Source organism: Rosa chinensis, chromosome 1 (assembly GCF_002994745.2).
Source record: "Rosa chinensis cultivar Old Blush chromosome 1, RchiOBHm-V2, whole genome shotgun sequence".
Lineage (NCBI taxonomy): Eukaryota > Viridiplantae > Streptophyta > Magnoliopsida > Rosales > Rosaceae > Rosa > Rosa chinensis.
In genome coordinates this window covers 13139835-13202815 of record NC_037088.1, presented here as the reverse complement: position 1 = coordinate 13202815, position 62981 = coordinate 13139835, and the positions used below count along the sequence as shown (strand labels likewise).

At 38.8% G+C, this 62981-nt stretch overlaps 2 protein-coding genes, 2 non-coding genes and 1 pseudogene across 4 annotated transcripts; 4 read left to right on the top strand and 1 right to left on the bottom strand.

The window, feature by feature from the left end:
* The first annotated feature begins 237 nt into the window (after positions 1-237).
* Positions 238-324, top strand: LOC112183151. The gene has a single exon (XR_002929745.1). It is a non-coding gene; the product is annotated as a small nucleolar RNA SNORD24 (small nucleolar RNA).
* A 13672-nt stretch (positions 325-13996) lies between these two features.
* On the top strand, positions 13997-16018 carry LOC112195237 (NADPH:quinone oxidoreductase). The gene is made up of 3 exons (XM_024335615.2): positions 13997-14156; positions 14256-14447; positions 15464-16018. The coding sequence occupies exons 1-3, from the start codon at positions 14081-14083 to the stop codon at positions 15778-15780; spliced, it is 585 nt and encodes a 194-aa protein (XP_024191383.1). The 5' UTR covers positions 13997-14080; the 3' UTR covers positions 15781-16018.
* A 14573-nt stretch (positions 16019-30591) lies between these two features.
* On the top strand, positions 30592-41793 carry LOC112182648 (annotated as a pseudogene).
* A 10483-nt stretch (positions 41794-52276) lies between these two features.
* LOC121052996 lies at positions 52277-57122 on the top strand. The gene is made up of 2 exons (XM_040519252.1): positions 52277-52437; positions 54449-57122. Exons 1-2 carry the CDS (start codon positions 52277-52279, stop codon positions 57120-57122), a joined length of 2835 nt encoding a protein of 944 aa, XP_040375186.1.
* Positions 55062-55168, bottom strand: LOC112183158. Its single transcript, XR_002929751.1, has one exon. It is a non-coding gene; the product is annotated as a small nucleolar RNA R71 (small nucleolar RNA).
* Positions 57123-62981: the final 5859 nt, after the last annotated feature.

Here is a 62981-nt window from a genome sequence, read left to right as displayed (position 1 = left end):
CTAATTTCGTTTTAGTTGCTGGAGCTGGGAGCCGTCTTCCTTTCTTCACTACTTGGCCTTATGTTATGTTCCATGAGCTTCCTTTTATCTGATGCCTTTCATTCTCTTTGATGATATGCAGTGATGGATATGGCTTCTGCCTTCCTTGAACTTTTAGCTTTTCACTTATCATGTATTTTTTTGTTCTTAAAAGGGGTCTGTTTCCAAGTTACGCTTTCTGGGCTTGGCTCAGTTTTAGGCCGATGATGTCAGATCTATATTTGCTACTCTTGATGGGATCTGAAGATCCTATTTGATTTTGCTTTACCACCAAGATCTGAGGCCTCTTCTCTTTCTATTTTTTACCAAATTTTTGTTTGCCATTTTGTGTTATATTAAGTTAGTTTTCAAAGTTTTTGATGCGATGATTATAAAGATGATTGTTTGCTATGATTTTGCTATGGTTGTCTTGAAGTTTATGTCAAAACATCAATTTTGCTCCCAGAATTTGGTCATTGTTGCTGCTCCTGATCTAAAATGACTTCAAGTTTGTGTCCTATTATTGTAAACCTATTTCAGTATCGTTACTCATTTTTAATCTTTGAATTTATGGTTTCAAATAGTCGTGTAAATCTTGTGGCACGCGTTATCTATAACAATTTTGTGCCTTCTAGGAGGATTTTCATGTGGACATTGCTTTAAGAAAGGTGGAAGATAGTAGGGATGGACTGAATTACTGATGGAATGATATGTTTCAAGTTCCTCTGTTCTCATCTGGAGAAAAAATGAACTGTTGGTCTTCTATAGCCTTGAGGAATTCGTTACCTTGAAGTTTGAACACTCCCATATGGGGGGTTTTGTTACCCTAGTAAGAAAACTACTGATTTAGCAATTACCACTGACAAACCAATATCAGTAAACCCCAATTTAAACCCTAAATTTTGAATCAAAATACGTTGCTACATGTTTCTGACCGGCCACTAGGTGAATCAGAATTAGATAGAACGAAGCACCATATACGAGCTTGACAGTTTGGGCTGGGCTATTACCCAGACCATATAAAGTAACGGAAATAGATGTACCATATTGATACTTCATGCCTGGTTCTCTCTGGTTGTATTTCTCTTTGACACTGGATCTAAAATTATTACCGGTTACTGACCGTGATAATGTGTTGAAAAATTTAGCAGGCTAGATATTTAGCATTTAGGCAGGTCAATCCTGATCCCGCATAGATTCTTTGAATTGCTGCTCATACCAGTCAGATTGCCGAAAAATATCAAATGGTGATGATGGAGCATTATGTTTTGTCATTTGAAACGATTGTTGGCCAGCGGTAGAACGATTGTTGCTGCTAATGTGTAACAGTTTTTAAGATGAGAGTTTCTATTGAGACCTCCTAATCTACTTACTATATCTCCTTCATTTTTTAATTATTAAATTACATATATGTCCTTATATGAAAAGACTGTTACAGACAACAAAATCTTTAAAAAAAATATATATTTTTGTTCTCTCTCCAAATCTTTATAATAATAGAAACACAATTTATATTACTTCTATTATTTATTTCCATTTTCAAATCTCATTTATGATTTTATTTGTTCATGAAAGCTTTCGAAGAGAAAAAAGATTCAAAAGATAATGCATTCAAAATTACTTGGTGAATTATACAAGAACAAAACTATGACGCAATAGAAAAAATATTAGATAAATGTTCTTCTCATTAGTATTTCAAGATCATGAAACTGAGTGTAAACTAAACCAAATATGCTTGTGAAGCGACATATAAGATAAAGTTATATAGAAATAATTAAATGAGCAAATTTAATTTTTGTAACCATAAAACATGAAAAATTAGGTTCGAAAACAATTATGGTAACATTTTCTAATTAGTTATCAAGCTATGACTTTTATTCAATAATTATTTCAAAATTTTTTTTTTGGGCAAACAAACAATTACGGGAGCATTAAAACTCATCTTTAATGCTTGGAACATTCTATTTAGATACTTGAAAGAGGTTTAGATAGCAAATTTTACTTTTTAAAAAGCAAATAGGAGGTGTAAAGAGCATGAGATGTCAAATGAGCAAATATGGAAGTCCCAATAGAAAAACTCTTTTAAGATTAGGCTTTGAAATAGATGCTCTCAGTCAAGTTTAAAGGATTGAATTTTTCAGAGTCTCAATTAGATTAGAAGATGATCATTGACTCTATGGTTGACGTTTGTGTAGTCTATCATGGTTATCAAATTTCTGGCTTCTTCTTTTAGACAACTCCAATTGTGTTTCTCAAAACAATTTTGTAGCTAATTGTTTAGCCATTTGATTTCATCAACAAGTCGAGGAAAAAATATTGCTTCATACAATTTCTGTGCACACAAGTATATTACACTACTAACAAAATAAGCAATCCATACAAATTTTATTCATTCCGAGTTTCTGACTTTACATTAGCTATTAATATCAGTGGGAACTATAATGTATATAGATAGATTATAGACTTGCATGTGTGATGAGCATGCTTGGGTCCGTAACAAAAGTTGTTAAAATAACATACATGTTCAAGTAAACCCTAGTTTGTGTTTAGCCCAAATTCTAGGTTACTTGCACTAGTGGTAATAGGGTTAAATTAAAAGGATCCAGATTCCTATTCAATGTACGATTACTTTCCTTGTATGATTGAGATTTTATGCATTGTAATCCTCTATATAAAGAGGCCCCTATTATCAATGAGAATACACAGCAAATTTCTCTCAAATTCAGTTTCTCTACAACATGTTATCAGCACGAAGCCCTAACCCTGAAACCATATATTCGTAGCCTTCAAATCCTAGGAACCGCCGCCGCCCACCTTGAAGTTTTCACCTCCAGGAGCCCAGAACCGGCGGCGCTATCCCCAGAACCGGTCGGAATCGACCTGAACCGGCCACCGGAAGAGACCAAACCAGCCTCCCAAGAAGAATCTGAGATCTCCTGCCCGGTTTGCCATCTTCCAGTCCACCTCTCACTGCCATCTTTTGTCAGTAGCTGCACCTTGTCCCCAGATTCCGAGAACCAGAAAAACCATCATCGAAACCTGCCTGGAAACTGCCGAATAGGCCCCCTGAAGAGACTGCACCGCCGAACCGCTGCCTATCTCAATTAACCCAGCCCAGCAGCCCAAAGCTTCGGCCCAAAAGGAAAATAACCCTAGGCCCAAAAGCTCAGCTGATCTCGGCCCAAGTCAAGAAGCCCAACCGCTCAGCCCACTGACACGCAGGCAACCCAGTCAGCGTCCAATCACCTGCCACGTCAGCATCAGAGCGCCACGTCAGCAACGCCGGTCAATGACCAATCAACGTCGGTAAACCTTTTTCCTGCCAACTTTTCTGGCAATTTTTGAAGGTAAACTTTTCTAAAAGTTCCATTTTTTGAAGTTTTTATTACTTTTCTCTTCTTTTTATCGGGGACTTCCAACATCCCTTCTTCTATCCCCCTTTCTTCTTCATAGGGGAGACCAAAAAGCAGAAATGTGGGGGTTCGTGCTCACTCCAACCTTGGAGCTTGTAGAGTCCTCCAAATTTAGAGTTTGTTGAGAAGAAAACGATCGACCACATACATCGTTGTTTCGATCTAATCCAAAACCCCTATTGGAATCGGATTTTCTTGGAAGCAACTACGCTCAGAAAATCCCTAATTTCTTGGAAAGCGACTACGCTCAGAAATTTTATAGTTTTTCATGGTAGCCCTTTTTAGCTCCAAAACTAACCCTATTTTCTTGTTGTTTTTCAGGATGAGTAACCTGAACAAGTTGAGCTTTGCTCCACTAGAGACAACAGGTACAGGATACCACAAGTGGGTCCGTGATGTGCACCAATATCTTAAGGCTGATGGGATCCTGAGTACGATCCAAGAGCCAAGTCAGGACGTGCTTACTCCTCAACAAGCTGCTGCTTTTGAAGCAAATAGAGCTAAGAGAGAGGCGAATGAAGCTAAAGCCATCATTCTCATGACAAGGCACATGAATGATGCGCTCCAAAATGAGTACCTTAATGAGGAAGACCCAAGAAAACTATGGGTAGAACTCGAGTAGCGTTTTGGCAACGTCCGTGATTCCTTGCTTCCAGACTTGGAAGTGAGATGCATAGCCTCCGCTTCTGTGATTTCAAGTCTGTACTTGACTACAATTCTGATGCACTTTGTATCAAGTCTATGATGGAATTCTGTGGACAGAAAATCACTGATACGATGTTGATCGAGAAGACTCTCCACCTTCCCCGTCTCTGCATTGATGATAGCCAAGAACTATCGGATTGATGTCAATGCATCACAAGATTTCATGAGCTAATTGGTGCCATGAACGTAGCTGAAAAGCACGACAACATACTTGTGAAGAACTATAAATCTAGACCCGTGGGAACCAAGTCAAATCCAGAGTCTAATTATAGTCGCGCCTCCAAGGGAGGACGCAAGGAGCGAAACCCTAAGAGTAATCCTAGACGTTCTGGTCCATATTCTCGCCCTAAAGAGGAAGGAAACCACCAAGATAGGCGTGCACGGAACCGTGGAGGTAAACGTGTGAAGAGAGAGAGAGGCCAAGCCTCCGGTTATGGTGGTGACGCCACCAAAGGCAATAACTGTCTTCATAGCGCTCCCAAAGCGCCTCGATCAAGGGAACCTGACCATAATGATGCTTGTCTCAGATGTGGACTACCTGGACATTGGGCAAGGGCGTGTAAAGCATCCCAGAACGTTGCAAACGCATACAAGATGTATCGTGAAGCAAGGGAGGCAAATTACACGGAACAAGAAGATCAAGATGGCGATCTCGATCTAAGGGTGGAAGACTACAAGGATCAAGACCCATAAACTGACGATTTTGATTAAGTCTTTTTATTTTCCAAGAGATGTAGGCAATTGCCATATTATTATAGTAGATGCCAATGGTATTAGTCTTTCTTCAAAGAGGCGTACTCAATGTAAATGTGATGCCTAGGAAGGTTTTGAGATAAGTGGTACTTAAGCGACATACATTTACATTGCTCAATGTGAGTAGAGAGATAAGTGGTACTCAATGTAAATGTGATGCCAATGCGTATCATTGGGCACACATTTGTAGAGCTCGTGAAGAACTTGTCACCGCCTACAAAGCATATTGTGAAGCAAGAGAAGCTCACTATGTGGAACAAGAAGATCAAGAAGATGATCTAAAGTGAAGGGTTGGAGACTACAAATCTGGCTGAGATCAATAGATCGCCAATTCTGTTTAAGTCTTTATTTTTCCAAGAGATGTAATAGGCAATTGCCATATACTTTGTAGTAAATGCCAATGGTTTAGTCTTTCTTCAAAGTAGGCTCACCCACAGTAAGTGTGATGTCTATGAAGGTTTTGAGATTAGTGGTACTTAAGTGAGCCTTGCTCCACCGACATCTCTCTACTCACCTGGTCACATTTGCATTGAAATTACCAAAAGGAGTTAGACGACTACATTGTTTTGAATTAGCTAGCTTATTGGATTAGATTCTTTTTGGTTAAAGAAACGATGATGTAATTCCGTTTGGCGTATTAATGAAAGTTGATTGCTTTTCTTTATGACTGCTTTTTAATTATGAGCTTTTCTTTTGGGAATGGATGAACTACAATGTCTTGCGGATAGTGCGACTACGCACACCATTCTACAACATAGGCAATTATTCTTAGAGATGTTGCCTACATATTCCTCTGTGACTACGATGGTTGGGCCATCAGATTTAGTTCAAGGACATGTAATTTCCCAATTCCTATTGCCAAATGGCACCTTGATTAAAGTCACTGAAGCTCTTTATGCTCCTAAGGAAAATCGAACCTTATTGAGCTTTAAAGATATTAGAGCCAACAGATTCCATGCGGAAATGCATAATGAGAACGGAAAGGAGTTCCTTTGCATTACCTCTAATGATTGTGGACGAAAGCGTATCTTAGAGAAGCTTATGTGTCAATCTAGTAGACTTTATGTCACTACAATTTGACCAATTGAATCCAATAATGTCATAAGAGAAGATCTCTTGGATTCAGACACATATTGGCTTTAGCATGACCGACTAGGACACCATGGTCGTGACATGATGCTCCGTATACTAAAGACTTCACATGGACATCTATTCTTCAGAGTGAGAAGAAGCAAGAATCGAAAATTGATTCCTGGACTTAGCAAGACCGCAACAATTATAGCTTCTGGCGCTGCAGCCGTCTTGGGGCCCCATAGTGCTGCCTAAGTCCCATGTGATGACGCCATCAATGGCGCCAACCATGAGCATGACGCCATGGTTGCCTCTCCTCGTGGCCATGACGCCACACACACCAATTTCCATGGCTCTAATGCCATGATAGGAGATGTAGTCACACATTTTGCTTCTAATAGAGCTACAGACGCTCAGGCCCAACCAAAATCCTCATTGGTTGCTTCTAAGGCCCCTCGCTCATTTTGCAAAGCCTGTTCCTTCGGGAAATTAGGACCGAGACCATCCTACGTAAAGGATCCTAAAATACTGATTCCGTTCTTACGGAGAATCCAAGGGGATATCTGTGGACCAATTCAACCATCATGCGGACCTTTTAAATACTTTATGGTATTGGTTGATGCGTCGACATGCTGGTCACATGTCGCGCTGTTGTCCACTCGAAATGCTGCTTATGCTAAACTCCTCGCCCAGATTATCGGTCTACGGGCTCACTACCCAGATCATCCTATTAAGTCGATTCGACTTGATAATGCTGGGGAGTTTACATTGAAAACGTTTGATGACTATTGCATGTCACTGGGGATTGATGTAGAGCATCCAGTTCCCCATGTTCATACCCAAAATGGTCTCGCAGAAGTTGCTATCAAACGACTACAGATGATAGCACGAACATTGGTTATGCGCACCAATCTCCCTGTTTCTGCTTAGGGATATGCAATATTGCATGCAGCGACGCTAATTCGTCTACGACCCACTGCAAAACCAATCTTACTTTGCGTTACAACTAGTGACTGGATACGAGCCTGATGTCTCGCACTTATGCATTTTTGGGTGTGCCATTTATGTGCCTATTACGCCACCACAGTGTACTAAGATGGGTCCACAACGACGAATGGGCATTTACGTTGGATATGAATATCCAACCATCGTCCGCTATCTTGAACCCTTGACAGGTGATCTCTTTACCGCTAGATTTGCGGATTGTCACTTTAATGAGACAGTCTTCCCATCGTTAGGGGGAGATAAGAACACATATGTTCAACAAGAATGACAGGAATTTCCGTGGTCTGTCCTCACTATGTCTCATCTCGATCCCCGTACCGCACAGTCCGAACTTGAAGTGCGAAGAAGAATCGATCTCCAGAATGTAGCAGACACTCTGCCTGATGCGTTTTCTGATGTTGCCAAAGTGACAAGATCACACATACCAGCTGCAAACGTGCCTGCAAGGATTGATGTCCCAAATAATGGACATAACGCCACTCCTGTGACACCAGGAGATGGCGCCATTGCCCAGAATGGCAATGATGTGGCATCTATGGCCGCAGGTCCCGCAAGGAAGCGCGGTAGACCGATTGGTTCGAAGGATACTCGCCCTAGAAAGAGAGCGAATGAGACACAAACAAATCCTTTGATCATCGATACTCAAAATCCTTCCTATGAGAATGCTCTGGATTATGGTTATTGTCACACCCCTGATTTTACACACATGAAAATCGATATATAATTCCATAATTACATATGCGTGAAACGTTCAGCCATCAATACAAAATACCTGGAAACTTTTTCCCTTTTAACCCAAGTACATATTGATGCCCTAAACCTACTATCTCAATATTGACCCGCTCCATAGAGTCATATATTACATAAGCTTACGAATTAAATTGTCAACAACAAAATAAAACGTAAATGCCGCTCAGAGTTAACTATACAACGGAAGTCCTTATCGACGGTAAAGTTACAAAAATGGCTTCCTACCGTAAAGCTGCAAAGGCGCTACCTCAGCTTCAGCCCCGATTATCCTATCTTGCAGGATTAACCCCTACACCGTTTGAATAGTGTACCGGGTTGCCACACAACAAACCCGGTAAGCTTTTGCAAGCCCGTATGAGTAACACAAAACACACATACACAACTCACGCCAACACGAGGAAAACAACTCACGCTTTGATTCCTTAAAACACGAAATAAAGGAGAATAACTCACACATTAATTTCCTTTCAAATCGAAACATAGAAAACAACTCACTCCTTGGTTCCTATCATTTGTACCCAAAATCGTACCATAGAAAACAACCCACACTTGAATTCTATCAATTAAAACATAGAAAACAACTCACACCTTGAATTCTATCAGTTGTACCATAAGCGTACCATAGAAAGCAACTCACACCTTGATCTCTATCAATAAAACATAGAAAACAACTCACACCTTGAATTCTATCAGTTGTACCATAAGCGTACCATAGAAAGCAAATCACACCTTGATTTCTATCAAATCGTTAATAAGGAAAACAACTTACACCTTGTCTCCTTAAAAACCATTAATAAGGAAGCAACTCACAACTTGTTCCCTAAAAATACGTAATGTCATGAGTTGTCAATAACCAATTCCCGTTACCCCATGAATTACCTGTATGGCAGACAGATTAGAGCTCTAACTGAAAACGTAACCACTCGTCTGACCAAAGACGTGATTACCTGATATTCTGCCCAAGGTCATAGACCTTCGATCCTCGGGCCGCACTGTCCCTTGGAGCAAAACATTAAAGGAGTCCCACTGGACCCAAAATGTTACACAAATCGCAACGCTTTTGAAAACAATCGAAATCAACATTTCCATAATTATTGTTTTCCGAAAAAGCCATAACACAAAACAATAAAAAGCATCAAATCATGCATATTGTTTTCATACCCAAATCTCAACGCTTTTCAAAACAAATCGAAATCAATCATTTCCACAAATCATTTGTTTTCCAAAAGCCACAACCCAAAACAATAAAAAGCATCATTTCATGCATATTGTTTTCATAAATCCACAAACTACCCAAAACATATATATTTCACTTAAATATATATCTATATGTAGTCATCCGCTCAGGAATGCCTACTATAGTTTGCAGTTAAATCAATAACTCTCAAAATGATAAAGGAAATCCGTTCATTAATGAATCTTGAACCTTGTGAGATTACTCATCTCAGAGTCCCGCTGCGTCTTCTATACAGAACCGAACTAATACTCTCACCAATAACTTGTCCAATTCACCTTTTAGAAGCACCTATTCACCAATGATCTCAAATCACTAATGATTCACAAATGATTTAAGTCTGAAACCCCTATTTTGAACTAAAATCCCCAAAGTGGCGCCAATCGAGGCGAAACCACATCCAAGACCTCCCAAAGTCTCCGGAATACGTCCACGATTGATGTGACCAAACCACAAGTCGATCGGACGCTCAAATCCTCACGGATAGAATAAATCGATCGGTATGAAACTGCAAAAATCATAACAATTCCAAATGAACTCCAAAACTTGCATATTATATATCGAAACGCTCGTATCAACGAGTAGAACATATACAATACCAAAAACAGTTCCTTAAGGGGCCGGAACACCGCCGGAACGCCGCCACAGGCGGTGGTGCACCGCCGCCGGCCAAAAATCAATATTTCCCAAAACTCCCAACATCAAAGTTCTTCATCCAAGCATGCTTGTGAACTCTCATAACTAGCTCGAAGTCAGAAAACAAGCATAAGGGGTCGAAAACTACCTCACAAGCCGTGAACAGTAATCCGGACTGAGTTGAACCAAGTTTCACGTGAATCGATCCAAACAACCACCAAGGATCGATCAAGGAGGCTACTCTGAGCTCAACTAAGAAGACTTGAAGCCTCGTCGACGTCGGAACAAGGATTTCCGAACGGGTCCGAAATCACCCAACTGCGCCGCCTTCTACCACCGCCACCACCTAAAATCGGTGCTAGAGGACACCACAGGGACGACCAGACGGAGGAGACGATCCAATCTGGAAAGTTTCATCGCCGGAGACCGCCGCAGTTATCCTGAAAAGTCGGGTCGGATCGTCCGGGTTCGGGTCGGGTCAGCCGGATATTTTCGATTCTGAAGGTGCAGCCGAGAGAGAAGAGAGAGAAAGGAGATGGTTTCCGGAAAAGGAAATAATGAAAATAGTAAGTTTCTCCTTCGAGAAACTTCTATTTATACCAAAATGAAAATTCCTTCCAATGGCCATAACTTTCTCATACGAACTCCGATTCTCGCGTTCCACATGTCCACGAACTCGTATCGACGCGCTCTACAACTTTCGTGAAGTAAGTTTTCTGAGAATCCCAACAAATAAAAAGTCAACCTTTGACAACCCCCCTAAAACCGTACTTTCCGAATAAAAATTCATCCGAAACACTTCCGCTCCATCCACGAGTCACGAAACCGTCCAATAAACATAAAATTAATTTCAGAAAATCTTCAGAAGATAATTACGAATTTCCGGGGTATCACAGTTATGTCCAAGAGACATCATTGGGGGACGCCTTAATGTCAGAACCTATCCCTGAGAACACGTAGAGATCTCTGTTAATTACACTAGTGTACATGGGACGTGGGAAAGAAACTCCATCATCATTGATGATGTATTCGCGTATTCTGTGGCGCATGAGATTATTAAGACTGATGACATCGAACCACGCTCTGTTGATGAATGCCAACGTAGAGCTGACTGGCCAAAATGGAAAGATGAGATCCACGCAGAACTTGATTCTCTAGCGAAAAGAAAGGTATTTGGCAATGTTGTACCAATACCGCCCAACACCAAACCAGTTGGTCACAAATGGGTATTTGTTAGAAAGTGTAATGAGAAAAACGAGATTGTAAGGTACAAAGCTCACCTTGTGGCGCAAGGCTTCTCACAACGCCCTGGAATCGACTACGAGGAGACCTATTCTTCCGTAATGGACGTTATAACATTCCGCTACCTTATCAGTTTGGTAGTTTCTGAAAAACTGAACATGCAGCTAATGGATGTGGTTACAGCGTATCTATATGGGGATCTAGATACAGAAATATACATGAAGGTCCCAGATGGACTTCAGTTACCCAAATCAAGTGGCTCCAAATCACGGAGCGCGTTTGCGATTAGATTGAAACGCTCACTATATGGATTGAAACAATCCGGACGGATGTGGTATAACCATTTAAGTGATTACTTGATTGGAAAGGGATATGTCAATAATGAACTATGCCCATGTGTGTTCATAAAAGGGACAAGTTCCGGATTTGCAATAGTAGCTGTTTATGTCGATGACATGAACATAATTGGCACCCTTAAAGAGTTAAGGGAAACCGCTGAACACTTGAAATCCGAGTTTGAAATGAAAGATCTTGGGAAAACACGGTTTTGCCTCGGTTTAGAACTTGAGCACTGTAGAGATGGTATCCTGATTCATCAATCAGCTTATACCCAAAAGGCGTTTCAACACTGACAAGATTAAGCCTTCAAGCACCCCAATGGTCGTCCGTAGTCTTGATCCAAAGAAGGATCCATTCCATCCAAAAGATGACGACGAAGAAGTGCTAGAGGTAGAAATGCCCTATCTAAGTGCAATAGGTGCATTATTATACTTAGCACAATGCACAAGACCGGATATCTCATTCGCTGTGAACTTGCTAGCTAGATATAGCTCTGCGCCAACACGGCGCCATTGGGCTGGTGTTAAAGATATCTTTCGATACCTAAGTGGTACGATCGATATGGGCTTGTTCTATCCCTACAGAGAGAAGATGGATTCGGACCCATCTAGTGTCAGGGATGCCACATATGGTGGACCGCGTTCCCTCTCCTCATCCCAAAACGATATAAGTGTTTTGGAAGGTTTTGCTGATGCTGGGTACCTTTCTGACCCACACAAAGGTCGCTCCCAAACTGGTTATATTTTCACCATGGGAAAGACCGCGATATCTTGGAGGTCTACAAAGCAGACCTTAGTCGCTACATCTTCGAATCATGCAGAGATTATTGCTCGTCACGAAGCAGTTCGTGAATGTATATGGCTTAGGTCCATAGTTACGCATGTTCGAAGCAATTGTGGTATGAAGTTTACCACATATGAGCCAACAAGCATTTATAAGGATAATGCTGCTTGCATTGAACAAATGAAGCAAGACTACATCAAAGGCGACAACACCAAGCACATATCGCCTAAATTTTTCTACAATCAGCAACAACAAAAGCTCCTCAAGATCAAAGTGAACCAGGTTCGATCTGAGGACAATGTGGCAGACTTGTTTACTAAGTCATTGCCCAAATCCACGTTCGAGAAACATGTGGCAAGAATTGGCTTGCGGAAATTATCTGAACTCCTATGATCATAGTCATCAGGGGGAGGCGCAGACATCAGGGGGAGATGTCTACATGTTCGTCTCGAATCGTGAAGGGTGTGTTGTGCTCTTTTCCCCCTTCGACCGAGGTTCTTTTTGTCCCACTGGGTTTTGGTTACTCGGCAAGGTTTTTAACGAGGCAACGAGAGAAGCACCGCGTTTGGGCAACACAAGGGGGAGTGTTCAAGTAAACCCTAATTTGTGTTTGGCCCAAACTCTAGGTTACTTGCTCTAGTGGCAATAGGGTTAAATTAGAAGGATCTAGATTCCTATTCAATGTACGATTACTTTCCTTGTATGATTGAGATTCTATGCATTGTAATCCTCTATATAAAGAAGTCCCTATTATCAATGAGAATACACAGCAAATTCCTCTCAAATTCAGTTTCTCTACAACAATACACAAAATTTTGTGCGACTCAACATTAGTTACGTGTGCAAAATATATTTTTCATATAATTAAGATACACGGATACATATAAGATGATAATATATAGGGATTTTTCGTATGTATCATGTTTGTTTATTTTGAAAACTCCATAATAGGGGTATTAAGTGATCGAAATGTGGCAATACTATCTTCTTTGGCTTTTTTTTTTAATAGATCTTCTGTGGCTTATAGAAATGAGATTACGAATTTTTTGTATTTCATGTAATTTTTTCAAATTTAATTATAATAGGCTTGTTTTTGCAAGATTGATAGAGCGAATTAGCTAATAGATAAATGGTACTCTTACAACAGTACCACACCTACACACGGATACTCTTAGAATCCCAGTCATGGACTTATGGGAAGGTCAACAACAATGGCCTTGATTCTAGTGTTTCCGTGAATAACCATTTCAAATGTTTTTTTTTTTTTTTAACAAAGATAATTCATTAAACAACAAGCTGAAGTACAAACAGGAAAAACAAAGAACCACCAAAATTAAGGTGAAAAAACAAAGTAACATAGAAAAGAAGGAAGGGCTGAGAAACCCAGTCACCACTCACCAGGATTTAAATTTGCTCACCACCCAATATAAAGCTATTGATGGTGATACCACCACCTAATATAAAATTGTCATATGTTATGAAATATAATTATAGTTAATCATAATATTTTATTAAAAAATTATATTTTAAATATTAAATTAATTTTATATAACGTGACACATTTTAATAAAATAAAGATGATATCACCATAAAATAAATATAATGAGCAAATTTGAATCCCAATAAACATCAGGGGGAGGATTCAGTGCATCGACGTGCACTTACACTGACATAAATGGATGGTTAGATTATATTAAATACACTCTTAGGTTATTAATAAAAATATTAATTATAAATATCAAGAGTTGAGATCATTTTATAAATGTCGGGTCATTTTAGAATAATTTTCATAAACATCATTTCAAATAATGTTTAGCAGTTTGACCAGATTCTTCTCTTGACCGAATTTTGTTTCTATTTTGCATTTTTGCCACCTAACTGCCCACGTTATATTACATACACCCCACCCACCTCAGTGCTCACGTAATCCAGTCTCCCAAGAATCTGTATCCCAAGAAACTTCAAGCCATTCAACGGCGACCAATCAATTAACCCCAAAAGCCAAACCCACACGTCTCATTTCTTGCTGCATGCCCACTCCTCCTCAGATGCTATATATTGTTGAGGTCTGCCCTGTCTATTAAGGTAACAGAGAGAGAGAGAGAGAGAGAGAGAGATCTGAGAACTAATAATGGAGTCGATAAAAGTGGCGGCGCTTTGCGGGTCCGTTCGTCAAGCCTCCTATAACCGTGGCCTCATTCGTTCTGGTAAGTAATAGTACCCTACTACTCTTTTTCTCCCTCTCACCTCTTCCTTAGTTTTAATTATTTTGGTTTGGTATTGACGACGTATATGTAACTGAGCAGCGATTGAGATAACCAAGGGGTCAATCGCCGGCGTAGAAATCGAGGACGTCGACATCACGGCGCTGCCGATGCTCAACACGGATCTGGAAGGCGGAGGGAGATTTCCACCGGTGGTTGAAGCGTTTCGTCAGAAGATTTTAGAGGCTGATAGCATTCTCTTTGCTTCTCCCGAGTACAATTACTCTGTCTCTGGTATCACTCTCGCTTTCCCATTTCTGTTTTTTTCTTTTTGATTCTCGTTTTTATATTTCATTATTGTAAATTTAAGTGAAAGTATTGAAAGTTTTTATTTGTTTAGGAGAAAAATACAGAAGATACGTTTTAACCTCAAGAATCAAGATGCAATTTTTGGCCAAAAAAAAAGAAAAAAAGAATTGGTTCATTGCATCTCCATCTTGCATTAGTCGTCAAATCCGGTGTAATATAGGAAAGACATTTTTTAAGGAGCGTTGCCAATGATTGTTATTATTTTAATCGGCCACCTCATTTTAGCGCATGTGCTCCACCAAATTTAGACTATCAAACTCTTGGGTGCAATCCGAATAGTGAAGGAGGGTTGACAATTAAATTAAAATTAGGCTATTAGAAGATAAAATCTTTTGCAGTTTGACATAAAGAAATATTTAGACTACACAAAATTCTTCTTATTAATAAAAATGCAAAATTGTCTAGCAAACAATCAAGTCTTCCAACAAACATACAAAGTAATAGTTTTTTATTTATGGTGTTTAGTGTCTACGATTAAGAGAAAATCAAATACTATTATTAAGAGAAAATGACTTGTCAGCCAAAATAATTTTTTTACACTAAAATAATCCTCAAATATAAAAAAAAACTTAAGCAACTTAAAAATTTGCAAGAATAATATTGTAAATTGTAAAAAGTAAGAACATAAAGAAAAATATGAAAATAAGCACTATTCATCTACTCTCCAAAACTGTCACGCATTCCCTTCTACTGCTCAAAACTGGTATCATTATTTTAAGTTTTTATTATTTTTATTTTATTTTATTATAAATTATATACACTGTGATTTACTTTTAGTATTGATATGATAACTTGTTCCTCTGAAACAACTCTTAAGCTATTAGTAACTGTTTTTATTTTAGTACAGTTGTAAATCTACGGCTGTTCATTAATAATGTTGCACTCTTCATATAAGGTTCACTATTTCAATGCTCTAACCACTACATGCACCATATATGCAGCACCTCTGAAAAATGCTATGGACTGGGCATCTAGACCCCCAAATGTGTGGGCTGATAAAGCTGCTGCGATTATAAGTGCTTCAGGAGGTTCGGGTGGTTCAAGATCTCAATACCATCTTCGCCAAATCGGAGTTTTTCTTGATCTTCATTTCATCAACAAGCCTGAACTTTTCATAGATGCACACCATCCTCCAGGAAAATTTGACAAAAATGGCGACTTGATTGATGCAGAGACCAAGGAGAGGTTAAAACAAGTTCTACTATCATTGCAGACTTTTACTTTGAGACTCCAAGGAAGATCAAAGTTAAAGAATTAATGCATGTGTGATTCTCATGCAAAAAGAAACTGGGGGAATTCTTGGCAATGATACTAAGAGTTATCTAAACTTCTTTTCATATTCTGTTCACCAAACAGAGCATTGTTTTAGGTTTCAAAAATAAAAGAATCAAGGCAACTTGGAACTGAATAATTCAACATCTTGTAATATGATTGAGCAATATAATTTTATTGATATGGATGTAGAAATTTATTTTTAGAATAGGGAATTCTGTTCATACCGAATATTGTATCAAGTGAGGGTTGAGAATTTTTTTAATATTTTTTTTATGGAAATCTTGATATCAGCAAATATTTGAAAGAAGTGATGGAAAACTACAAATAAAAAATACATATTACCTAAAGCTTTAATGAGATGCTTATTTGATTAATTATCTATTGTATTTCAAAAGAGAATGTTGAACAAAAATGATTTATCCTAGGGTTGGTTCTAGGATTTTCTAGTCACTCGACCCCAAGCAAACCCCTCAATCTCCGATCACCTTCTCTATGGCTTTGCAAACCCTAGTTGTCCTTACATGGTGTCATTGCCCTAAATCGTAGCGTCTTCATCTATATTCTCATTGTTGTTTAAGGATATATGATTTATGTGTCTGGCCTAAACTCTAGTGACTTGTCCATGTTGTAGTAGGGTTAGTCTTACAGATATCTTTGGAGATATCCTAATCATTGTACGATTCAGTTTCCTTGTAAGACTTATATTCTCTGCTTGTAATCCTCTATATAAAGAGGCCTCTATTATTAATGAAAGCACATATTATTCTCTCCCAATTTCTGATTTCCTAAAACACATTATCAACATGAAGCCCTATCCCTGAAACCCTAAAATCGTAACCCTCAAACCCTAGCTACTTCCACAACACACCTTGAAGTCCTCGCTCCCAGGAGACCACAACCTACGGCGGAACCACCAGAATCGGCCGAAAAAGCCTCGAACTGGCCACTGGAAATCCTGAACCGGTCTGGTTAGCCTTACTAGCGCATAGCCTTGCCTGCCTCCGCTCGCGCCCCCTGCCAAGCATGTTAGCCTCGCTTCAGGCCCTGCGTTAGCCTCATCTCATCGACCTATCTGTTAGCCTCACTTCAGGCCGCCACTAGCCTCGCAAGCTGCCAATCAGATTAGCCTCACATCGGTAGATAGCCTCGCTTCCTCCTCAGCAGCAAGTTAGCCTCGCTTCTCCTTGCTGCATAGACAGATAGCCTCGTTTGCACAAACGATTAGCATCACTCCCAGCGTTAGCCTCGCTATCAACCAATTGCTGGCCGCGCCCAGCCACGCTTCGGCCAGCAACCTGCCGGCCACATTCCAGCCACCAACGACCATTTTTGGCCATTTTTCAGCGACCCTATTTCGAGGCAAATATTTATAAAAGTTCCCTCTTTCAAATAATTTACTTTCTTTTATTTTCTTGGGGACCTTCAACCACCCTTCTTCTACCCCTCACTTCTTCTTTTGTGAGGAGAGCTAAGCCGAACTGTGGGGGTTCGTGCTATCTCCAAGCTTGGAGCTTGTTGAGATCTCTAAACTTAGAGTTTGTTGAGAATATACGATTAAACACATACACATCATTGTTTCGATCTAATCAAATACCTCTTGGAACTGAGTTTCTTGGGAGTGATTACGCTCAGAAATTTCTTTTGTTTTCGTGGTATCCTTTTTTGCTCTGAAACTAACCCCTTTTTCTTGTTCATTTTCAAGATGAGTAACCTTAATAAATTGGACTTTGCTCCATTGGAGATAGCTGGCTTTGGATATCACAAGTGGGTTCGTGATATCTGCCAGCACCTCAAGGCTTGAGGAATCCTGGATATGATTCTTGAGCCTAGCTAGGACATGATAACTGTTGAGCAAGCTCAAGCTTTAGAAGAAAATAGTGCAGCCTTGGAGGCAAATAAGGCAAAAGCTGTTATCCTAATGACTCATCATAAGGATGACTCACTTCAGTACGAGTATCTGAATGAAGAAGAACCTAGAAGGCTGTAGGTCTCACTCGAAGAACGCTTTGGCAACGTCCGTGACTCCCTGCTTTCTGACCTAGAAGTGAGATGGCATAATCTTTGCTTCTGTGATTTTAAGTCAATTCTTGACTACAACTCAGTAGCACTTTGCGTTAAATTCTTAATGGAATTATGTGGAAAAGATATCATAGATGTGATGTTGATTGAGAGGATTCTTTCTACCTTCCTCGTCTCTGCTTTGATGGTTGCGAAGAACTATTGAATTGATGTTACTGCGGGACTGATCACAAGGTTTTATAAGCTCATTGGAGCCATGAGTGTCGCTGAAAACATGACAACATTCTTGTGAAGAACTATAATTCGAGACCTGTGGGAACATAGCATATTCCGGAGTCCAATTATAGTCGCACCCCTAATGGAGGGCGCCAAGAGAAAAACTCTAAATATAGGGACAATTCTGGACGTTCTGGTCCATATTCTCACTCTAATGAGGAAGGTAACCTCCAAAATAGGCTGACACGGAACCGAAGAGGTCAACGTGAAAAGAGAGAGGGAAGTAATGCCTCTGGCCATGTTGGTGGCACCACCAATACTAAGTGCCATCCTAATGACGCTTTCAAAGTGCCTTAATCAAGGGAGTCTGAGATGTATGTTCTCGATGTGGAGCATCCGGTCATTGGGCACACATTTATAGGGCTCGTGAGAGTATTGCCATAGCCTACAAAGCATATTGTGAAGTAAGAGAAGCTCACTATGTGGAACAAGAAGATCAAGAAGGTGATCTCAAACTAAGGGTTGAAGACTTCAAATCAGGCCAAGATTATGTGACTGACGATTTTGAATAAGTCTTTATTTTTCAAGAGATGTAATAGGCAATTGCTATATATTTTGTACTAAATGCCATTGGTTCAGTTTTTCTGCAACTAGGCTCATCCTAAGTAAGTATGACGTCTAGGAAAGTTTTGAGATAAGTGGTACTTAAGCGAGTTTTGCTCCACCAACATCTCTCTACTTTCCTGGCCGTATTTATTTTAGAGTTACTGAAAAAAGTCAAACGACTACCTTTATTTTGCATTAGCTAGTTTCAGATTAGGATTTTTTATGGTTAAGAAACAATCGCATGTACCTCGTTGGCTTGTGAATAAAATTTCAAATTCTTTTCATTATCTTTTGAGCCTATTCCTTTGTGACTATAATGGCTGGGCTATCAGGATTAGTTCAAGGACTTGGAATGGCCCACATTCCTTTTGCCAAATGGCACCTTGAATAGTGTTATAGAAACTCTCTACTATTCTAGGGCAAATCGAACACTATTGGGCTATTCGAGCCAACAGATTCCATGTGGAAATGCATATAGAGAACGGAAAAGAGTTCCTTTGCATTACCTCTAATTATTGTGAATAAAGGCACATCTTAGAGAAACTGATGTGTCGCTCTAGTGGACATTATGTAACCACTATTCGAGCTATTAAATCCAATAAAATTATGAGAAAAGATCTCTTTGATTTAGACACATATTGGCTTTGTCACAACAGGATAGGTCATCCCAGTCATAATATGATGATTTACCTACTAAAGACTTCACATGGATATCCATTCTTTCGAGCGAAGCGAAGCAAGAATCAGAGGTTGATTCCTAGACTAAGTGTGACCATCGCCGCTGCATCTGGCGCCACCATCGTCCACTGCTAGCTTAGGGCTAAAGCAGTCCATATCCATGACGCCATGGATGGCGTCCATCATGGTGATGGTGCCCTAGGTGATGCTGCAATCACCAACTTTGCTTCCAATAGCTTTTTAGCCACTCAGGCCCAACCAAAAATCCTCATTAGTTGTTTCTAAGGCCCCTTGCTCGTTCTGCAAAGCCTATTCCTTATGGACATTAGGACCGAGACCGTCCTACCACTACTACAAAAATTGAAACACACAACAGAACTAAAATCTGCTGTTGTGTGTTAACACAAACTCTATCAGACAACGGTACAAATATGTTTCTGTTGTGTGAATGTAAGTAAATTGAAAACTTTTTTTTAGGAAGACATTGCACAACTGAATTAAGAAGTTTCCATTATGTGAATGTGAGGCCTAGATGGAGGGAAATGAGCACATAATTCCCCCCCAGAAGGAGCTTAATTTGAATTATTCACACAACAGTTTTTTTTTATGTCTGTTGCATGAACTTTGAGAAATTCTCTAGGTAAACCTAGTGGAAGTTGCACAAATTTGTACAACAGATTGTAATAGTTCTGTTGTCTAAGCATGGAAACAAATTGCACAGCGCGGCAAAGTTTCACTCAAATGAAACCTGTAGTCACAGGCGACAAATTATCCCTCTCAACTTGCTTTGTAATCATATACTCATACAACGGTCCATTAATGTTCTGTTGTTGGAGAAACTTGAAGTCTCCCACTACACAACTTAAGTAGTCTTTATTGAAATCAACAGTCTCGATCAGGGTTTACTCCAATTTCTTCTGCCACCTCCCGTTCTTCTTTTTCTTCTACTACCGTTCTTCCGTTCCCAATATCCTTCTCTCTGCCTCTGTCTCTATCTCTCCCTCCCCAAATCTCCCCTAATTTTTTTGATATTTGGCCCTAAAGCTTCGACCTGTCTTGAATCAACCATGGATCTAGCCTCGGAAGAACTTCAATTTCTCTAAATCCTAGACATTCTTCGAGAATCGATCTCTCCCCTCAAATAATCCCCCAAGACCTTCTACCTCACAACCCTAACCCTAACACCGGAGACCTCTCTGTGGGCCCGCAACTAGTATCTCTGTCTCTGTCTCTCTCTCGTGAAACCTTTCTCTCAGTCTTCTATCTGGTTCACTCCACTTTCTTCTCCTATATAGTGACCCAAATCCCCACATCTCCTCCACCTGGGTACATTCATGTTTTACTTTGCCGATGGATTCTGATTCTCCGACCACCACATTGCTCTAGCCAATAGGAAATGAATCCCTATTTCCCCCCCCCTTCTATTGAAGCTGTTTGGATTCCAGTATCGATTGGCAATGGTGGTGAAGCACGGGCTCTACGTGAACCGAGACATTGGATCTCATTCCTTACTGCTGTATTTATATTCATCTTGTTGTTTGGTTGATTTTCTTCATCGACCGTGGCCTCTACAGCTCCGGTTGGTCCTTGATTTTCTTATTATGTTCTTGATTATGCATACTGTGAAACTTTTGCTTGATAGCTTTCACTTTCACCAGAAGTAAGTGTAACCAAAGAGTCACTTTCACCATCGTCTATAGTTTTTCAGCTTCCGCATTGCATCTTTGTACGGTAAGGCTCTATCTTCCTCTCTTTTGCTTCACGATTCGGTGTTTTCCACCCAATGGTAGATATAGGGTTTCTGGAATCGCGAAATGGCTGTTGCATTGGCTTTGAATTGTTATATGTTTTAGTTTTGTTTTGTTTGTAGTTGAGCTGGTGCATTGCATATAAATTACTCAAATTTTTGAGACATTGATGACAATGAGGTATGAATTAAATGCTTAATTTGGCGCATTGCTCCGGAAGTTTCGACATAATTTAAATGTTATTGTGGTTTGTCGAAATGCTAGATCGATATAAAGGTTCCTGGAAGGGGAATAGAGCTAGAGGAAGAGTTTGGGAAAATGGGAGAGAGCCAGAAGAAGTTCCAGATGGGAACCATTGAGGTTTTGAGTTTGTCGGTGGTGTCGTCTGTGTCAATTGTTATTTGCAATAAGGCGCTTATTAGCACACTTAGTTTTACTTTTGGTGAGTGTAGGGGATATAACACTACTACAATAAGTTAATCAGACGACAGACATTTTGTGTTGTGTGATGACCAGCCTCATTGTGGTCTAAACGAGTGTTGTGTTATTGAAAAATCACACAACGGTGATTTCACCGTTGTGCAATATTCATTTCCTCAACAAATAATTATTTCTGTTGTGTGAATTCTGCGCAGGCATGTGCCTGGCATAGCATGCGCGGAGATGCCTCGGCATTTTAATGGCCATTCAGACAACAGAAAATGAAATTTAGCTGTTGTCTGAGATTCATAACACACAACAGCTATATTGTTTATTTGTTGTCTAAGATTCATAACACACAATAGATATAATTTGTTCTTTGTTGTCTGAGATAAGTAATAGACAACTACAATGAAATTATCTGTTGTCTGTTAATTGATTCAGACAACAGAGATAATTTTATTTCTGTTGTGTGTTATGAATCTCACACAACAGAATTTTGTTATTTTCTGTTGTTGGTTGTTAGTTCACACAATAGCTATATTGTTTTAACTGTGTTGTGAATATTGTAATCGAATTAGCTAACATCTAGTAACTGTTGTACGAGAAGCCTTAATTTTGAATCCTTTTACAATCAGACAACATATTATTCTGCATTGTGTTGTATGACTAAACCTTGGACAACTGAGATTGCCTCATCAAATGAACAATATATATTATCGAATGAACAGTACATATAAAGCCACATTGATCCATATAATTAGTGTAACTATATGAGTTGTGTTTGTCAAGTACAACCAAACATCCAAACTAGATAATTAAACTATCAAACAAACAAAGAAGGCATTCCTAGTCTAGCTACACCCATGCATGCATAAATCAAAGCTGATAATTGTTGTATGTCATATCTATCAGCACAAGTAGAAATTCATCATGTTGAAGTAGCTATACATGAATCAAAAGCTGATAAAATATCCTTTGACATCAACAAAACCTTCATGTGCCATTTTATCAAGTATCTTGTGCACTATATTCTGATTTGCATGACCTCCAAGGTTATTGTGAAGCTTTGCAAGTAGCACATACTGCAGCAGAAGAGCATGATACATACAGTACCTACAATAGAAAACTAAACTCATTTAAATTGAAATGTACAAAACAGAAATTCAATGAGAAAAACTCTAATAGCTAGATTTAAGTTTGATAATCTCTAACAAGGGGGGCAAACAGAGCTTTCAGATGAGTGTTGTACTTTCTACATGCCTAAATTCTTGAAAAGAAAGAAATAAGCATCACAAATAATTTGAATAGTGAAGGTAAAGCAAGAACACAGAAGAATGCATAAAGAGCCAAATAATTGACGATGTTCATATATTAGCCAGTTCAGAATTTAAAGAGAAAGAATGCAACTTGCAGAATATAGGCTTTATAATTCCAATCTATTCAAAGGTCAGTATGAAGAATGGTTGCGCATCATATAATTGAAGGGGCATCAAAGCTATAAATCTGTATTGAAGATATCCAATAGAAACAGTCACGATTATCAGATGTGTGCTATGAAACCAATGCAAAATCTTATGGTTGCTTAACACATAGTTTTACTGATTTAAATAACACAAGTTATCGATCTTGTTCCATCAACTTCCCACGTTAATGGCTGATATTCAAATAACTACATATTTACATCAAGAGATACCATATCAAGTATCCAATACCTATGATAAAGTATATTGAAAACAGTTTGTCATAAGAATTAGTGAGTGGGGAAATTACGATACCTATACCATCCATGGCATTAACCATTACTATATCATTTTTATTACATGTGTGTTTCCATTGACATCATGCTTTATTGTATATTGTTTGCCCATACCACTTTTTGTCCTTGTCAATTCTGCACCACTTGGTCGATTTGTCGATGACAAGTCACAGATTATCTTGTTTTAGATCTCAAGCATTGAGGGCTACATTAATTTTTAATAAATTATAATAATCTGCAAATTTAGACCGAGTCACAGACAGAAAAGTAACATATCATACCTGCATCCTATACTTCCAACCCTGAGCTTGAAGAGATTAACTTGTTTGGAATATCTGGTTTACTAACCGAGCTATCAATTCCTTTTGGTCTGGAGTTTCTGGTCTACCCATCATGGTATATGTTTTACTAGATCCCGATTGACCATAGGCAAATATTCAGACCTTCAGGAACAGAGTGAGTACTTTTTAATATATATTAAAATTAAAGGAATGTAAAAAGAACCCGCCAAATAGGGTCTAAATGATGCTTAATATTTTGAACCATATAATCTAAAATCTATTTACAAAAGAAGATATCATGATTATCGAATAGCCAAAATGTGCACAAAATAAAATGCAGAAAAAAGATCCACCTTGTAGCCGTCAAGTGCACTTTGGAAAAGTTGCGATATTTCCACAAAAACATCATGTAGTGATGCCACATGATCAAATACTTTGTCAAATGTAAAGTGATACTTTTGCCCTGCATCAACTGTCTTGTGCTCTTCAAATCTTGTGCTTGTTTCTTAATCAGATAAATCAACCATCTGAAAGAAAATAAAAAATAGTGTATATGAGATAGATACATATAAGCAACAATTCCACAGTTCAATGAGCATTGACTGTACCTCATGAGCAGAACCTCGCTCATGCTTTAATACATCTCTTTCATGCCTTAATTGATCTCGGTACCACGTTTTTCATCTCCACCTCTTAAGAAATAAACAATGTTTAAAAAATTACAAATATGTTGCTTCTGATAAGAAGATGAAACAATTGAAAACCAAACAAACATTCAAAGGAAATTAGTTCATCATTGACAATGATTTCCTTTGCTTATAAATCCCTGATTCATTACCAAAATTAAAACTTATTCTACAACATCTAAAAATTAAAACTTTATAAGTTTATGTACATTTGCTTTCTGAATTGGCTGCCCTCTTGCACCCTCCCTCATCAAAGCATCAACACATGCCAAAAAAAAAACAATTATCAGCAAAGCATAAGAACATACTCTTCTCAACAGCCAATCTTGTTCTTTAGAATCTCAGCAATGATAACAACTAGCAATAGCTGTCGATACAAACCACAATTTGTTGTCAATCCATCAGTAACCAACATGGAAACAAAAGCCGCCAATCTCCTAATGGACCAAAAATTGAAGGGTAAAGGAAAAAAAACATAAAAGGGAATGTACATGACCCCTAAAACCCAACCGCCTCCTGCTAAGCCAAAACAAAAAAACACCCAATTTCTGATTTTGATTTCAATATTGGAATTTGGAAACCCTATTCACCACTGAAACGACATCGTACCTGAAGATATTGCACTTGGGCATGTGGGAAGCTGAAAGTAGAACCCTCTGGTGTGAGCTTATAGTTGAGATTAACTTGATACAGAAACTGCAGTACCAGTAAAAAATGAAACAACCAATTCTACAAGTAAGTTCCTTATGAAATTAACCAAAATAGTTGATTACAACAGACAGACTGAGTAATCATCCTCCCTAGGAAAAAATAGATAAATAACAGAAAAATCACAAATGATTGGTTCCTCCACTGAAACTCCATAAACTAGACTTCTCACTTTGATTATTTTGTGGGTTCAGAATCTACTTAACTTGCACTAATACAAGTCACAGTGCATCATTAGGGACCCCAAAATATCGCGCCCATGAACAAAAACAGTCATTTTTGCTGCAGAAAACTTGCACAAATTTGAACTCCAACTCCAGTTTGGTGTCTTACGCAATAGAAAAGGAAAAAAGAAAGAAAAAAAAAGATTCTGCTTCCTTTTCACTTTTTAACTGGGTTATCAATCCTGTCATATCTAATCACCTACAACCAACCTGATTCTTAAGCCACACCATATATAATCAATCACTTTCACTTTTTACTATTCAGAAGTCAAGAATCAGTTGATATTTGTTGTTTCCTATCATTTTTTTTTCAAACCGTAATAGCAGCAACACTAAGGAACCAGATTCATATTTGGTGATTCCAATGGTGTGATTGATTTAATTGAGCATCATTCATTATCAAATTTTCAAATCAACAGTTGGCAAAAGTCCCAGAATCAAAGCAGCAAGGAATGAATAAACAAACATGAACCCAATATCAAAAGCCGATCAACTAACGAAACCCAGAATGAGATAGAAGAAAAATAGAGAAAGGTACCTGTGTGGTGGGATGGTTCTTGTCTTGGGAGAAATAGCAGATGCCGCAAATCGATCAGTGAAGTCAATTGAGCTCGCTAGCGTCATATACCAGATCAAGTTGCAGAGTTTGTCTCACAAGATAAGCTGCTTTATCCGTCTCTTGCCAAAACTACAGGAAAACTCAATTAGAATTTCAATGTTGAGACCCGTTCAATGAAATTGGAAAGGAAATTCAATGATATTGGAATGAACCTGGAAGGGCCAAGGGTGAGGGTGATCGATGGAGTCACCGCGCTTGAAATAAACCTTGACTGAAGAAGCGTCCGCGACCTAAAACCTCTTCTGCATCTAGGACGACGAGGAGATAGAGATAGAGCCAAGTGGATCTGGGACACTCTATCTCCTCCATCACTGAAGAGGATTTGGATTTCGGGGGATAAAGAATAGAAGCAAGGAGATCGAGAGACTAAGAGAGGTTTTAGGAGAGAGAGAGAGGGGTTTTGCGGGGAAAGAGAGAGATAGAGAAGGGAGGAATTCGCGACTGAGAGAGCTCGAGAGAGGTTAGGTTTCGTTTTGTTTTATTTTTTTCATTTCTTTCAGACACGATGTGGCAAGGACTGGGTGAGGGCACAATTAAACTTCAATAAATTCTGAAGTCGCTCACACAACAGAAACTTTATCAGCTGTCGTATGAGTGCACTACATAAAATCAAAATGCCAAAACATGGAGGGAAACATGGCGCCTACAATATTTTGGCTCAAAATTTTGCAGCCCAGTTTCAAGTTCTCACAACAGAAAAATTTAAATCTATTGTCTGATGACCACAGCTTACACTAGGCCTATCTAGGGGAAGACATTCAAGCAAGCTTACTCAAACTTTGGTGCTTAGTTTTTCAATCACACAACGGAAATAACGAAACCCGTTGTACCTAGTAGCCTAAATTTTAGTGTTTCAAGAGCCAACCAAGACTCCAAAATGGAGGGAAATCTGCCGCTAAATTTTTTAACACTCAGACGACGGACAATACTTTATTCCGTTGTGCAATGTAGTTTTGATAAAAAAGTTATCACTTTGTTGATATTCACACAATAGAATATCTATAATACCGTTGTACAATCGAGCTTACTTAAACACACAACAGATGATTTCTGTTCTGTTGTGTGATTAACTTTTTGTAGTAGTGTAATTATCAATATGAACTGTGTTAGTTTTGTAGTCTTTTGCTTGTTGTAGTACAAAGTTGGAACTCTTCCCCTGCATATTTGCTTGCGTGGCACTGTGAGGTTGGTCTACCAAATAGAATTATCAAGTCTCATTCTTGTTGTTAAGATTGTTGGGCCCTCATGATTATGATTTAATTTTGCAGATGCTTCAAGGCTTTCCAAAGAGCAAAACATGAGCATGAGGCATTAAAGAGGCAGCTTGAAACTTATTTCCAGGTACCTCTAGACTCTTCCTTTCTTTCTGGGCAACTGTACGTACACTGTTTGATTAATTAAATAACTCTTGGAGCTATTTTTCTTTCATATATTTGTAGTTGAGAAGACAAGCTGGAATGGCACAAAGGTCTTGAATGCCACATAGATTGGTGATTGCATGAGGTGCCCATATAATAGGGAGAAACTAGTTGAGAACTATGTATTTTGTCAATCTCGTGAACTCCTAGCTACGTAATATTTGTTTTACTGTAGAAGGCACCCTATTCAAGTTTAGCTGCTGCAATATGCAGATACTGAGTTTTGGTTAGCCATATATATAGAAGTAATTGTTCAAAAAATCTACTTCCTAGATTTACCAATAATGCAATTTTTACTCCTCTGTGAGATATACAGCAATATGCATGTATTATGATATAAATGCCTTTCTTCTTGGAATAAATAAACTTGCAGCTGTGTTGTTGTCATTTAATTACCCTTGTGTGTAGCATGTAATTCTTAACTTCCTGATCTAATGATAACAAGGGAGGTCAAGAGAGGTTGGATGTGATAGAACTTTGTACATGATAAACTTTCTAGTAGGGTACCGATCGACTTGAAGGGTAGAGGAATCAGCCTATTTAGAATCTGTTAAAGCTTTTGAATTGTTAGTTAATTGGTTAAGTTTGGTGTTTGATGACATGGCTTTGGGAGTTATTTGACATTGCCACAAAGAAATTCTCTTCCTAATGTGCGCTGTGACATTGCCAAGCTTCTTGAGATTGGCTAGGAAGCTAAAGCTCAGATTCAGGTAATTTATCTTTTTTCATTGGGGTTAATTTACTTGCACAATATCTAGAACAAGTTCTAAGTTTTTGGTTAGTAATTATTTGGTATATATATTATTAGAGAAGAGAATATGATGGCAGATCAGGAGATAAAAGTAATGATCGATTTTTCAGTATATGAGCTTTGTCTGAGGTACAAGCACTATTTGCTTAGGCTCCAACATTTCAATTAATTAGAAATTTGGAACTGAACTTTTCAATGCAGTTTTCAATTAATTTTGGTAAATATTGTCTACAAATATTTTTACTTAATTAGAAAGTTGACCAGTAGAGCTATCAATACTTTGATTGTTCTGGGATTTGGGACCTTTGCGGTGTCTAAGTTGCTATCTCTCTGGCTTAAAAATATCCATGTAGAGTGCAAGTGCTTATGATTCTTTAGTTGGCGTGTTCTATTCCAAGCCTTTTGACACCAAGGTGGACTGGAGCTTTGTTGCTAAGGCTTCTCCCTGTTATGTGACTGTATGTTCCTATTATTCTCGTAAATTTTACTTTTCTTTTTAGTTTCTAGTTTTAAAAAGATGATTACATCTCTCTCTCTGTTAGTCTGATACAAATTACATATGTATGGCATTATCTAAAGGATGCAATTGATCAAATCATTAAGTTTTTTCGGAGTAATACAGTTAGTCAGAAGATACAGCTGCTATGCAGGTTCTTACTAAAAATAATAACTTATGCTAACTCATCGTTATTAAATTTCCTTATATAGCTGAAAGTTTAAACCAAACGTTTAAATAAAATTTTTGAGAAGGAAGAATTTCAATTCATGGCGGCAAAATTTCCAGTTAAATTTAACATTCCCGCCCTCTCTACTTTCATATTCCTTCCCATCAATTCAATAAGAAAAAAGAAAAATTCTCTCATAGCTCTAAACATCAAAATATAGGAGCCATTTCATCTCTCTCTCTCTCTCTCTCTCTCTCTCTTACAGATTCAGTTCTCTCATCTTGTAGCAAGGGACAAAAAAGTACAAGGCACGAGCTGAATTCTCAAGGTTAGCCTCTAATTCCTTACCCATAAGTCTTAATTATGGATTTTCATGTTTACGGTTGGGTTTTTATTTGATTTCCAGTTTCAGGGTCGTGTTTGGAAATGAAACGGTTCTTTGTTTCGAACTAGCTCCATCTTGAGTACCAGTTTCATCTTTTGAAATCCACTTTTACTTTTATACCCTGCAGGTCGCAATCCAAGTTCACAACAGGTAATTAAAGTGGTCTTTTTTTTTCTCGATCAGGAATCAAAATCCATAGATGAAAAATGAAACTCCGAGCCAAGTCTTGAAGGTGAAACCTTTTCCATATTGTTTGTTATTGGTAAATTGATATAACAAGTAAATCTGCATTGTTAGCTGAGAGTTTGGAGTATCATGGTGACTTTCAGTTTCCATTAGCTTGTATTGCTTGAATGTTGAATGTCAATCTTACTTTCCAAGCTGAAATGTGGTGATTTTTCTTCAATTAGTATTCCATAAGTCAAGGACAGCATTTCAAAAGAGGCCTGACTATTTTTTTGTGTACAAATATCATTTTGAAGTTTGGATATATTTGTTTTTCATCTCAGGTATAATAGTGTACAAAAAGCAAGTTGTGAATATGCACACATTAAAAACATGTATCTATTTGGTTGGAACTGGTTTTCTGAGCTTTTCTTTTTTCAGTTTCTTCTTGTTGGGATAGGGAAGAATGAGTTTTATTGGCTTGCAATGAATTATTTCATGCTAATATTGCTTATAGAAAGTGTTGTGATTATTGTTAATGGGAGGAAATTTAGTGATAAAAGCTTTTAGGGAAGAAGAGTCCTGTGATATATGTGCTTAAGACCTTTCTTCCTACAATCATATGAAGAGTCTTATCCTTCTTATGCTTAATCACTACTACAATTATGGGCTTTAAGGACACCCTACAAGGACACATTTTTATTGAGGTGTCCTAACAATGTTACGAGGACGAGCAAAAAAAAACAGGAGCTGCCCCACATTTTTTTTCGTTCAATTTTTGGCACTCCCCCTTCTTTTTTTCCAGAGACATTTTTTAGTTCCCTCCATCTCACTCTCTCTCCATCCCTATATGTACCTCGTCGTATGAACCAAACCAAGAAGCTCAGATTCTTTAGCTCTGGGTAAAACAAATTCACTCACTGCAGATGGGCAATTCTCTCTCATACTCGATCTGTCTATCACTTTTTGTTCTGCCCAGATCTGTATGATTTTGGTTAAGGGTAACAGTTGTTGGCACCGGTTCATAACTCTCTGTTGGCTTGCTTTCGCTATTATTCTTAAATTAATGAAAGTTTGCCGCTGCCTCTACATCCTTCTACCAAATCTGTTTTCTAATTGAAATGCTCTATTTCACCCAAACCTTGTTTTCTCCCATAACCTCTCTCTCTCTCTCTCTCTCTCTCTCTCTCTCTCTTCGATCTCGATATCACCCACCAAATTGTGATTCGAAGAACTTGGTGGCCATTGGGTTGACCTGGATAAGTTTTTTTTTTTTTTTTGGGTATCTCAATTCAGTCTCTACTCTTGTCGAACCCGATTCAACGTCCAGGTTATTGGTGTAGGGCTAATTCCTTTATGCTTTATTGTTTTGCAGGCTGAGCATCTTGCTGAGTTTTATGAGTATGGCAAGGGCTTGAATCTTGCTAGAACTTTTCAGTTTCCAACATGGCGGATCTCAGCCTCAGGTGTGAGATCTCATTCTTGCAGACGTTCTTGTGCATTGCCTTCGCTGCTTGTTTCACTGAGGTATCCATCGTCCTTCTCTTTATATCTAAATTTCAATTCTTTTTTGTTAGTTTTAGTTTATAGTTGTGAAATTTGCTTATCTGGGTTGTTTGATGATCATTTAGCTTAAATTTATGTACTTTTTAGCTTCATCAGTGCATTTTCTTACTTGGGTTATGTTGAATTTTGTGTTGAGCAATCCAGAGTTCGCATGATGTCAATAGATTTTCGGTTTTATCGGTTTGTGTTCTAAATTAGTTGAAGTTAAACTTTAGGCCTGGTATGATGCATCGGGAAATTTCATAATGTGGATTTAAAGCCAATAAGGATGGTGATTTGTCTCTCTCATCTCTTTGATATGCATGATTGTCTCTCTCATGTCTTTGTCTCTCTCATCTCTCTAATCTAATTATGTTAGGTTAAACTGTTAGAGTCAAAATGTCTTGGCCAACATGATTTAGTCCAACTTAAGAAATTGAAGTACAATTTACAGGGCGCCCTCAACTTCATGTATCTGTGTGTATTCGTAAGAATCACAACTTGGTATATGACAGGAAATATGTTATTTTGCAGTTCTGTACCATTAAGTTGGACACCGCTACAGTTAGGCTCCAGCTCTAAAAGAAAGAAGTTGTAGGTGATGCAGTTGGTGCACCTAAGTATAGGGGCTTATTGGGTACTATGGCTACCATTGCTAGAGAAGAAGGTTTAGTAGTACTTTGGAATGGTATAATTCCAGGGTTACAACGACAATGCATCTATGGAGGCTTAAGAATTGGGTTATATGATATTATTCTTTCGTAATACATCCTGAATTTCCTGTTTAATGCTTTCTTTGTGACATATTTTGTATATCCCTAAACTACTTGTTGAATAGGTCAAACTTTTCCTTGTTTGGTAGTGCTTGTGTTGGAGATATTCCTATATACCATAAAGTGCTTGCTGCACTATTAACTGGTTAGTACAACCGATATCCCGCTAACCTTAATTGCATCCGAGTGTTATCTTAATTCAATGCAAGTTTTTGGCAGTTGTAAAGGTGTCAAAATTACTGTGTATATATTCCTTGCCTTCTGAATTGAAAACTGGAAAATTTAACTTCCTAAATTCATGACAAACTTTTACATCAATAGGTGCTCTAGCTATCGTAGTGGCTAATCCAACAGACCTTGTAAAGGTTCGACTTCAAGCTGAATGAAAAATTCCCAGCCCACTGGAGTTCCTAGGCATTACTCTGGAGTAAAGATGCCTATTTCACTATAGTGAGGCAGGTTAGTTTTCTTAGAGTAGAAGAATGTGCTTCTTTGCCCCTTCTTTCTTTGTATATTGTCTCCTTATCATCCTACTTATTTGTTTATTTATGTTTGTCAAAAATTAGGAAGGTTTAGGAGCTCTATGGACTGGGGTGGGACCAAATGTAGGATGAAGTGCTATTATAAATGTTGCTGAGCTAGCCATTTATGATTAAGTGAAGGAGGTAATTGCTTTCAATCTCTGAAGTTCAACTATTATTATAGATCGCCAGTTATTGCTAATTTCTACATGTAGGATGATAATCCTAATGAATCCTAATTCTGCATACTTATGCAGACAGTTTTGAAAATTCCAGGGTTCACTGACAATATTTTCACTCATCTCCTAGCTGGTCTGGGTGCAGGTTTCTTTGCAGTTTCTATTGGCTCTCCTATTGATGTGGTATGCATTCTGAAACATATTAGCCTTAATAATAAGTTTTCTACTTCTATTTATCATTATAAGGAGGTAAATTTGTGTAGCAGTTTAAATTTCAATGATAGTGACTTGCATACGCATACGAAAAGATATTGAAACTTCAAAGATTTTATTGACACAATAAACAAGACTCTCTTTTCTTGTTGTTATTCATCAGCATATGTTGTGACTCGCTTTCAAGAACTGAATGCTAATGACATAGATGTAAGGAAATTATTACTAGCTGAGTTGTGAATATAAAATAGAATTTAGAATTTTAAATAAGAGTGTATTCAATGATTGATAGACCAAAGATTGACAACTCGAGGTGTAAGGAACTATTAATAGCTGATGTAAGTCTCTCTCTCTCTCTCTCTCTCTCTCTCTCTCTTCTTTGAATAATAGCTAGTTCCTTAGTGTCTACCAGTGCCTTCATTGAAGCCCTGATGGACTTCCTCTATTTGTTATTTCACTTTTAATTAGATTACTTAGATGTGTCATGCTTGAATGATTTCATAAAAAAAATTAGTATTGATGGAAATTTTCTTTTTTTCTTTTTCTTATCCTCAAGAAGTCAGTAAGCTGGCACGAGTTCAATGTATGGATAGCTCAAGAGATTCTTGAAACTCCAAGTGCGTCAACTATAAATAAGGTTAGTAATACTATTTCAATGGAGCGATTTACTTTTTTTTTTAATCAATGAAAGAACTTTTATAGAAAAATAAAACTCAAGGGAGTTGGGTACAATCGTGCAGTAGCACGTCAAGAATACATGTAGGAGCCTGGTTTAACCAAACAGTATCTACTGCTGCCTCAAAACCTAAGGCTGCTAGGCGGTGTGCGACCCCATTACAAGCTCTTGATGTATGACATATTGTCACTCCAATTGACCTACTCATAGTATGCTGAATATCATCTATAAGTCCTCCATTTGCTAGCAAGTCATAATCTGTACAACAAGCTTCAGAGATGACTTCCATACAATCACTTTCTATAACCACATTTTGAGCGTGGAGTGAAGAGAGAAAATCCAAACCCGCGCGAATAGCTAGCAGCTCACACTGCTTTGGAGATGCTACATGTTCGACCGGCTGGATAAATGCTGCCTTGAACTGGCTATTTGAGTCTCGGAGGACTCCCCCAATCCCACCATGACTTTGGTTTGGAAGAAAGGCAGCATCTACATTCAATTTGAAACCCGTAGCTACAGGTTGCCATTTCTTGTTTGAATGCTTCTTTGGCATAGGTTGCCATTCATGGAGCGATTTACTTGTTATTCCTTCAATCTAACTTACTGTTGATGTTATATCTAGCAAATTGTTTTTGTTTTTTATTTTTATAGATGTGTGTATGCCTTTCATCAAAATCTAGTAGCATTATCTACAACGTTAATTGTATGGTACTGCCAGAATAAATATTTTTTATTTTTGTAGGTCTGTATGCATGTCATCGAAATTTAGTAGCATTATCTACAACATTAATTGTATGGTACTACTGGAATAAAAACATATATATATATATATATATCTGTGTGTGTGTGTGTGTGTGTGTTTATTGGTGATTTTGATTACTTGTGCATGTTTAACTTCTTTTTTTAGCGTAATATCCACTATAATGTAATATCTATTGATCATTTCAGTTCAGGGGAAAAAACACTTACACTCAAGAAGAGATTGATGTAGTTTGAGTAGAGAGCGCAGAGCAGGTTGATGGATATATCCAAGATGAAGTAAAATAGTTAGCATGTTTGCAGATTTCTTATTTATTGGAATTATGAAGTTATATATATATTAAGCCTACTCTATAGGAAAGTGCAGCAGCAACATTGAATTAAATTGGTCAAAATTGTAGCAATAGTACATTTTGGATCTTTATTCTCCTTCAATGAGATGAACTTGTGGTATTTGTAGATTACTTGTCTTGGATCTTTATTGGATGTTCTCTATATAAGTTCTCATATAAGGACTTGTTCTATGTGTCAACTATGTACTTTTGATAATATGAGAATGCATTTTTGTGTCCTCATATGGATTTAAGGACTCCATTTCCAAATCTTTGATGATATAATTTTTGTGTCCTAGTATATAAAAGAGGACACATATGGGAATGTATTTTTTGTGTCCTCTTATGTATTTAAGGACTCCCTTTTGAAATCTTTTAGGACACGCAAATTGTGTCCTAGTATAGAAAAGATGACACATATTAGATGATATGAGGATGCAATTTAGGTGTCCTCTTATGGATTTAAGGATACCACATCCAGAGCTTTTAGGACACACAAACTGTGTCCTCGTATAGAAATGAGGACACATTTCCAGTGTCCTTGTTTCATACTTATAATGACTCCCGGATAGAGGACTCTTTTTTAAAGAGTCCTTGTATGTATTTAAGGACACGGTTTCAATGTCCTTAAATCATGTTTTTGTAGTAGTGAATACAGTTATGTCAGAGATACAAAAATTAGAGTTCTATATATTATATGGTAGCCCAGCTTTGGTGCAGTACTTACTATGCAAGTAATACTAAACAAAAATTATAGTTCTCTATTCTATGTGACCTAATTAATAGTATTAACTTTCTTTCTGCATGTTGAGGTTGAAGTGTGAAAGTGGGAGCAGTTCAAGTCAAGTAGGCTCAAATAGATCATTTTGAAAAAGAAGTTGGAACTGGATGAGAAGCTGTTGGATGCTCCACCTGACACAGTAGGTGCTATTGCCTTAGCACTACACTATGCAAGTATGAGAGAACTTTAGTGGCAAATATTTTCCTCTCGCGACGATTTGATTGTATTAGCTTTTGCTATCTTTCATTGTAATTAGCTAGAATGCAGCAGCCATCATGCTAGCTAGAATGCCTTCTTTTTTGGTTTTATGGAATGGATGGATACATGAATGCTACCTCTTTTGGTACATTAGATTGTTGAATTAGAGTATTTCAATGCCTAAATCTTATATTGTGCATTATTTTTGTGCAAATATTTCAGGTAAAGAACCAAAAATAATCAAACAACAGTCAATTACATTACGTTGTATGAATATGCATACATCATTAATCACACAACAAATCAATTTTAATCACACAAAGGTACTTATAAAATTTTGTCGTCTCATTAATATTCACACAACAGAACAAGTGAGTAATAGTTGTCCAATGTTAAATCACATAACGGTATAGAAACAATATATTGTATGACTTGTGAAGAATTCAACATTGCGCCTCTTACATACAACATTTACTTTATGATATCTGTTGTGTGAAGGAACAACCAACAACGGTTGCCATATTTTTCTGTTGTATGATAAGTTAACCAACAACAGTATATTATTACTTCCGTTGTCCGATTGTCATTTTTTTGTTGTGTGAGAAGTTAACCAACAACAGCGTGTACTTACTTCTGTTGTCTGACCACCATCGAAACAGCTTCGCATCCGATTTCTGGCATTGGCATGCGTAGAATCGGTGCAACGGTTTTAACTGATGTGTTGTGTCTATGGAATACACACAACGGTGTTTCCGTTGTTGGAGTGTGCTCATCACACAACATCGAGATAGACGACAGACATGGTGCAAATCGCACAACAGATTTCCACCATTTTGTGATGCACTTTTTGTAGTAGTGTACGCAAAAGATACGAAAACACTCATTCTGTTCTTATATGGAATCCGAGGGGATTCTATAGACCGATTCGACCAACTTGCGGACGTTTAAATATTTCATGATGTTGCTGGTCAAGTGTTGTACCATTATCCACTTGTAATACTGCTAACGTTACACTCCTAGCATAAACCATATTACGACGTGCTCACTCCTTAGATTATCTGATTCAGTCAATTTAACTTGACAATGCTAGAGAGTTTACTTCGAAGACTTTCAATGATTATTGCATATCACTGGGGCCGATGTTGGACATCATATTCCCATGTACACACCCAAATGGTCTCGCAAACACAACTAGGATGGTAGTCTAGACATTGGTAATGCGCACCAATCTCCCTGTATCCACTTGGGTTTATGCAATATCGCTTGCAGTCATGCTAATTCGTCTACGACCCACGTCCACTCAATCTATCTTTGCATTACAGCTAGTGACTGGATACAAGTATCTTGTACTTACGCATATTTGAGTGTGCCATTTATGTGCCTATTGCGCCGCCACAGTGCACTACGATGGGTCCTCACAGACGAATGGGTAAATACATTGGATGTGAGACTCTAACAATCGTCTGCCACTTAATAACCTTGCTAGGCGATCTCTTTACCACTAGATTTGTGGATTTTCATTTTGATGAGATAGTCTTCCCGTCGTTAAGGGGAGATAAAAACATGGATGATCAACAAGAACGATATGAATTGTCGTGGTCTGTCCCCACTATGTCTTGATCCCCGCTAAAATGACGAGATCACACATACCTACTACAAATATGCCTGCAAAGATAGACTTCCCTACTAGAGGACGTAGAGCCACCCTACACGGAGGTAGGCATGGCATCAACCCCATAGAAAATGACACTATAGCGTCACAAGCCATGGCCCCAGTTAGGATGCGTGGGAGGCCCGTGGGTTCGAAGGATATTTGGGCACAACTCAATCCATTGATCATCGACACTTAAAATCTATCTAATGAGGATGTTCTAGATTATGATTATCGTTGGGGGACACCTCAATGTCAAAACCTATTCATGAGAATACAGAGCTCTCTAAAAATTACACTAGTGTACATGAGATATAGGATAGAAACTCCATCATGATTGATGTTGTATTTGCTCATTTCGTTGCGCATGAGGTTGTTGAGTCCGATGATATCAAACCACACTCCGCTGATGAATGAATGCCAACGTAAAGAAAATTGACCTAAATGGAAAGATGCAATCCAGGTTAAGTTGGATTCTCTAACGAAGAGGAAGGTTTTTTAGAGCTTGTAATCTCGACACCTCCTAACATTAAACCTATAGACTAATGGGTCTTTGTTAGAAAAAGTGATGAGAAAAGGAGATGGTAATATCATTTTATTGTCCAAGGCTTCTCACAAATGCCTTGGAATTGACTACAAGGAGACATATTCTCCCGCAATGGATGTCATTGCACTCCACTAACTTGTCAATTTGGTAGTTTTCAAATAATTGAACATGCAGCTTACAAATGTGGTCACTACATATCTTTAGGGGAGTCTAGATACCGAATATACATGAAGGTTCCTGGTGGACTTCATTTACCCAAGTCACGTGGTTCTAGACCACGGAGCACATTTGCAAAGAGGTTGAAACGCTCATTAAGTGACTACTTAATTGGGAAGGGATACGTAAATGTCTGTGCATTTCCATAACAAGTTTCAGATTCTATCGTGGTTCATGTTGGTGACATGATCTTCATTGGAAGCCCTTAAGGAGTTAAGGGAAAACTATGAACACTTGAAATCCGATTTTGAGATGAATGACTTGATACACATGTACGCAAGCGCACGTATCATTGTTAACATAGGGAAGTACTAAGCCCAAAATTATAGTACCACGGGGATTAGTGGTTAACCCACAATCCTTGAGTAGTCGGCACTAAAGTCACTAAACAAACAAAGGGAAATAAAGTAAATAAAACAAAAATGCTAATATAACGCACCAAGCCTTAGCAATGCTCAGCTTTGGTTTGCACCGAAGCCTAATCAAAACTAAGAACTTTGTGATTGCTATTTACAATGAGTTAGCAATTGTCATTCAAAATTGTGATTTTAATTTTCTAAAAGACTAAGTCAAAAACTAAATTAACAACAACAAGTAAATATGAAGAAAAAAAAAAGAGAGATAGGTTTGGGTACTAGGGATCACTCTGGCAATTTCAATGCAACGAACACATTTCAAGCAAACAAACATATCATCATGAGAACCGAATCCCGTACTTAATGCCGGTCAAGGCCACTAAGCCGAATTTCCTTAAGGGTATTCACATTTTCGATTAGGACAAATATGAACTCTCTAATTCATGAGTTAGAACCTTACAAGGCTACCAAAACATGAACCAAAGGCGTAGAGCTCTAGAAATTAGGGATTTAAGCATGCAATAGTTACAACTTAGAATATAACGATTACTTAGTTCTCTACCTAATGCCGGTTAAGGCCACTAAGTCAATTTTTCTTATTTGGTATCCATTCTTCCGACTAAGGCAAGAATGAACTCTCTAACCGTAATCATTATGCCTTGCTAGGGCCACAAAATCTTAGATTAAAGGCGAAGAGCACAAGAAAATAGGAATGTAGGCAATCTGTAATTCTCGATTAAGCAACTACTTGGCACACCACGCTAATTACATGAAGCTAGTGAACAAAAGAACCACCAATTGTATCACATAAAAAAAATCTTAACACATAACAAAGAGAGTGGTTAATTCCCTAAAATTCATGCATTAAGGATCAATTGACATAGTAATTAGAGTGCACCCATATGAAAATATATTATTTATCACTTGAAAATATGTTCATTACATCAAAATTGAGCTAGAGTTAGAAACCCTAGCTCCCAACAGTAACTACTCACAACTCATATTCATAAACATCAAAATTACAAAATTCAAATAGCAAAGAGTAGATAAGTGTAGGAGAAAACAAGGATAGTCACAAATAGCTAGGAAGCTAGCATGACTAGCCTTGAATTACAACTCCCACAAAATACCCAAATATTGAATCTTGTAGAGATTGAGCCCCTTGATGGATCCTTGAAGCTTTGTGTGAGTAGTCTTTCAAATCTCAAAACAAAATAAAAAGAAAAGAGGAAAAATGGAGGATAGGAAAGGAGAGGAGAGTGAGAGCAGCCCAAAGGCTGCTCCCAAATGTGTGCGGTGCTGGTAGGGTTCTTTTGAGAGGAGAGAATGATAATGATGATATATATATATATATATATATGTGTGTGTGTGTGTGTGTGTGTGTGTGTGTCTCGGTCTTGCTATAGAGAAAGAAAGGAGTCAAACTGCCACGTGGCAACATGTGGGGCTGAAGTGAATTAAGCAAAACATTGCTTAATTGCAGCACCTTGCACGTGATGGCTGACTCAAATGATTAATTAAATAATGGATATCATGTATTAATCAAAGCAAGGATTAATTAATCAAAGTGATGATTAATTAATCAAAACAATGATTAATTTGCTTTTCTTCAATTTCCATAATTCATATAACATATCCAAATGCATCATCTTGGACTAATCGGTTCGACTTCCTCGCTCGTGTTGATCATGGTTGACTAAAATCGACTATTTCGTCCTTTTGTCAGAAACCCAATTTTTCTCCAATTTCGTGCATTTTTTTATCTTATTTTCGCAACTCTGCTTATTTACTACACAATAAATAAAAATGGATTAATTACATAATAATTGACTTGAGGATTAACTTATTTTTAGTGTTTTAGATACGATTACATGCATAAAAATGCGTGTAATTGATGAAGGATCTTGGGAGAACATAGTTTTGTCTTAGTTTGGAACTAGATCACCATGTTGATGGATGCTTAGGCATTTTGACAAGGTCAAGCCTTCAAGCACGCCCATGATCGTTTGTAGTCTTGATCATAAAAGGATTCTCTTCGTCTGAAAGATGATTACGAAGATGTGTGAGAGGCAAAGGTGTCCTACGTGAGTGCAATGGGCACATTATTGTACTTAGCTCAATCCACAAAACCGAACATCTCATTTCCTGTGAAACTTGTTAGCTAGATATAGCTCTGCGCCGACAACGCCATTGGACTGGTGTAAAAGATATCTTTTGATACTTGAGATGTATGATTGATATGTGCTTGTTCTATCTCTAAAGAGATGATGGATTCAGACCCATCACACACTAGGAACGCCGCTAATACTGGCCTGTGTTCTCTATCCCCATCTCAAAACGACATTAGTATATTAGAAGATTTTACTGATTCTGAGTATCTCTCTGACCCACATAAAGGTCATTCCCAAACTGGTTATGTGTTCACCATGGGTAAGATCTCGATATCTTGGAGGTCTATAGAACAAACCCTGGTCCCTATATCTTCGAATCATGTAGAGATTATTGCTCTTCACGAAGTAGTATATTTGTGAATGTATATGGATTGGATCCATAATTACACATGTTCGAAACAATTGTGGTTTAAAGTCTATCATAGATAAGCTTACGAGCATTTATGAGGCTAATGTTGCTTGCTTTGAACAAATGAAGCATGACTACATCAAAGGCGACAACACCAAACATAATCAGCAATAACAAACTTTCCTCAAAATCAAAGTGAACCAGGTTCGATCTGAGGATAATATGGCAGACTTGTTTACTAAGTTATTGCCTAAATCCATTTTCGAGAAATATGTTGGTAATATCGGTTTGTGGAAGTTTTCTGAATTCCCATGATTGTTGTTATCAGGGGGAGATGCAAACATCAGAGGAAGATGTCTACATGTTTGGTCTCGAAACGTGAAGGGTGTGTTGTACTCTTTTTCTCCTTCGACCGAGGTTATTTTTGTCCCATTGGGTTTTTGTTACTTGGCAAGGTTTTTGACGAGGCAACGAGAGGAGCACCACGTTTGGGCGACACAAGGGGGGTATTTAAGGATATCTGATTTATGTGTCTCGCCCAAACTCCAGTGACTTGTCTATGTTGTAATAGGGTTATCTTACAGTTATCTTTGGAGATTTCCTAATCATTGTACGATTCAGTTTCCTTGTAAGACTTGTATTTTCTGCTTATAATCCTCTATATAAAGAGGCCCCTATTATCAATGAGAGCACATATTACTCTCCCAATTTTTGATTTCCTAAAACAATTGCGTTGTTTTCTCGTGATGTCTTGACTCTTTCACTTTCTGTAGTGGTTTTATCCTAATCTTCTTGATTAACACTAGTGATTGGCTCTAGACATTCTAGGATTCTGGTTTGGTTAGTTATAGTAACCCGTGTGGGCGGGTGCAATTGCACTGACAGGCTAATAGGTGCACTACAATTCCACATCACCCTAGGGAGGGAAGGTGATGTGCTCTATTTGTGCAGACTCACATCCCTATAACAAAATGTGTTTTAGGGTGGAAGCAGAAGAACAAAATTGTGTGGGCCGGGTCTAAGTGAACAATATCTTTTGAGATTTAATTTTTTGTTGAGATCCATCCTCAAAAAAAAAAAGTGAAGAAGAAAAATTGATAACTATTAGTCAGTTAGTCTGTATTAAACATCAATTTTCATGGGACAACAACCACCAAACTGTAATCAGTAATCTGAAAGGGTCAGGAGGCCAGAATTTTCATTAGCCATCACCACCAAAACACATTGAAATTGATGATGTTGGTTGTTGCAGTGACCAATTATTGGTTAGATTATGAATGTAACTTTCGTGTTCATTGGGATTGGTGAGCAGTTGAGGGCGAACAGATCTGAAGGGGTCGGGTGGCCAAATGCAAATTTAAGGGTCGATCCTGGTGAATAGGTAAAATTGGAAGACATGGACAGAGCGTCTGGTGTGTACCAACCAAGGATGCTCTGGCGCTTAAGTCAGATGACTGACAATTTTTTAGAGTAAAAAGTGTTGGAGCAAAACATATACCTGATTCGGGGGGTGTGACTTATTTCTAAAAAATGAGAGGAAAGGGTAGCAGACTTTTTATTATTTATTTATTTTTATCAAAAGAAATTAGCCCATAATATAGATTCAGCAAGTAGTATAGAAACAAAACACCCCTATGGGGGCGACAGAAAGACTACCCTGAGACTCCTATTCTAAACAAGAACAAGAACTCAATATACCCCCAGTACACCCACCTTTTAAACAATTCACACACCTTTATTCTAAACAAAGATCAGTAACATCTGAAGCAAGAATAAAAAGCCCTCAGAGATTTTGATCTTTGCAACCTAAAAAAATTTAAATGCTTAGATTTATGGACCCATCATTCTTTCTTGAAAAGGAATGAAGGCCCAAAGCTAAAGTGAAAAATATAAACTTAGAGATTTTGTGAGCTCAAAATAGCCAAACCCACAGAAAGCCCAAGATCCATAAGGGAAACCAAAAAGCCTAGATTTGAAAAACCCTAGCTGATATCCCCAACCAAGGCCAGGCTCAAGAGAGCCACTCAACACAAACCCTAGGGAAGCTGTCTCCACCTTGATTGCCACGTCCAACACCTCTGGGATGAGGGCCACCACTCCAGCCTCTAAAATCTGTTGAAGCATGCCAAAATGTGTGCCATTAGTCATCAACATTGCCGCCATCATGAGAAGGACACCACGACCAGCCCGTATCACCTAAAGCTCCGGGAGAAACCCAGACCCAGAATACTTGGATCTGACTAGAGGTGGCAGACTTTTCACTGATGGGAGAGTCCTAGGATTAGAACAAATTACAATACAAATGAGAGAGATATCTTTAATGGTGTACACGTGCACAAGTATCTCCGTGAATTTTGAAAAATATTCCTAATGTAACATAGGCAAGGCTTGTGATCCCTAGTTTGGTACACTTATGAAATGTCTATCTTTAGTTCAATAGGAAAAGATATGATGTCAACACATCCAGCCTGACAATTCCCCAATAAGCTAAGATTAGCATTATAAGTGCTGAATTGCTAATCCTACTCTTTTGGTACAAGCTACAAAGTAGGGTGGACTTTTTGAAATTGAAAACCGTTAAATCCAATCGAATCAAACTCGTGATAGCATTTTATCGAAATTGAATAGAACTGACGCTTGTGTAGTGTGGTTTTTGATGCTTACGATAAACCAACTAAAACCAAATCGAACAAATATAAAATAATTAACATTTATACTTGTTTATAGGAGATTAATTCCTAGTTCACTATTTTTTTTATCAAATAAACAACTCAAAAAAAACTAGTTTATTGTGAGTCGAACTCACGACTTCCCACTTATGAAGGAGAGACTTATGCCACTAGACCAAATGGCTGGAACCAGGCAATTCCTAGTTCACTATTGCTCTAACTAGACTTTCATTCATTTTGCTATTATTAATTTCTTTTGGAACTTAATTAATTTGACTTGTAGCTAATTTCATTTATTTATTTATTTTTTATATTTCTTATAGCTTTGAATTTTAAAATAAGCTTTTGATATGTGTTATTCAGTTTATATTGCATACGTTGATGTTGTTTGAATAATTACTATATATACAATTCCTAACCGAACCGATATACTCAATTAACTAAATAAATTGTGGTACAATTTCTAGTACTAAAAAAACTAAATTGATTTTTTTTTTTTGTGAGGAATATATCAGCCTTTATTAAAATGGTAAAAAATTACACACTACAAAGTTCCACTGCCACTGCAGCTAGTAGAAAAGGAGTAGAAAAGTAGAAACATTCATGGTACAAAGAGCAAGCATATGCTGCTAACTGGTGTGCCACGGTATTACCCGTCCTGCCGACATGAGTAACTCTCACAAAAGCTTCTAATTCCAACATAAGAGTCAGATCATCATATATCCTTCCCAGCACTAATGTATTACTGCCTGCAGCCGCACTGAATTGCCTTTGGACTGCCAACACATCTGTCTCCAAAATTGTAGGAACCATGGCTTTCTTGCACGCCAATACCTCCGCATGTTTCGGTGACAATAGACCACTTAGAGGTCAAGCACCTCCGGCTAACATCACCCCAAGATAATTTTGAATCACAAAACCCACAGCACCCTTGCGAGTAACATGATTAAATGCCCATCAACATTGATTTTCACAAAACCTGCTGGTGGAGCAGTCCACTTCACCACCTGATTTCTTCTTGTTGTAGAACTACCTATTTTGATGTTAAGGAAATCAAATTCCTGGAGCCTAGCCATAATGCTAATAATCACATCACGTGCATCTCCCTTCTTTTGGCTCCAGACCCAATTATTCCTCTCCTTCCAAATCCGATACAGAAGAAAGACAAACTCATCAAAGTTGGTTAAGGACAGTTCTGCAGCACAAGAGCTTAACCATTGAAGCAAAGCACTGCCTCCAATCTAAGAACCATAACAAACCTGTCTAAAGATGGCATTGGACTTCAACACTGGTTGAGTAAATGGACAATCTCTGCAAATATGTAGAGTAGACTTATTGTGTGATTCACATAGCACACACAAGGTAGAATATAACTGCACCCTTCTCGACTGAAGCTTGACAAGAGAAGGAAAAATATCTAGACACACCCTCCAAAGATGAATCTTAGCCTTATCTGGAGTAGTCACACTCCACACCTTCTTCCAGAAAGAACTTCCAATCGAGGACACCAAGGGGCTGTAACTGGACGAATTACAAAACGAAACTTGGTAAGCAGAATTAACTAAGAACTTCCCATCCTTTGTCAGCTTCCACATCAATCTGTCAGTCACCACTCTTCTACTTAACGGTATGCTGGTAATCATCTCCGCCTCCAACACCGGAAACAGCCAATAAATCTTGGCCATATCCCAACTCCCCGTTTCCAACATTAAATCCTCCACCATATTCACCTCACTTTGAGCTGCAATTATCAAAGTAGGCCTCCCTACAGGTAATGTTGGAATCCAATTAGCTGAAAAAGTCCCAATATCTTTACCATCCCCCACTTGCCAACAACAACTGTCTTTTAGCAACTCTCTAGTAGAAAAGATACTTCTCCAAGAATAAGAAGGAGAAGCATGAGGTATAGCGTCCCCAAAAAGAGACCTCCAGAAAGTATATATTTTGCTTTATACAATCGGGCAACTAGAAAAGAAGGATTAAGAATCAGCCGCCATGCCTGTTTTGCTAGCATAGCAGTATTAAATTAGACAAGCTCCGAAATCCAAGGCCACCTGCCTCCTTTGGATTACACAATGCATTCCAAGTCTTCCAATGGATCTTCCTCTTATCAAGGGTACTCTCCCACCAAAACCTAGCACATATTTGTCCCATATCATCACAAAAGTATTTTGTCAATTGGAAGACACTCATTGCATAAGTAGGTAGCACTGATGCCACTACCCCAATAAGAATGTCTTTCCTTGCACCACTAAGCATTTTTCCTTGCCAGGCCTCCAACTTCTTTGCCAATTTCTCCTTAATATACTGGAAAGTTGCTGTTTTCTTACACCCGATGTAAGTAGGCATGCCTAAATATTTTTCATGAACATCCACCAATCGTACTCCCAAGTAAGTGGATACCTCATCTTCCATTTCTTCTGGAACATTCTTACTAAAAGCCACAGAGCTCTTATCAAAATTTACAAGCTGCCCAGACACCCTCCCATAAGTTTCTATCACATCTTGTAATTCATAGCAATTCTCCAAAGAAGCATGAGCATAAATCATACTGTCATATGCAAATAACAAGTGATTTACTGAGGGAGAATTATCACAGACCTCAATTCCTGGTAGTAAACCCAAAGATTTCTTCTGTTGCGGTAATGCAGAGAAACTCTCAGCCCCAATGAGAAATAAATAAGGTGAGAGAGGGTCACCTTGACTTAAACTGCAACTAGGACACACATAACCCCTCAGTTTACCTCTAATCAAGAATGAATACCAGACAGAAGAGACACACTGCATAACGGTATTAATCCAACTCGGAGCAAAACCAAACCTGACCATCACCATTCTTAGGAAAATCCACTCCATTTGATCATAAGCCTTACTAAGATCCAACTTCAACGCCATATATCCATCCATACCCTCCCTTTTATTGTGCACAAAGTGAGCAATCTCATTAGCGACAAGAATATTATCAATAATTAACCTTCCAGGGACAAAAGCACTTTGAAAGGGTAAGATCACCAAAGGCAGGATTATCTTCAATCTGTTTTCAATTACTTTCGAGCAAATCTTATAAAAAACATTACACAATGCAATTGGCCTTAAATCAGACATTGCTCTGGAGAACTAGCCTTTGGAATAAGACATATATGTGTAATGTTAATTTGCCGAAGTAGCTATTCTGTGTGGAGAAAACTATTGACTGCCTCAAATACATCATCTCCAATAATATCCCAATAATGTTGGAAAAATAATGGGGGCATTCCATTTGGCCCTGGAGACTTTGTTGGGTACATCTGAAACAATGTATGTTGTACTTCCTCCAACGTATAAGCTGCACAAAGCTGATCATTCATCTTTCGACTGACACAAGGTTGGATAGCCTCCAACATCTTGTTCACCGCCTCAAAATCCTCTTCAGAAGCCTGGAACATGAAAGAAAAATAGGATGTGATTATTTTCTCAACACCGGCATCATCCTCTATCCACTACCCATTTTCATCATAAAAGCCCAGTATTCTGATCCCCTTCCTGGAGCCACGTAACTTTAGAACGCTGCCTCTAGAAGAACTCTTCCTAAGATAACAAATTTTGAAGTCTAGCCATCAACTCTTTCTTTTCTTGTTGTACAGCCTCAGTGATAGAGACCTTAAGAAGCTCCTGCAACCTGGACCTTATGCCTAGCATCTGAAGCTGTCGACCCCGAAACACATGCTTTTGCCACTTTCCAACTGAATATGAGTATGGGTAATCATTTTTGTAACACAGAAGATTGGTGTGCCAACAATATCAAACCTCCAAGCCTTTGTCACCACTCTAACACACTCTGGACGCTGCACCCAAAAAGCTTCAAACTTAAAGCGATGAAACTTTGGTCTAGAAGCTAGAGGAATCGTACTGGCCTTTAAAAGTATGGGAACATGATCAGGGTCTGATGGCTACATGTGAAAAAGTTTTGGGTGACCAAAGAGATCGAATCAAGCTGGAGTGCAAACTGCCCTATCCAACCTTATTTGAGTTTCCGAGTTCCACCAAGTAGCCATTGCCCCATGAAACCCTAAGTCCAGAAGGTCCCCGTACCCTAAGGCCTCCCTAAACCTTCCCATTTGTCTTTCCGCCCTAAGTGGTCAGTCAATCTTCTCCCCATTGTTCAGCATCTCATTGAAATCCCCAATAATTATCCAAGGTAATGAATCAAGATCCGAAAGTTCTCAGAGCAATTGCCAAGAGCTGTCTCTTTCTCCAATCCTAGAATAGCCATAAAAGCCAGTCAAACTTCAAGACGATAAACCAGATCCTCCAACCACCACTGCATCCATATTATGGGCCGATGTTGTCCTCATCTGCAGATTGATTTCGTCACTCTAGAAAAGTCCCAATCCACACTACTAGAATAATGTCATTAGACATCGCCACTGTTAAATCGGTTAGGATTGCACCTGATGTTAAAAAACGTGCTAACATCAGTTTATGAAATAGCTGATTTCTATTGTTATTATGGACATCAGTCACTAAATTAACCGATGTGAAAAGTTTTGTTATAAAAATTTTGAAAAACAGGGAGGGACTAAGTTGAAAATTTCAGAAACGTGGGGGGACCAAAATATTCGTTTCCCCAACAATTAAGACTTTTTTTTTCACTAATGACACTTTTACTTACTTGGAATGGAAATAATCATGACTCGGAGACAACTGGAATGGGAGAAGAAAGGAATCGGTATTGATTCTGGAGGAGTTGATTCCTAAACTCATCTCCCCCATTCGTAATTAAATTCCTGAGTATTCAAGAATCAATTCCTTATAAGGAGGTGAGACCTACACCCGTTCCGATTCCTTCATGTATTAGTAAACGCAGGAATTCTTTTACCCAAAATCATTCCAATTCCTTTATGTGTTAGTAAACGCAGGAATAAATTTACTCCAAAATCATTCCCTCCCATTCCAAGTAAGTAAACATGCCCTTTGTCTAAAACTCATAAACCCTAATTACTAACTCTCACTTTGACTCCAGTGCGCACCTCCTTCTTCGCGTCGACCTCGATCTCAAACCTAAGAAGCCTCGAGCTTGTTCTCCGACCACTACCAGCGTAGGTCCTCTCTCTCTCTTCTCCCTACCACCAATACTAATTTTCTGTCCGGTGTTTCATTGTCTTTTTCTTTGAAGAGAGAGAGAGTGATATGGGAGCGGAGAAAGCAGAGGAGTCATTGGATTCGCTGATCGCCAGGTTCAACAATCAGATCTCAGAGCTCCAAGAGCTCGTTATTGCGCGAAATAGTAAGACCCGACCTGATTACCTAACCTTAAATTTATGATTTTGTCTCCAATAACAACCATAGTATCCAATAAACCTCTGAAATTGAACTATTTAGTGTACCCAGCTAGTAGCGTCACCGATTTTTCGGCCACCGACGCCGCCTTGAAGGACATGGAGCTTCAGGTCAAGGCCATCAAGGACCGGGTTCGTGACGAAACCCATAGCCATCCCTAAAGAAAAAGTAGTTCCCTCTCTCTCTCTCTCTAGGTTTTGCTCTTCACCACCACCACCAGCTTCTGTAAGTTGGGAGGTTCCTTAGAACCATTGCGTGCACCAAGACATAACTCTGGGCTGGTCAGGAGGGTGGAGTCAGGGTTTGGAGTCTTAAGGATGTATTTGAACCTGGGTGCGGTCTCAGAGGCAGGGTCTTGAGGGGTGATGAGGATGCAGCGCCTTACTATGAATCTGCAAGCACCTCTCCTGCCATGTTTTTGATGGTTGTTATTGGGAATAAGTTGATTTGGAACGGGCATAAGGATGGCAAGATTAGGTCTTGGAAGATGGATCTGCCTTTGGATGCTTCTACTGCTTTTAAGGAAGGGATTTCCTGTCAAGCGCACCCTGCTCTTGTTCTTGCCATGGTTATGACTTCTTACCGTAAACTAGCTCATCACAGCCAGTATCTTTCAAATACTATATAAACATTGCTCACATCATCTAAATCATACCTGGACCTAGAAAGATCCAGGAAAACTAGGTTAACAATGCTCTCCTTACAATGACAACCCAATCCCTAAAATCCACATTCGACTCAAATACGGGTTCCACAAGTCCACCAAAATCCTATTGACAAAACATATGGAAATCAATCAACTCATTCAAACCTCCAATTCAACATGACCACTCCAATCTAATCAAAAACACCCCCAAAACGCAAGCATTAGGTCAAACACACACCCTCACAAAAAAAACCCAATTCAAATTCTACAAAATGCAACAATCCCAAAGCAAAATGCAGGAGAGAACAAAACAACAGAGATAAACAAACTACCTGATGAATCGGTGGGTACATGGAATTCGTACACACCGGACATTCCAGCAACTCATGAACGCTGGTGGCCGGAGTAACCCCATTAAGTGTTTTTTAATTCTCTCTTACCCAATACACTCTAAGGGAGTCTTCCCTAATACCCCATTAAGATTTTTTTTTTGTTTTTAATTTTTTTTTAATACCATTCTACCCCTAACCCCTTTGTTACTGAGAGAGAGAGAGAGAGAGAGAGAGAGAGAGAGAGAATGGAAGAGAGAGAAACCATAGGAGACTTCGCCGGAGCCCGTCATCGGCCGCAGGAATCCGATCACCGGTCGCCGGATTCCAGTTACCGGCCGCCGGATTCCGATCACACCGGATTTTTCTGAAAACCCTCCAATAGAGGGGCACTAGAGGTCTATTCCCCCCCAATAGATGTCTATTATCCCCAATAAAACTTTCGGTTGCCAGAATATGAACTAATCTCCCTTAATTTAGACAAATAAAACTTTATTCAAAGAAAAAAAACGAGGTGATTACAACAATTCAAAACATATATTGTCCCCCAATAGAACTTTCAGTCGCCGAAATGGGAACTAATCTCCCTAAATTTAGACAAATAAAACTTTGATTAAAGAAAAACAAAAGGAGATTACATCAATTCAAAACGTCTATTGTGCTCCAATAGACGTCTATTACCCCCAATAAAAACACATTTCTATTGAAAAATTTACAAGCATCGACTTTTACATCATTATGCTAACAACCACAACATACATATTATCGCACCCTTCTAAAATTAGCCTAACATTCACTTTTATTGGCCGAGATTTGGGGCCCAAGTTTCTAATCTATTGTTTCAAATCAGTTACTCACCATCCTATACAATTATCATGGCAATATAATAACAATATCTATAGTTTCAAATCAGTTACACACCAACCTATACAATTATCATGGCAATATAATAACTAGAATTTTTGTATTAGCGGTGGGGTTGTATAGCTGGTGACTTGGTGCTCATTATTCATGCAACGGTTAGCTTTTCCGCAACTCCAAGAAATGACATCGCATAAAGCCATTGACTCCTCGTCCTCCATTTCTATTAAACCCCCACTAAAACCATATCTCAGTCTCTGAAGTCTCTCTGAACATTCTTCTCCTCACTCACTCCAAAATGGAGAGTCGACTCGTTCTCGTGTTCACACTCAATGCCCTGCTGCTCCTCTCTTCCCGCCCAGCTCCCTCCAAGGACGCCGCCGTCGACTATGACAACGAGGATCTCAGTTTCCTTGAAGAGCCGACCGAGCAGCAGGGCCACGGCCACAACGCTGCGCCGCACTATCCAGATCTGGACGAATTCGACGAGGGCGATTAGGAGGAGTACAAGGAGCCCGAGGTCGACAAGAAGGACGTTGTCATTTTGAGGGGGCGAACTTCAGCGAGACGATTAAGAAGAACCGTCACCGGAGCTTTTCCGGCAAACCGAATAGAGGTGTAACCAAAATAAGGGAGGGAGGGATGGAGGGGGAGAGAGAGAGAGAGAGAGAGAGAGAGAGAGAGAGACTTACATGTGTGTCTGGAGGCGAGTTGCAGGGAGCCCCGGTCAGCCGAAGACGGAATTTGAAAGAGAATTTTGAGGGGAGAGAGAGAGAGAGATCTGAAATCGGAGAGGGATGAGATTTCGATCATATCGTGGGGTTTATTAATTTGATTAAGGACAAATATTCACAGAAATAATGCTCAATATATTACCATATAAACAGTACTATAATCCATATAATTCAAGTACAATTATTCAAACATCTATACATTCAAGTAACTAGATAATGTACCAAACAAGAGCATTCCTAGCTATACATGAATAAAAAACATTCATATTCTCAATGGCTCTTATCCTTCAGCTGCTTTTGGCTTCAATAAAACTTGGAAGGATCTGCTTCAATTGCGTTATACTCTTTGTAGATTTAGGATCATCAGGAAGGAGATCAGCTTCCTTCATTGTACACAAGGCCCCAGTTTCTTTGCAATATATTTAGAAGAAGTAATCAGCAGAAGAACAGCAGACCTCAATCTGCGAATAGAAATAAGCTCAGCAAATAGCTCGATGATCTCCTGAGCTGCCATCATATTCTCCGCCCTAATAATATGGTCTACCTGAAATACATATACCAAAAAATTACCAACAACTAAGAACTTGTTCTCACAAGTAAATTAACCCCAATGAAAGTAATAATAAAGTTTTAACATATATATATATATATATATATATATAATAACAAATAGTAAACCAAAAGAAAAGAATAACCAAAATATCACAAACTCATGTAGCCAAAGTCTGTAAGCATTACCTTTGTAATAAATAAAATGTCCACAATGAAAGTCCAATCTTCAAAGAAGAAAAGAAACTTGGAGTGCAATCAAACAAAAGAAAAGTTATGGTACTAGCACATGCAACAAAGCTAACCAGCAATAAAGTAAAATATAACAAGGCAAAAGCAATATAGAACAATCTTAACCAACCAATTGCTGAAAACTGAACCACCAAAATCAATACCCAAACTTAACAAATTCAACTTGTATAAAACTCTAGTAAGAAAACAAGGGGATCCTACTGCAAATAAGCCTATAGAAGCCTACATAAGTTTTAACTGGCAGCACAAACCCTTAAGACTTATTTCAGATTCAAAGAAGCTCAGACCGAGCAAAAAAAGAAACTAAGGAGCTGCTTCTTCAGTCCAGACCATATTCAAGAGACAAGAACAACAAATAAAAGTACTTGAAATTTAAAAAGCATGTTATAAGTTTATTACTAGGTTGTCCGGACTCACCTTCTTTATCCCATATCTGCAAAGGTTTTCTCCTAATTATCCAGAAAAATGCACAGGTTAAGCATCAAAATTACAACAAGTATGATAAATGAAAACTGAAAACACAAGAGCGAAAGACGACAAGGCATACTCAAGGCTGCATGGAATGGAGAGAAACCCAGATTGGAATGTGTTCTTGAACATATTTCACTTGCTTCTATGTCAAGCTACAATTAAAGCCATTTACACAAATTTGAATGATAGAGAAAGGTAAAGAAAACTATAGTAACAAGGTAACAAGGTAATAGTTGGATCCAATATCTAGTCCATCTCATTAGAGAGAGAAAAAAAAAGCCATAAAAGGTGTTGTTAATGTTTAAGATTGAGCGGTGGCCCAATTCTTTGTTACCGCTAGTCCGATGGGCGGACCGCTCCTTGCAATGTTCTCAGAGCTTCCGCTATCTGTCACGTGAAATACAAAGCGGCGTCAGAGGGAGACCGCACTGGGCGGTCTCTCTTCTCTGATGCCTAAGTTAGTCAATGTATTTATGTTAACAGAATAATAGTAGGTAAGTAGTGAATGTGTCATTAATGAGGAGACAGGAGAGAACCTTTTATAGGTGGGGAAGAGGCTGAGCTCTTCCATATTTTCGATCTGGGATTGATGTGCTTCAGTTCCCAGCTTCTGGAGCTTCTGATGCTATCTTGGCACGGCGCGTGGCAATGCGTCTGTGATTTGGAGGTGAGCCGGGGCTTAGGCGGTAGGCTGCTTGGCTGTGTTTCTGTAGGTCACACAGTTGGCAGTAGTTGGTACCTGATAGGAGCATTTTATGCGACGTGTATATGGTTAATCCCTATATTAATCTTTGTTAGTTTATTCTATTTTCTCTTTATTTATTTACTTTTGTGTTTATTAGGTTTTTCGGAGCAAATATACAAAAAGAAGATAATATTGAGGAAAGATGCGCAAATAAGGAAAACCTTGGAGTCCTGGACTAAGTAGAAGACCTTGATGGATCGAGAATCCCAATTCATGGAGATATCACAGCAAATTATGGAGATATTCGCAGAGATATTGATGATGACATGTCGAATTCTCATTGGACAAAGTGATGTGGAGAAATCCTAATTCAATATGAGAATTAAGAAGTTGATTTTCTCTACACTTTAAGGACTCTCAAACCAAAAAGGAATGAAGGAGGACTCAAAAGCACTATAAAAAGGCTAGAAAAGCTAACGAAAAGCTTCTTACACGCGAGAATCAAGCAAGAAACCCGAGCAGAAGAAAGCAGATCAGCCATCCACCGACCAGTCGGCAGATCCCGCCGACCAGTCGGCAGACGACTTTTCCAACTTGATTTTTAGGGTTTTTCTGTTCTACTTTGCTTATGAATTCTTTTGTGCTTCCAATTCAAACCATGTGCAACTAAATTCTAAGTAGTTAGGGCATGTTGAAGCCCCAATCATGATTGTATGCCATGCTATGACATTTAATTAGTTTTTGTTTATTCAATGGATGAGAACTTAATCACTATTTTTACATTGATGATTTCTTTATGTGCTTTCTTTGGTGGCCAACTTAGATTGCATGTTTAGGATTCTATTGCTATGAATGATCATTGCCTGTTCCTTTTAAGAAGGTTTCGTTGAAAGTTCTAGAGTAGTAAATCGTCTATAAGGTGAGTGATTAGGTTCCTAGATTAATTGAGACGCGTCGTACTCATGATGTCTTGTGATGTCTCGTTTTTCTTAATCTTAATGATTTCTATGTGTTAAATCTAGAGTTGCGTCAACCTAGGTTGCATTTTAGGAAATAGGTTAGGTGTAGAGCGTCTCTCACCTAGCATACAAGTAAGGAAAAATAATAGGTTGATTCAGGCGTTGGGTTAACTTGAGCATCTTCATCCTTAGGTAAATAAGACTAGGTTAAACATGGTTTGCGTACTTGATTGTTTGGTGGTGGATACATTCCCTGACTTCTGCTTCTCTATTGATTCTCAATCTCAAGCAATTTCATTATTTGTTATTTACTTTTAATTGTCTTTACAAATTTCACAATCAACTCCTAAACTCGGAAAGTCTTACAATTAGTTCCATAAGTCCTCTGCGGGAGACCCTACTTCCTTATTCTACAATTGACATTCAAATCGGTAGTAGGAAAATTGTTGGCATAAAAATAACCGATCAATTTTTGGCGCCGTGTCGCCGGGGACTTTTTAGTTCTAATTGTTTTTCTTTCTTTTTATTTTTAGTTTTCTTATCTTTGTGTTTTTCTTTTCAGGTGTATGATTACTCGGAAAACTTCACAAGGCAAACTCATTCCTTTGGATTCTGAGATAGAACGCACTTGCAGGTCGAATAGGAAGCAAACGAAGGAAACGTGTTTGCCAATTGACGGCCCAACGGCGGGTTCTACATCTTCACAGGGAGAGGAGGACCGAGAGAAGTACACACCTTCACATTCACCTGCGCATTCGGTGCACGAAGACGAAGAGGAACAGTTCGAGGAACCCCCCAAAGTTGAGATGGCTGGAGCAAGACCACTGAAGGATGCCTTCGTCCCAACAACTTCTGAATCTCCTTCATGCATTGATTATACACCGGACGGCAATCATGCCTATTCCATTCCTGTGCAGTTGATTAACTCATTGCCCGAATATATGGGATCCCCATCTGAGGACCCTAATGTTCACATTAGGGAATTCTTGGACATATGCAAATTGCAGACCATTCAGCATCTGCCTCCTGAAGGCCTTAGGTTACTTCTTTTCCCATTTTCGTTAAAAGATGATGCTAAGCGTTGGCTATACTCTCTACCTGCAGGTATTATCACATCTTGGGATGAAATGGTCAAGAAGTTCCTTAAGCAGTACTTTCCAGCCCAACTGACAAGGAAGCTGAGAAGAGAAATACAAAATTTCTGTCAAACGGATGGAGATACTCTATATAAGGCATGGGAGGAATTTAAGGAGCTGCAGAGGAAGTGCCCCCATCATAATTTTGCTCTGGATGACTTGGTTCAATATTTCTATGATGGTTTGGACACGGTCAATAGGGGTAGCGTGGACTCGGCCTGTGGAGGGACATTCATGAATAAGACTGGCCGGCAAGCATATGATCTCATTGAAGACTTGGCTGATAACAATCGGCAATTCCACGCAAGGGATAAGCGAGCAAGAGGTCGTGGAGTTTATGAGCTTGACACTAAGAATGGGATGCAAAATCAAATGGTAGCCTTGGAGAGAAAACTCGATATGTTAGTGAATGTCATGAGCAATGGGTCTAAGGCATCACCTCAGGTATGCTCTATTTGTTCATATTCTGACCATACTACTGATAGGTGTCCTATGTCTACTTTGTCTGAGGAACAGGTAAACTTTGTGGGGCAACCAAGGCACAAGTATGACCCCTACTCGAACACATACAATCCTGGATGGAAGGATCACCCTAACTTCCGTTGGAACAACAATGATAATGTGGTTCGGTCTACTCAAGGTGTCTATAACACGCCACCTGGTTTCCAAGCCCCTAGACAACAAGCACATCAACAAGCTCCACCTCAACAAGCTTCAAGCAAATCATTGGAGGATATGCTCAAGGAGATGGCACTTCATACCTCTACATTCATGCAAGAGACCAAAGCTCAATTTAAGGAGCAAGGGCAATCAATCAAGAACTTAGAAAGACAAGTTGGGCAACTTGCAAGTAATATGCAAAATAGGCCTCCCGGCACTCTTCCAAGCACAACTGTGCCTAATCCTAAGGGTGAGAGTGTTGCGGAGCTGCATGCCATGACTTTGAGAAGTGGAAAGCAATTGGAGGAACCAATAAGAGCCATAGAGAAGTTTCAAGAAGCTTTGGAGGAAGAAAAAGAATCCAAAAACGAAGCTGAAAATATCAAAAATCAAAATTTGGCAATCCACCGACCAGTCGGCGAAACTCGCCGACCGGTCGACGGGTTATGTGTTCCGGGATCAGAAGCTCACCGACCAGTCGGCGAAACCCGCCGACCAGTCGTCACAGAAAATTCAGATTTTGACCATTTGAAGGAAATTTGTCAGCCAGTCAAAAATCGGGGCACTCCTAACCTTTCTTTGAATTCTTTTAAGGCTAACAATGATGCTTCTATCCCTATGTCTTCTTGTATTCCTTTTCCTCGTAGGTTCATGAACTCAAAGAAGGAGCAACATGAGAAAGACATCTTGGAAACCTTTCGGAAAGTCCAAGTGAACATCCCTCTTTTGGATGCCATCAAACAAGTGCCCAAATACGCTAAGTTTCTCAAGGAGTTGTGTATCAACAAGAGGAGGTATAAAGATAAGGAAACCGTGGCTCTTAGTGAGGAAGTCTCCGCGGTACTTTTGAGAAAATTGCCTCCTAAGCTAAAGGATCCTGGAAGATTCACGATCCCTTGCACAATTGGGGAACGCAGGTTTGAAAAAGCTTTACTTGATTTAGGAGCTTCTATTAATCTAATGCCCTATACTATGTATGAAACTCTTAAGTTAGGTGAGCTCAAGGATACTCAGGTCACCATTCAACTAGCGGATCGTTCTATAGCCCATCCTAAGGGCATAGTTGAAGATGTCTTGGTGCAAGCGGGAGAGTTGATCTTTCCAGCGGATTTCTTTGTCTTGGAGATGGAGCTTGAGCCTATGCCATACGACCTTCCTCTCATTCTTGGTCGCCTATTCATGAGAACTGCACGAACAAAGATTGATGTCTATGAGGGGACCTTAACGATGGAATTTGATGGCGACATTATATGCTTCAATATCTTTGAGGCCATGAGGTATCCGAATGATGTTCATACTTGTTTTTCCATTGATGCCTTTGATTATCTTGTACAGGATACCTTTAATGCAAGTGTGGGGGAGGATAAACTCAAGAGCACATTAGAATTGGGATTGGAGCAAAATGATTTTCAACTAGTCAAAGGTGGTACTTCAACTTGACAAATGCAGGGGAAAGACACCAATCCAAGGGTCTCCAACGATGTAGTTTGGAACCATGAGCTCATGGAAACAGTCGCTGCACTTGAGGCACGCCCTCAAGTACAAGGTAAGCCTCCTAACTTTATTTCCCTTCCAGTTTCAGATGCAAAACTTGTACCTTCTGTGATTCAGGCACCCAAATTAGAGCTTAAACCATTGCCGGATCATCTCAAGTATGCTTATTTGGGAGATAATGAGACATTACCGGTTATTATTGCTTCTAACCTTTCGGCACATGAGGAGGCAAAACTTGTCCGAGTTCTTAGAGCGCACATGAAAGCCATAGCTTGGAGCATTGCAGACATTAAGGGGATTAGTCCATCCATGTGCATGCATCGCATTCATCTTGAGGAGGATTCAAAACCTTCAAGGGAAGCTCAAAGACGATTGAATCCTCCAATGATGGAAGTCGTGAAGAAGGAAGTTCTTAAGCTCCTCGATGTGGGGATAATCTATCCAATCTCTGATAGCAAGTGGGTGAGCCCTGTTCAAGTGGTACCAAAAAGATCCGGCATCACCGTAGTCAAGAATGAGGATAATGAGTTGGTACCTACAAGAGTGCAAACCGGGTGGAGAGTTTGCATTGATTACCGCAAGCTCAACACCGCTACACGCAAGGATCACTTCCCTCTCCCATTCATTGACCAAATGTTGGAGCGACTCACAGGACATGCCTACTATTGTTTCTTGGACGGCTACTCAGGATACAATCAGATCGCTATCGATCCCGTGGACCAAGAGAAGACTACATTTACGTGTCCCTTTGGTACGTTTGCCTACCGTAGGATGCCGTTTGGCTTGTGTAATGCACCGGCGACTTTTCAACGTTGCATGATGGCAATATTTTCTGACATGGTTGAGAAGATCATAGAAGTCTTCATGGACGACTTCTCCTTGTACGGTAATTCTTTTGATTCCTGCTTACATAATTTGTCTTTAGTGCTTAAAAGATGTGAGGATACGAATCTTGTTTTAAATTGGGAGAAGTGCCACTTCATGGTACAACAAGGGATAGTGTTAGGCCATATTGTTTCTGCTAAGGGTATTGAGGTCGATAAAGCAAAAATAGATCTTGTTCGTTCCTTACCACCTCCCACTTGTGTGAGAGAGGTACGTTCTTTTCTTGGTCATGCAGGGTTCTATAGGCGCTTTATCAAAGACCATTCAAAGATCACAAGACCCTTGTGCAAACTCCTTCAGAAAGATGTGCCCTTTGTCTTTGATGAAGAGTGCAAGGCTGCATTCGAGAAGCTCAAGAAGATGCTCACTGAAGCTCCTATCATCATGCCACCGGATTGGAATCTACCATTTGAGCTTATGTGTGATGCCTCTGACTACGCAATTGGGGCTGTTTTGGGCCAAAGAGTGGATAAGCTTCCTTCTGCCATCTACTACGCGTCTCGTACCTTGAATGACGCTCAGCTAAACTATTCTACCACTGAAAAAGAACTTCTTGCTGTAGTTTTTGCTTTAGAAAAGTTTAGGTCTTATTTGGTTGGAACAAAAATTACTATTTTCACTAACCATGCAGCTCTGAAGTATTTGCTTAACAAGAAGGAGGCAAAACCAAGGTTGATTAGATGGATGCTTCTACTCCAAGAGTTTGATCTTGAGATAAAAGACAAGAAGGGGAGCGAGAATGTTGTAGCTGACCACCTTAGCCGACTTGTCAATGGCTCCAACGCAGAAGAGGATTCTCTTCCTCTTCGTGAGAGCTTTCCGGATGAACAGTTGTTTGCTATGCAAGCTTCTGATCCTTGGTATGCGGACATCATCAACTATTTGGTCACCAAGAAAATTCCGGAGGATTTCACACGTGCTCAAAAGGACAAGTTGGTGAAGATGGCCAAATACTATGTGTGGGATGACCCCTATCTATGGAAGCATTGCCCGGATTTAGTGATTAGAAGGTGTGTACCCGAAACTGAATTTCATTCTATATTAACCTTTTGTCACTCTTATGCTTGTGGAGGTCACTTTGGAGCTAAGAAGACTGCTCTCAAAGTATTAGAAAGTGGCTTCTTTTGGCCCACTTTGTTTAAGGATGCACATGCATTTTGTGTATCATGTGATCGTTGTCAACGTACAGGTAACTTGGGCCCAAGAGATCAAATGCCTCAAAATCCTATTCTTATTGTCGAAATCTTTGATGTTTGGGGCATAGATTTCATGGGACCTTTTCCTTCTTCAAATGGTTATCTTTACATTCTATTAGCTGTTGATTATGTCTCTAAATGGGTGGAAGCAAAGGCCACCCGGACTAATGATTCCAAAGTTGTTTTGAGTTTTCTTAAAGAGCATGTCTTTTCGAGATTTGGAACACCTAGAGCTATCATCAGCGATGGAGGGACTCATTTTTGCAATCGATCGTTTGAAGCTTTGTTGAAGAAGTACAATATCACACATAGGGTCTCAACGCCCTACCATCCTCAGACAAGTGGCCAAGCGGAGGTTTCTAATCGACAAGTGAAGCAAATACTTGAGAAGACAGTTGGACCCACTCGGAAGGATTGGAGCTCACGCTTAGATGATGCTTTATGGGCATACCGAACTGCTTACAAGACCCCCATTGGGATGTCTCCATATCGGCTTGTGTTTGGCAAACCATGTCACCTTCCAGTGGAACTAGAGCATAGGGCTTATTGGGCGATTAAGCAATTTAATATGGATATGGTAGCGGCTGGTGACAAAAGGAGGCTGCAACTCAATGAGTTGGAGGAGCTACGCAATGATGCTTATGAGTCTAGTAGGATTTACAAGGACAAGGCTAAGGCCTTCCATGATAAGATGATCAAGAGGAAAACTTTTGTCATTGGACAAAAAGTCCTTCTTTTTGAATCTCGTCTGCGCTTGTTCCCAGGTAAACTTCGTTCTAGGTGGATTGGCCCATTTGTTATAACTAATGTGTTTCCTCATGGTGCAGTAGAAATTAAGAGCGTTCGCACAGAAAAGGTGTTCAAGGTGAATGGGCATAGACTCAAGCCCTATTATGAGTCTTTCGTGGAGCATGACTTGGAGGAGGTGCCCCTCCAAGTTCCCACCTATGCGGATTAAAGGATGTGCACCGTCTGGCTGCAGACGTTAACGCAAGCGCTACTTGGGAGGCAACCCAATGATGGAAGAGAAGGACGCGGCTGAAGTGCTTGCCAAACAGATTTGATCTCTCTATCTCTTCCCTTTCTTTATGTTCTTTGATTATATTTGCTCTATTGTGTCTTTTTGTTGTGTTTAATCTTTTTCTTTATGCTTGGTTTGTTCATTGTTTTACTTCATAGTCAAACATTGAGGGCAATGTTTAGATCAAGTGTGGGGGAAAGGTTAAATACTTTGTTGTTTTGCTTAGAGTCTTTGTTTTAGGAGTTTTGGCTTTAATTTCATGTTTTTTTTCGAAATCCACCGACCAGTCGGCGAAGTCTGCCGACCGGTCGTTGTTTGTCTATTTCAGGGTCAGAAGCTCACCGACCAGTCGGCGAAATCCGCCGACCGGTCGTCAAAAAAAAAAAAAAAAAAAAAAAAAAACTGAAAAATCAGTCAAAAAAAAAAAAAAATTTAGGTTTTGTTTTTGTTTTTGTTGAGTCTTTAGGAGTCTTCCAACACTATGATGAGCATGAACTATCGATTTGAATTATATGGTTACAAGATGATTGCAAGCATGATTTTGGATTCATAATCTTAAGTAATTGCTAATAGACTTTTATGATTATTATGCTTGACTTATGGTGCAATAGATGGTTAGGGCTTATGTGATAACTGAAAATTTGATGGAAGCATGCTAGAACAAGTTAAACTTGATTTAGTCCCTTGTGAGTTATTGAGCCTTTATATGTGCTATTTCTTTTCTGAGTGCTTAGTATAGATCATTTTATTTTCTTGACGAGGATTTTGCTTGATCTCATCTTTTATTCACCTTGGTTGAGACTCGGATTCGACATGCATATTTATATAAGGACAAATGCTAGAACTTGCCCCAAAGCCTCTTGAAGCGTATGGTTGAATTGCATGATGGATGGAAAGGGATGAATGTACTAGGATTACCACCAAAGCCAAACTAACCGGTGTCCCTTTATGCACACAAGTTGTGCAACCCCCTAGTTAACCCCTTTGAGCCTACATTTAGCCTTTTCTTTCATCACCCACATAATCCTTAAACCTTGAGCCTAGTGTAGTTTTTCCTTTACCCTTATTCTTAAGATTTAGTGGAGCTATATTCATGAGATATTTCCGTTCAATGTGATTGTTGTACAAAACAAGTGTGGGGGAATCAGATTCATGATCCAAAAAAAAAAAAAATTATTGCCGTGAAAAAAAAAAGGAAAAAAAAAAGAATTATTCGGCATTGAAAGAAAAAAAAATAATACAAAGTTTGGATCTGATTCTCTATGTGAAAAAGGAGATTGATTAGAAGTGAAGGCCCAACATGAAGAATTTGGCCTTTGTCCTACTTCACGAATGTTGTAGACGTTATACCTTGAGAACTTTAAAGTTTTTTCATCTGTTACTTCATTACTCGCTCCACTAGGTTTTTAGAATCTTTGTTATTTCCTATCCTTTCTTTCATTAAACCTCAACCCTTGGCTCCATTACAACCTTGAATAAAGACCTTCTTATCTTTGAAGTTGTGCATTCGATTTGTGGAGACTTGTGCAGAGGGGTGAGCATATGGTGTCATTGGCCTTCATCCGAGTTTTGGCATTCCAATCATGGGATCATAATGAAAAAAAAAAAATATCAGAAAAAGCTTTTCTTTCTTGTTATCATATGTGAGCTATTTGTTTGCCTTATTACATCATTCCTCTCACATATAACTTGAGTGAATATTTATGCTTAGGCATCAAGCCAGAAAATCATGAGAGAAAAGAAATTGAGAGCATCCATGTGAGAAATTAAGTTGAAGCTTGTTTGAAACATGAAGATGTTGAGTTTTCTTTTGTTGCATCGGTTTGGATTATCTCTGCATTATATTTTGAGCATGATGGTTATCAAAGTAAATTAGCCCTTAAGTCTGATTTTGAATTTAATTTCAAGTAAGCTTGAATCTTGTTGACCATATGTGTGGGTGTTAAAAGTTCTCTGAGATGTTTGGAAGACTATAGGTCCGTGTCTTGGGTACTTAGTGTCTAGTTGTTTGCTAGGGACTAGCAAAGCTTAAGTGTGGGGGTATTTGATAGGAGCATTTTATGCGACGTGTATATGGTTAATCCCTATATTAATCTTTGTTAGTTTATTCTATTTTCTCTTTATTTATTTACTTTTGTGTTTATTAGGTTTTTCGGAGCAAATATACAAAAAGAAGATAATATTGAGGAAAGATGCGCAAATAAGGAAAACCTTGGAGTCCTGGACTAAGTAGAAGACCTTGATGGATCGAGAATCCCAATTCATGGAGATATCACAGCAAATTATGGAGATATTCGCAGAGATATTGATGATGACATGTCAAATTCTCATTGGACAAAGTGATGTGGAGAAATCCTAATTCAATCAGAGAATTAAGAAGTTGATTTTCTCTACACTTTAAGGACTCTCAAACCAAAAAGGAATGAAGGAGGACTCAAAAGCACTATAAAAAGGCTAGAAAAGCTAACGAAAAGCTTCTTACACGCGAGAATCAAGCAAGAAACCCGAGCAGAAGAAAGCAGATCAGCCATCCACCGACCAGTCGGCCGATCCCGCCGACCAGTCGGCAGACGACTTTTCCAACTTGATTTTTAGGGTTTTTCTGTTCTACTTTGCTTATGAATTCTTTTGTGCTTCCAATTCAAACCATGTGCAACTAAATTCTAAGTAGTTAGGGCATGTTGAAGCCCCAAGCATGATTGT

Coding starts and splice junctions, on each gene's coding strand:
- LOC112195237 (XM_024335615.2), top strand. CDS start 14,081: ATGGAGTCGATAAAAGTGGCGGCGCTTTGCGGGTCCGTTCGTCAAGCC. Junction 14,157..14,255: donor CCGTGGCCTCATTCGTTCTG/GTAAGTAATAGT, acceptor GTAACTGAGCAG/CGATTGAGATAACCAAGGGG. Junction 14,448..15,463: donor GTACAATTACTCTGTCTCTG/GTATCACTCTCG, acceptor CCATATATGCAG/CACCTCTGAAAAATGCTATG.
- LOC121052996 (XM_040519252.1), top strand. CDS start 52,277: ATGAAAACTGAAAACACAAGAGCGAAAGACGACAAGGCATACTCAAGG. Junction 52,438..54,448: donor AATTTGAATGATAGAGAAAG/GTAAAGAAAACT, acceptor TTTTCTTTTCAG/GTGTATGATTACTCGGAAAA.